Consider the following 72089-nt stretch of genomic DNA (forward strand, 5'->3'; position numbering starts at 1 on the left):
CACCTCCTGGCATGATTTTCGGGCTCGAAGGGGCCACCAACAGAGATTTCCTGAACAATGGTGGTCACTGGTGCTTGCGACCATTCAGGGTGAGAAAGCTGATGCTCGAGTAGAAAATCCACTTGTGCAGCAGCAAAAAAGCAGCACCCTCTGGTGTGCCATGTGGTGCTGTTCTCACTGATTTTGCAGAGTTGAACAAGCTTCCAGTGCTAAAAATCAGAGCAAGCTGCGCAAAATGCCAATTTCTACCGTTTGCGGAATTCTGCAGAATCATGCAGCGCTTTCATGTAATTGTGCGGAAATCCATGGAATAAAATTCCATGAGTTCTGCCCACTGCCATACAAAATGCTGCTGTTGATGTTCCATAGCAATATCTGTATTTATGCATTTATTTAACCAAATTATTTACTTAATATTTCCCAAAATAAACCAATAATAACACATTTGAGAGGTCTCTATTGTTTTCAAGAAGACCTGAACATTTTATGCTTTTTGTTCTCAGGCGTATATTTTGTAGTAAATTCTCTTCAAATAATGTAGAAAAACTTGAATACTAACGTTAAGTGTTTTTTTAATCATATTAGTCTGTTGTTCAAGAACACCGCCATCTGTAAATTATACACTAAATTCATCTATTTTTTGACCAATTTATTGTGCTTACATAAATGTTTCTTTGTCACTACATTTGGGAAAATTGCTCCTGATTTTACCAGCCAGGTACTTAGACCACTCATCTGGCCAACAACACCAGCCCATTTATATTTGGGCCCATCCCAGCACACTGGTATAATACTTTCTACATCCCTGTGTGCAATGAGTATTACAGAAGGACCAGCACAAGTGTCAACAACCTCTTCTGCAACACGGTTGTGACTCAAGAGATCTAAAAGCAGCATACGTAACTGCTGTGCAATCAGGGCAGTTATGTAACACGCTCTTGGTATCACTCCTTTTGGAGCTCCTGAGATCTTTGCTTTCAGACAAATCTAGATCAGCCATAAATGCTATAATCATATTAAAGTGACGAGTACTAACACAAAAACATGCAGATTCGATGTGACAGTCGTCACGATGCAGAACCTTACTTCTCTCACTCTTAGGCACAGACGTTGTGTTTGTTACGTGCATGCAAAGTGCTGTTCTGAAGAAGGTATGAAGGATGTGACTCTGAACCTCATTGTTAATCCCTAACAAAATCATGTCTTAGTCATCCTGTCAGACATTTTCGAGGCATGTCATGTTGAGTGGAAGGTGCGTGACATTGCAAGATGGTAGGCATGAAAAGCAAGGGTAGCCATGTGCTGATGGTGCTGTGAATTTTTAAGACTGAATAGCATCTTGTGCAGGAAGTGATGTGTGCACAGCATCCAACCATTGACTACAGCTGGAAAGAGTAGAAGGGGTTTCATATTATCATGCCTTTAATCTGTATCAATCATCCTAGTAAGGTCCAAATCATAAAAGCAAAGCCATGACAGATACATTGTTTTAATTGCAAGGGGCTACATTTTCGGGATCACAGGTTGTCAATGATGCCATCAAATATAGTCTTCTATTGCATTCATTATCTATATGTTCTAGCCACCAAAACTCCATTGTGGGCCGGAGTGGTATCACATGATCAATCAAGTACAGACTAGTTCCCTGCTCTTCTAGACTAGTGCCATGTCTGCTCTTCTCCAATATTCTTATAATCTCGCTGTTTCTCTACTTCTTCCCAGCTATACTCATTCTCTCCTGAACCCCACTTCTCTCCTATGTTCGTTCATCTTCTGTCCATGAGAGTGAACAACTTACCACTTTTACCTATTCCACCACCACCTTTTCTGCCACCTTGGTCCATGTTCTTCATCCCAATACTTTCCCTTTATTACATGCAAATTCCTACCAGATGGTGTCTTATCTGTACCTCTCCTGTATGTTCCCACAAGTCTGGGCTAGTGTGTTAACGTAGTGCCTTTTTTCAAAGTAGTATTACATAGAGAGGGAAAGAAGAGAAACACTAGGCCACTGTCCTTCCTTCTGACATACAATATAAACACACAAAAGGTACAATAGGGGACAAACTGCTTTTTTACCAGGGTCTTAGGAAAGAATCCATTATTATCGGATGGGGTGGTCTCACAAACGTATTATGAAATGTGTTAGCAATTCAATTCAATTCAATTCAAATAATCTTTATTCGGATACAAGTATCCATAAAAGCACAGTTCATCACCACCAGCAGGAAAAATACAATACAAGTTTGAGCGTATAAATCCACATTAAAATCCAATACAAATACAATATTACAACAATAAATTTCCAGATAAAATAATAATAATGACATTAAAAATGGTTGGACGGGCATACAAAATCTAGCAGCATTACCAACATAGTGCAAATATAAAGTTAGGCGAGGATACAAAATCAGCAGCATATTGAGAATAAAATGCAATAAGTGTAGCAGCATTTAGCTGCATGGTGCAGATATGATTAATTATAACCACCCATTCCTGGTCATGCCAATAATGGCAGCAACATGATCAAATAAAGTGCTTTGTTTATGGGCAGCATTAACAACATCGATGTAAGATAGGTTTATATATGGAAAAAGAGGCGATGATAGATATATTTCACTGAACAATATTAAGTACGTTTGTCACATTAAGATTTGCTCATAGAGGCACGTGAGCGTACCGCTGCTTGTAAAAACGCACTTGCACGGCAAATCAAATCGTCACTTCCAAGCTGTAAAATTTAAAAATGTGCTGATTTGAAATCAAAAATAGCCGATGCTTTAAAGTACGGAATCATATACTGTTTAGTGTATGTTATATAAAACTTGCAAAAGAGTAAAAAGTGTATAATTGTTTGTTTGCTACCTATGCCGCAAGAGCAATACATCTGCTCAAGGTTGTTATTAAATCCCAAAGGGAAACAGAGTAGGTATTTTATACTGCCATCCCTAAGGGAGAAGAGTAAACTCCTTTTCCATCGCCCAATACTCTTCAAGAGGTATTTACGTGGCATATAAGATTGAGTTCCCGGTACCTCCAAAAGGGGCATGTACCTAACAACCGATGGTTTTAGACGCTCAGTGTTGTATCTTTCTTTATTGTACATATCGTGCAGTGCCCCCCTAAGTGATTTTTAGCTTATACCCTGTAGGGCTGGGGGACGTAAGAAGATATGTTCCAGCTTCACACTCGCTAAACTTTTTCTGACTGCAGCGAGCCAAGATATGGAGCCGCCCTATTCGCACTTAAGGCAATCTACAATTATCTCTCTCGTTAAGATTGCTGTAGGGTTCTGCCATATTTTTTGCCAGAATATAGCTGGACTGGACCTGATGAAGTCCTCTACATAGCATAAATTCAATTCCCTATGACATATATAGGTTGAAGAAGAGATTTGGGCCCCAAGGATTTTTCTACAGAATCTATTTTCTTCTATTTGGATCCCGCTGCAATTTGTATATCCCCAGACTTCCGCGCCATAAGTGACGGTTGGGACACATTGCAGTTTATAAATCTTCGTTATGGGTAGGACCACCTCTGCTTATTTTGGCTGCCGGAGGCTCAGAATAGAATTGAGTGCTTTAGAGAATTTTCTTCTGCTATGGGCCACATGAGCTTGCCAGGATCCTATCTCTGAGAAAACTAGGCCCAAGTAGGGAAAAGTGCTTGTGCGTGTTAGGGATTCACTACCAGAAGTTATAAAGTTAATGCAGTGTTTTTTTCGGGCCACAGGTCATTATATAGGATTTATTAAAGTTGGTGCAAAGCTCCAGATCGGCCATAAAGGCCACAAAACCCTTAACTAAAGTGCGCAGTGCATTGGGCGTGCGGCCCATAAGTACCGCATCGTCTGCGTATAAAAGCACGTGGAGTAATTTGCCATTGATTTTGGGGTCGTCATTGGTCAATTTAGACAGGGAATTGTGTAGTTCGTTTATATAGAGAATACAAAGTAGAGGGGCAAGAGCACATCCCTGTCTAACCCCTCTACCGATGACAATATCCCCAGAAAGCCCCCCATCATTACTAATCCTCACCTGTGCCTTAAAATCCCTGTGCCAATGTGCCAAAAAATAAACCAAAGCCTCGTCCAACCCATAATTTAAAAGGACCTCCCATAAACGAGATCTGTTAACAAAATCAAATGCTGATGTGAGATCCATAAAACATAAGTAGACTGGTGACTTCTTTGCAATCGTGTATTTGCCCAGAATGAGGTTTAAATTCAAACACTGTTCAACAGTTCCAACATTACTTCTAAAACCTAGCTGACAGTAATTTAAAATTTGGTTGTCTTCGGGCCAAGTCCTAATCTTGTTGAAAACAACCCTGCCCACGATCTTCAAAGTATTATCTTTAAATGTGTTATCATCAGCCACCTCACAGCACCCTGGTAAGATGGTATTTCTAGGGTGAACTCAACTTCACCTGTGAAATGGGCCAAGTTCGGCTAGCGAAAGGGAGCATGTAGGTGAAAATACCAGGTGCACCTCCTTGATGAATGTGTGACTACAAGAGGTACCACCCCGGGTTAGACCACACAACACTTCACATACCTTTTGTGAGTTTATATTGCATTTTTTTCAAAGAGCTGCTACTTTCACTGGATGGTGGCACCATGGCCCTCCTATATCCTCTCCTTATTACTCTCCCCATCATCTGACTTTTAGCTATACCATAATCCTCAGCCTGGTGGTGGCACAGAAAACGTATTTAGCCTTTATTATTTGTGTTGGTGTGTTCCAGTTGCCCTTGCTTCTGTGTGTTTGTTATCTGGTCAATCATAAGGGCCATATTCCCCTTCATTCCAACAAAAGGGTGGTGTTCTCAGATATTTACTTTTGTGTCTGTATTGCATGGCAGCACTCCAAAACATTTCTACCTTATCTCCACTCCTGAAGGGGTGTGTGTGCACTGCCTCACTACCTACCTGTGTTTTGGCCAGTATATTTTCTACTTCTTTTTGTTATTCTCTACATGTAAGGCACCAGCTATGTTTCCCCTGTGTCTACATGTGATGATGGCACATTGCAGCATCCTTTACCTTGCTTCCTTCACTTACAAGTGTCCTTTGAGCTTCTGATATCTTCCTAAGATGATGTAGGCAATTATCTATTGGATGCACCAGGCTTCTGTTCAGCCGCATCAGACGCTTCCTCCCAATTATTATTCAGAGTTTTCCTATGTCCCCTATAAGTGGTCCTATCCTAACAGACTCACCTCAGAATTTACCCCTCCATAGTTTTTTGTCATTCCTTGCAGGGTCCCCTCAAGACCACAAGGCAGGGCTACATTCATTCTGTGTTTCACTGCCTTCACGGCATTGTCTCCAAAGCACCTTTCCACGTCTTGTAACCCCAGTGGGGAATGTTTAGACAGGATCATCTGAATTTCTCTGATGGCTGCATCCATCCCTGACTCTGTTGATATCACCATTCCATTGCCTGTCACAAAGACAACCCAAATGGTGTCCGCAATCATGCCTTTAGAGGAAGCTCCTTTTTGTTCCAACATCTCGGTTTTGCGATGGAGAAACAATGCTCTTACTATGTTTACAAGGCATAAATAATGCTGGCCAGGGTACATTATCACTTCTCTTTCCTGGTTTCCAATGGCCCTCGTAAAGAAAGGCTGGATGCTATGCCCCAACCTCAGTTTTGCTTCATGATAACAGTTACTTGCTTCATGCTATATTTAATTTGCTAGTTTTCTCCAGTGCATGTTCTTGACATTGTGTCACACACAATAAACAAACACTGCTTAGTTGGTCATGTTATAGAACGTTTTGTTACATGTGTTACTTAGTTATCTGATTTTCTTTCCAATCTTCCACTTCCACTTTCACTGTTTTCTATTTATGCTATTTTTAATGCAGATCCAATGAAGGTGGATTAAGTGCTATGATTCTGCATTTTCCACATATAAACTCACACAGTCAACTAGTCCCAGATTTTGGGCACAGTAGGAATAACATGGGCTGAGATACATGAAAGGACTAGCAGAGGACTCTGGTGGTGTCGACTGCATATATTTTTTTAACCAAAGTTCACAATATTATTTTTGAGCAAAGCCTCCAAACGTATATGTACAATTCAAGCTTAATCCCTTCCCTGCTGGTGCTTTTCCATCTGCAATGCTGAATGCTTTTTTTAGGCCGAGTCTACAGCGCGCATGCAAAGACATGTTGAATTTAATAAAATGACTGTAGTCCCAGCTGCAGCTTGCAATAGGTTCTCTCCGGCCTCGCTCAGCTTTGCTGCCTTCGTATGGCCAGGGACAACCTGAACCCCCCCCTTGTGATAACCAACATTTATTAAAAATTGATATAAGAGGGATTTCTTTGGAGGCTGGGGTCGTACAACCCCCGGCCGTGTTTATTAAAACATAAAATCAAATAAAAATTGAAATAAACAATATTTACACATTTACGCAGAAAACATTACATGACATTTGATTACAATTGATAAATACAAATATCAGATGGCTAACCTTAACATAATTCTAGTACAAGGTATTTCCTATCCGAATCTAACATATGAACCATAATCATACAGTTATTACTTTTCTGTGTATCCTATTTGGGCCTACGGCAAGGTCACTAACTGGTGTCAGATCCTTATCAATTAACCAGGTCCTCCAGTCGGAGTGTGCATGCGCAGAGGGCCAGTTTACCGTAAGGGTACTTTCACCCCCGGTTACCCCCGTATGCTCTATTAACTCCATTAAAGGGGGCCCTTGCATCTCTGCGTCATTTACTGACGTCATTGTGCATGTGCGGGGTGGCCAACTAGCCTAGGGAAAGCGTGACACCCCCCTCCCCCGCACCCATCCAGCCAACTGGCTGTACTGCCCCTGGAGTTCTAGGAGAGACCACTTGTCCCTCCTCTTGGGTGACCCCATTCAAGAATGGCGCCGCCCTCTAAGGACCTTAAATTTACTGCTCACCAATCATGACCTTACCGCCTGAGCAAGGAATAGCAATAAGTACGATGATTGATGACCTGTAAATGGGATAAAGTTCTAAGGAACAAAACATATTAGTACGACACACCTGTCATCCATATACATTTGGAACAACATGTGAAACAACCTTCATAAACACAATACCAATCATCTGCTTTAGGGGATGGTGGGTGGGGAAAAGAATTACAGCCTCCTAGAGGCTGGGTGGGCAGACAGTGGAGCGCGGGGTCAAAGAGGCTGACTCCCGTGCTCCCCGGCCTTTTAACCCCTTAGCTAGCCAGGCCGCTTCTAACCGGCCCGGCCTTTGCCCCCCAGTGACCTGGAAGTGATTCAATCACTTCCGGGTCACTGAGGAGCCCTGGATCCAATCCGGGATCAGGCGCGCCCGCCGAGTCATTGTGACGTGGTGGGGCGCGCCCCACCACAGAGAGTGGGTGGGGGCCGGTGCGCCCGGCATACTTGCGGCGGGGCCGATACCGGCCCGCCTTTCTCTATGGCCAGGGACTACCGGAACCCCACCCCCTTGTGTTAACCAACATTTATTAAAAATTTACATGAGAGGGATTTCTTTGGAGGCGGGGGTCGTACAACCCCCGGCCGTATTTATTAAAACATAAAATCAAATAGAAATTGAAATAAACAATATATATACATTTACGCAGAAAACGTTTCATGACATTTGATTACAATTGATATATACAGATATCAGATGGCTAACCTTAACATAATTCTAGTACAAGGTATTTCTAGCCGAATCTAACATATGAACCATAATCATACAGTAATTACTTTTCTGTGTATCCTATTTGGGCCTACCGCAAGGTCACTAACTGGTGTCAGATCCTTATCAATTAACCACGCCCTCCAGTCGAAGTGCGCATGCGCAGAGGGCCTGTTTACCGTGAGGGTACTTCCCCCCCGATTACCCCTGTACGCTCTATTAACTCCATTAAAGGGGGCCCTTGCATCTCTGCGCCGTTTACTGACGTCATTGTGAACCACTTGTCCCTCCCCTTGGGCGACCCCATTCAAGAATGGCGCAGCCCTCTAAGGACCTTAAATTTACTGCTCACCAATCATGACCTTACCTTACAGGCCAGCGTGGTTGACCGACTATCTAGCCCCCTTCCCTCCTAGGCTGAAAGGTCATGCCCTGTCCTTAACACTCATTAGCCAAGCCATTATATTTTCTAACAGGATTTCATTACCTATCCTAGTAAGGTGGAGCCCGTCTTTTAAGAAGCACGGTTCCCCCCTGATACACCCATGTGCGATCGTCTGTAGCTGAGGAGACCTGAACAATTTCCCTATTTTATTGTTGATCCTCCTTACTGAGTGATTCAATGCTTTCACAGAATCTCCCCCCCTCCATTTAAATCTGGGTACCATCTGAGACCAAACTATGGTGCAGCCCTGGCATGTCTTAGCTAACCACCCCATTTCCGAGATTATGTCCTCAATCATGCCTCTCCTACCCAGATTCACCAGGTCGTTCCCACCCAAGAGTAAGATAACTATCCTGGGAGGAGCCCCGTGTCTACTCAACAGATCTGTAACGAAACCCCTGAACTGACTAAGGCAGAGACCCCCTCTTCCATGGAAAGATACCGTAAAACCATCCTGCTCAGCTCTGTGTGTTTAATTTCCTGAAAGAAAAACTGAATTCACACGTCTTACATACAAATGACCAATGACCCAAACAACATGTGCTCCTGTGTCTTGTGGATGTGCCCGTCGTTCTGATGTATCTTGTTGCTGGTGCGCCGACACCAGTTTTCCCCCTGCGTGACAGGTTTAGAAACTGAAATGTAAGCAGAAGATGGGCAGGCATCAGTACCAATACAAAATGCCACACTCACAACATATGTAGCCGCACATAGAGCTTATAACAATTGGAGGACCACCTCCCAATTTTCTTCACACTGTTGCTATGCAAACCTCTAGCTGTTGCTTCCGTGGCAGCCCCTATTCTGAACGAATGTGTTCCAAAGCACTTTGGATCCAAACCTGTTCTGTCTATCGCCATGTCCAATACCCTTTTAAATTAGAATCTGGTAAGGGGGGTACCGTCAGCATGTATTAGTAGTGCTCCCCCCATTGCACTATCCCTCTGTCGTAGGAACGCTTCTAGCTGCATCACTGGGCAGCAAGGATTATCCCGTGCGCGGTAAAGTACTATCCTATTGCCACGGGCTTCTTGGTCTGTTTTGGATTTTGTAATGGATATTAGTGAAGTGTTGGCCTGTATCCTTGCATGCTCCAGCTGGAGCCCACCTTGCACGTCCTGCTTATTGCACGCCACCAGCTCCCCTACCCTGAATGCTCGATAAAAAGCTAGTGAAAAGGAGACTCTGAATAGCAACACTTCCCCTGTTGAGCTCCAAATGCCACCAAGGGCTGCTAGCAGTGATGTCAGCAGCTCTATCCCAATGGGGCATCTCGTGTCAGGAGCAGCCCCCTGGAGGCGCCGCCACCCCTTCAGTGCCTTTCTAACAATTAAACTATTTGTGGGGTCCCAGGTGTCCTTGACTTGAGCGAAGAAAGAGATTGTAGCTACATGTCGCCTGGCTGTTGTCGCAGATCGCCCATCCATATTCAAAGTGTCTAAGTACTGGAAGAATGTCACTGTCTCATGCCAGCTGTCCACCCAATCCTGCCCCAGAAAAACGCAGTAAGAAAAAAAACGCCCCCTTCGTAAGCTTCCCTGGTCTTGGGAGCTAGGCTAGCTGCCACAAGGTTCTGTAGCTGGGGTCGCCAATCTGCCAGAGTACTTCCGGGAAGAGTGTTGGTGTTGCCTCCACAGAGGGTAGGTGTTCCCTGAAAACCTGCATCTTGAAGCGAGAGAGTCCGTCAGGAGCATTATTCAACACCCCCGGGACATGTTTAGCCTTAAACTGTTTGTTCAATTTCATACCCAACAATACTATTTCTTTCAGCAGGCGGAGGATAATTTTACACCGTGCTGCCTGTTGGTTGATGCATTCTACCACTGTCATGTTATCTGACCAGAAAATCACAGATTGATTGCGCAGATGGTCAGGCCAAACAGTCAGTGCTACCCAGATAGGAAAAAGTTCCAAGTAACCAATGTTGGCTGTGACACCATTCTTCATTCACCAAGCCGGCCAATGTTGTGCCACCCATTCGTTCCCAAGTATGGCACCAATTCCCAAACTGCCCGCAGCGTCAGTCCATAAACCCAACTCTGCAGAAGTAGTGGGAGGACCGGCCACACTACCCTGCCATTGAAACCCTCCAGAAATGCCATCCAAATACGCATGTCCTGGCGAACTTCAGACGACAGTCTTGTGTGATGGTGTTTTTCTTGGAGACCTGTCATGGCCTGTGAGATGGAGCGGGAGAATGGTCGTGCCATAGGTATGACTCTTAGTGCAAAGTTCAACTGACCCACTGTCTGTTGTAGCTGATGCAAGGTTACTTTTTCTTTTACCAAGCATTGTTGCAGTGCCGTTCTAAATTTCACAATTTTTTCTTTAGGTAACCAGAAACACCACTGTACTGAGTCCAACTCAATGCCTAAAAATTCAATTGTGGTTGCTGGACCCACCGTCTTCCCCGGCGCCAGAGGTACCCCAAAGGCACGCATGAGCACGCAAAATTCCTGCAATGCCCAAGTGCACTCCCGGGAGCCCACCTCCCCCCAGAAAGAGAAAGTTATCCAGATAATGCATGACATGTTGGTGCCCTGTCGCCTGTCTTAAAACCCGTTCCAAAAATGAAATGAATTTTTCAAAGTAAGCGCAGGAAACAGAGCAATCCATGGGCATGCACATAGCCATGTAGAATTTGTCCTGTAATTTAAAGCCCAGAAGGTGATGATCCAGAGGGTGTACAGGCAGCAGCCGAAAGGCAGACTCAATATCAGATTTGGCTAGCAAGGCCCCGGGGCCCAGAACCCTTAGCACATCCACTCCCTGATCAAAGGAGGCATATTTCAGGCTACAGGTTTCCTCATTGATGGCGTCATTTAATGATTTGCCTCTAGGGGCTGACAGATTGTGAATCAACCTGAACTCCCCCTCCTCCTTCTTTGGGACCACTCCGAGGGGCGAACAAAATTATGCACAGGGATGTGGTCAAAAGGACCAGCTATTCTGCCTAAGCGTAATTCTTTTGCAATTTTTGTAGCTGTCACCCCCGGGTTGGTCCTTAAAGAAAGCTGATTTTTACACTCAGGTGTCCCTATGTAATCAAATGCAGGAATCCTGAAGCCATACAAAAACCCTTCTTGTAAAGTCCTAGCCGTGGCATGATCTGGGTACCTATTTAACCAAGGAGTCATAGCCATAACATCAATGGGTGAGTGTGTTACCAGTTGTGTCCCCTCCTCAATCCTGTTTCTTCTTTCCCCTATAGCCTGCTTTCTTGAGGCATTTATATTCTGGGTGAGAAGGGTTGTTGCAGATAGAACATGCATGTCTGAACTTACAAGTGACTTGGGCTCTTGTGCATGTCCGTCTATTAAAATCCCAACATGTCCCTTTCCGCCCCCCCTCCCCCCTGTCCCCCGACTAGGGGCCGTACCCATGGTTTGGGGTGGCTGAAAGGGCTGTGACGCTTGAAATGTGTGACCCTTGTTCAATTGTTGGACTGCGTTACCTGGCTGCCCGGGACCAAACTGATCCAACCATGAGAGCGTGTCGACTCGGTCTCAGGAAAGTGATGTGTCAACTGCTTTGGCCTTCCTGAAAATCATGTCATAATCCTTCCACCCTACGCCCTCATACTTGTCATGAGACATAGTAATCCTGCTCTGATAACAAGCCATCTCTGCTTGTAAATCAGGTGAACGCTCAGCTATTATTGCCATGAATACAGAGAAGGCCCTAATCCAGTTGCTCAAATTCTCCTCTACCCTGAATTTCAACAGTTCAGCGCGCCATTCACAAGGCATCATCCAATCTTTCTGTTTCCTTGAATACTCCATTTCCCTATCATCCACCAGTAGGGAGAAAATATTAATGTAAGCACCAGACCTTCTCAAATCTTTCACTTCGCATGATACATGTCTGGCTTAATGTTCCCTTCCTGTGGGTAGCACCCCTGCACCCAGTAATGGCAATGTCACTTCCTTACTTATTGCCACCACTCCAGCTGGCTCAGTCACCTTGTCTGTTCCATTGCTGCTCGCTGGCACCTCTTTGTTGTCTCCTGCTAACGTAACCACCCCTGTTAGTTGTGGGAGAGATGGAGTACCCAGCCCTTCGCCTTGCGTCCCGCTTGGAGCTGCGATAATCTTCGCCACCAACTTCTTTGCCTCTGCCAACGGGTCCTCCCCTACTTCCTTTGCCCCACTGACATTGGCAACATCCCCCCCTTCCGAGCCAAGGGAGTACTGGCGCTATAGGTGCCACTAGCTCCTGTGGGACCTGATTGCTGGCTGTTGGCACTGTGGCGGGAGTGGAGACCACAGGACTCGGTACCGGTATCACTGGACTAGGTGTGGGCACCACAGGGATTAATGTGGGGACCACCGGGATTGGTGCGGGAGCCACTGGACTTGGCCTGGGCACCACTGGTCTAGGAGGGGGACCAATGGAATACGTGTAGGGATCACTGGTGTAGGTGTAGGGCTCACTGGAGTTACTCCTGCCCCCAGAACTCCTGAGGGACCCTCACCCGAAGGAATCTCCCCTAGCAGCTGACATGGCATGGGGGCTTTGTCCTGATTCTTCCCCTTCCTGGGCCTAGCCCGCCCGGGGAGTGGATCCAATTCACCCCTGGGCTTTGGGGGCACTATGGTTCACTTAGGCCTGCCCACCGCCTCACCCTGCCCTTCCACTCTTTGTCTGAGCTCTGCAAGGCTCTGCCCCAGTTTTTCTACCTTTGCCCATCTCCTATCCATTGTCACCATCCTATGCATCATTGACTCCATCATATGTTCCATGCGGGAACGCTTCGCGCCACGCCTACTGGCCATAGCTCCTGCACCAACAATTGCAAGGTAACTTATACACTGATAATCAATAACACCGCGAACACAATGTTATCTGTTACCTAATTGATTTCTCTCACTGAGAGTCTCCCCACACAGTTTGCCTGGCCTGGAACCTGTCTAGGTCCTTACCTGAGCACCGTTGGGGGTACACAAACCGGCCGTAAGCACCACGCAACTAGTGCCGCGCCACACCAGCTAACCTGGGTGTTGGTCGAGTAATCTCGAGCCCGGTGACCCACTGAAGCTGTGAAATGCAGGCCTGTTTGTGCCCTCTTTCAAGTGATGTCCTCCTACCCCTCCACAGTGCTGCGTCGGCCGAGGAGACCTGTGAGTATTTTGAACTTTGGGCTCTGTAGACGTGACAAGTAGAACATTATAGATTATCAATTAATACCAATCCATAAATGCACCCCCCACACTTTGCATGAAAAATTGCCGCACAATAATCTCTTACCAAGTCAATACTTTTGCAAGACAATCAGTATTAATCCACGTGAAAACGTGAACGCCGCCCCACACTACTAGAAATTATGCAGTCAAGTACCCCGCATTCATGTACCTCGCAGGTGACACAATATTGCCCACCAAGCGCGTTTGTAGTTTTATGTTACTTGCCCTGGTAAGCCCGCAATTGACTGTGCCCTTAGACAATATAGAGACTCAAATGCCCACTAAAAGCGGTAAAATCTGCTGCTTAATGTGCCCCAAATCACCTTGCTTTGACACAAACCAGGTTTAAATTGGCACCTTATTGGAGGAATGCCCCTTAAATCTGTCTCGAAGTACCTTTCGCAAGAGCGCCTCTTTCTCAGACCCTCACACACTTGTGCTGTAAACCGGGTTAAATGCCGCCCCGCTCGCTCCACAAAATGTTCTCTTTTTGCACAAACTTATGCAAAACTGGCAAGACTTTTTCCCGCTTCTGGCGGCTTGCCCCGCTTGCACAACCTAGACCCCAAGACTCCCCCTCGCGGTACCTTTATAGCGCGCGTGTGCGCCTTATTAAACCAAACGTCTGCCCAGAAATGTTGGCGGGACCGGCTCCGCGAATAGATTCTCACGATCGCGCAGCCTCCTTGAAAAGAAACAAATCGCTGGCTACCGCTCTCCTGTTGTCCACCGCCGTCCACCAAACGAACCTGCAGAGGGCAACGACAAGAAAAGGAAAAAATAAACCCGCACCGCCATTCCGTTCTTGAGCCTGTCTTCTCCACAACGACCTGCAACAGGAAACAGAAAAAGAAAAGAATTACAGCCTCCTAGAGGCTGGGTGAGCAGACCGTGGAGCACGGGGTCTAAGAGGCAGACTCCCGCGCTCCCCGGCCTTTTAACCCCTCAGCTAGCCAGGCAGCTTCTAACCAGCCCGGCCTTTGCTTCCCAGTGACCAAGAAGTGATTCAATCACTTACGGGTCACTGAGGAGCCCTGGGTCCAATCAGTGATCAGGCGCGCCCGCTGTGTCATTGTGACATGACGGGGCATGCCCCACCACAGAGAGCGGGTGGGGGCTGGTGCACCCGCGATGCCGGTGTTCTATAATCCACTGTCCCCCATGTGGCAGTGTCCCCTCATCGTTGTGCGCATGCGCACTAATGGTGCGCATGCGCATTATAATTTTCATGACGTCTCACTACCCCGCCCGTCAGGGACTGTACCCCCTGTTTGTGCACACATTTACGCAAGTGTGGGTGGGGCCAGTTCTACGTTGCCATGTCGCGCGCGCGAGCTCCTCCGCCGCTGTGATTAGTCAGCTCTGGCAGGCGCTGCGTTGGCGCTTCCTACCAGAGGCAGCCTCGGCGGCAGAGGGGCAGCGCTACGGGCGGACGTGGCTAAGGCGACCCTGCTTTGACCGGTGGCAGCAGCAGCATGTCCCGCTGCGGCTGACGGGGGAGCCCGGGGCTGCCGCCACCTCTCCCCCGCCCGGGAGCATGGAGCCCGCCGCCGCCGTGCCCCCGCTCAAGGAGGTGCGCTGGAATTCGGCCTCGCTGCCCCTGGACCAGCTCACCAACAATCAGCTCCTACTGGCTGCCCCATGTGGTGCGTCTGGACACCGATGAGTGCAGCGGCGCCGCGCCGGGAGGGGCCTGTGGGGAGCGGGGAGCCATGGTCCGACGCACCGGCTACGGTCACTGGCTGTGCAGGCGGCACCGGGCGCAGCCAGCAGCTCTCCTGACTGACCTCAGCCTCCCCTTCAAAGGAATGGCTGCGGCATCAGCTCGGGAGATTTTAATTCACATTAGAGTAGAATCCTTTCTTAGGTATTACAACGTTCAACAGAAGTGCAGGTGACTTAAATACCAAGGGGCAGATTTAAAAGCCCCTTGCGCCACTTTTGCGTCACTTTTCCTATGTTATAAATGACGCAAAAGTGGCGCAAGGGACTTGTAAATAAGCCCCCAAGTTTGGGGGGCGGTCAAGGTTGCGAATTTGCAACCGAGACACGACCAACTTTATTTCTCCTTGGACTCCAATTAGGAGTGATATTGTACTTGGGACAAGTTGAGGATGGTTGCTTGTCTAAAAAGAAGCCGATCTCTTGTTCAAAACGAAGACAGACTTGTGTGCAGTAGTTACCGTCCCACCGTTCTCCCTACCTCCTTGCTGTTGTGAGTACCAGTGTTCTGAATATGATGGGTCGCTGAGGCGTCCTGGTGCTGTAATTATGCCATACATCCCCACCGGACGCTTGTGTGGCATGGATCTCTACCTGGCATGCCCCTCAACTCTGCTTAATTTTCTGATGATTTGTTTGTTGGGCTACAAGAGAGTAGTAGAATTGGGGTTCTTGAATATTCATGTGTTATACCGCTTTGTTTGTCTATTTTGTATGTCAATTACACAAAGGCATTAATACAGAAAACATACAGAATCACGTCTCGGGCTTACAAATTAGAGCACATCCGCATTCAAATTAATAAACTACTGTGTTTTCGTGAGTAAATAGAATACTCCAGGGCCCTCCCTTCCTCTCTATCGCCCTCCCTTCCTCTCTATCGCCCTCCCTTCCTCTCTATCGCCCTCCCTTCCTCTCTATCGCCCTCCATCTATCTATCGCCCTCCCTCTCTCTCTATCGCCCTCCCTCTCTCTCTCTATCGCCCTCCCTCTCTCTCTCTATCGCCCTCCCTCTCTCTCTCTATCGCCCTCCCTCTCTCTCTATCGCCCTCCCTCTGTCTCTCTATCGCCCTCCCTCTGTCTCTCTATCGCCCTCCCTCTGTCTCTCTATCGCCCTCCCTCTCTATCGCCCTCCCTCTCTCTATCGCCCTCCCTCTCTCTCTATCGCCCTCCCTCTATCGCCCTCCCTCTATCTCTATCGCCCTCCCTCTCTCTCTCGCCCTCCCTCTCTCTCTCGCCCTCCCTCTCTCTCTCGCCCTCCCTCTCTCAATCGCCCTCCCTCTCTCTATCTCTCTCTATCTCCCTCTCTCTCTCTCTATCGCCCTCTCTCTCTCTCTCTCTATCGCCCTCTCTCTCTCTCTCTATCGCCCTCTCTCTCTCTATCGCCCTCTCTCTCTCTATCGCCCTCTCTCTCTCTATCGCCCTCTCTCTATCGCCCTCCCTCTCTCTATCGCCCTCCCTCTCTCTATCGCCCTCCCTCTCTCTATCGCCCTCCCTCTCTCTCCCTATCGCCCTCTCTCTCTAGCTATGGCCCTCTCTCTCTCTCTAGCTATGGCCCTCCCTCTATCGCCCTCTCTCTCTCTCTCTCTCTCTCTCGCCCTCTCTCTATCGCCCTCTATCTCTCTCTCTCTCTCTCTCTCTCTCTCTATCGCCCTCCCTCTCTCTCTCTATTGCCCTCTCTCTCTATCGCCCTCTCTCTCTATCTCTCTATCGCCCTCCCTCTCTCTCTCTCGATCGCCCTCTCTCTCTCTCTCTATCGCCCTCCCTCCCTCCCTCTCTCTATCTCTCTCTATAAATCGCCCTCTCTCTCTATCGCCCTCTCTCTATCGCCCTCTCTATCGCCCTCTCTATCGCCCTCTCTATCGCCCTCTCTCTATCGCCCTCTCTCTATCGCCCTCTCTCTATCGCCCTCTCTATCGCCCTCTCTCTATCGCCCTCTCTCTCTCTATCGCCCTCTCTCTCTCTCTATCGCCCTCTCTCTATCGCCCTCTCTCTATCGCCCTCTCTCTATCGCCCTCTCTATCGCCCTCTCTCTATCGCCCCCTCTCTCTCTCTCTATCGCTCTCTCTCTCTCTCTCTCTCTCTCTATCGCCCTCTCTCTATCGCCCTCTCTATCGCCCTCTCTATCGCCCTCTCTCTATCGCCCTCTCTCTATCGCCCTCTCTATCGCCCTCTCTCTATCGCCTTCTCTCTCTCTATCGCCCTCTCTCTCTCTATCGCCCTCTCTATCGCCCTCCCTCTCTATCGCCTTCCCTCTCTATCGCTCTCCCTCTCTATCGCCCTCCCTCTCTCTCTATCGCCCTCTCTCTCTCTATCACCCTCTCTCTATCGCCCTCTCTCTCTCTCGCCCTCTCTCTATCGCCCTCTCTCTATCGCCCTCTCTCTATCGCCCTCTCTCTATCGCCCTCTCTCTCTCTATCGCCCTCTCTCTATCGCCCTCTCTCTCTCTCTATCACCCTCTCTCTCTCTCTATCGCCCTCTCTCTCTCTCTATCGCCCTCTCTCTATCGCCCTCTCTCTCTCACTATCGCCCTCTCTCTATCGCCCTCTCTCTCTCTCTATCGCCCTCTCTCTATCGCCCTCTCTCTCTATCGCCCTCTCTCTCTCTATCGCCCTCTCTCTATCGCCCTCTCTCTCTCTCTATCGCCCTCTCTCTCTCGCTCGCCCTCCCTCTCCCTCTCTCTCTATCTCTCTCTATCGCCCTCCCTCCCTCTCTATCGCCCTCCCTCTCTATCGCCCTCTCTCTCTCTATCGCCCTCCCTCTCTATCGCCCTCCCTCTCTATCGCCCTCTCTCTCTATCGCCCTCTCTCTCTCTCTCTATCGCCCTCTCTCTCTCTCTCTATCGCCCTCTCCCTCTCTCTATCGCCCTCTCTCCCTCTCTCTATCGCCCTCTCTCCCTCTCTCTATCGCCCTCTCTCCCTCTCTCTATCGCCCTCTCTCTCTATGTCTCTCTCTCTACCGCCCTCTCTCTCTCTCTCTCTCTCTCTCTCTATCGCCCTCTCTCTCTATCGCCCTCTCTCTCTCTATCGCCCTCCCTCTCTCTCTATCGCCCTCCCTCTCTCTCTATCGCCCTCCCTCTCTCTCTATCGCCCTCCCTCTCTCTCTATCGCCCTCCCTGTCTCTCTATCGCCCTCCCTCTCTCTCTATCGCCCGCCCTCCCTCTCTCTCTATCGCCCTCCCTCTCTCTCTCTATCACCCTCCCTCTCCCTCTATCGCCCTCTCTCTCTCTATCGCCCTCTCTCTCTATCGCCCTCTCTCTCCTTCGCCCTCCCTCTATCGCCCTCCCTCTCTCTCTATCGCCCTCCCTCTCTCTCTATCGCCCTCCCTCTCTCTCTATCGCCCTCCCTCTCTCTCTATCGCCCTCCCTCTCTCTATCGCCCTCCCTCTCTCTCTATCGCCCTCCCTCTCTCTCTCTATCGCCCTCCCTCTCTCTATCGCCCTCCCTCTCTCTCTATCGCCCTCCCTCCCTCTCTCTCTCTCTATCGCCCTCTCTCTCTATTGCCCTCTCTCTCTATCGCCCTCTCTCTCTATCGCCCTCTCTCTCTATCGCCCTCTCTCTCTCTATCGCCCTCTCTCTCTCTATCGCCCTCTCTCTCTCTCTATCGCCCTCTCTCTCTCTCTATCGCCCTCTCTCTCTCTATCGCCCTCCCTCTCTCTCTATCGCCCTCCCTCTCTCTCGCCCTCCCTCTCCCTCTATCGCCCTCCCTCTCTATCGCCCTCTCCCTCTATCGCCCTCTCTCTCTATCGCCCTCTCTCTCTATCGCCCTCTCTCTCTATCGCCCTCTCTCTCTATCGCCCTCTCTCTCTATCGCCCTCTCTCTCTCTATCGCCCTCCCTCTCTATCGCCCTCTCTCTCTCTCTATCGCCCTCCCTCTCTATCGCCCTCTCTCCCTCTCTATCGCCCTCCCTCTCTATCGCCCTCCCTCTCTATCGCCCTCTCTCCCTCTCTATCGCCCTCTCTCTCTATCGCCCTCTCTCTCTATCGCCCTATCTCTCTATCGCCCTCTCTCTCTATCGCCCTCTCTCTCTATCGCCCTCTCTCTCTATCGCCCTCTCTCTCTCTCTATCGCCCTCTCTCCCTCTCTCTATCGCCCTCTCTCCCTCTCTCTATCGCCCTCTCTCCCTCTCTCTATCGCCCTCTCTCCCTCTCTCTATCGCCCTCTCTCCCTCTCTCTATCGCCCTCTCTCCCTCTCTCTATCGCCCTCTCTCCCTCTCTCTATCGCCCTCTCGCCCTCTCTCTATCGCCCTCTCGCCCTCTCTCTATCGCCCTCTCTCCCTCTCTCTATCGCCCTCTCTCCCTCTCTCTATCGCCCTCTCTCTCTCTCTATCGCCCTCTCTCTCTATCGCTCTCTCTCTCTATCGCCCTCTCTCCCTCTCTCTATCGCCCTCTCTCCCTCTCTCTATCGCCCTCTCTCCCTCTCTCTATCGCCCTCTCTCCCTCTCTCTATCGCCCTCTCTCTATCGCCCTCTCTCTCTCTCTATCGCCCTCTCTCTCTATCGCCCTCTCTCTATCGCCCTCCCTCTCTCTCTCTATCGCCCTCCCTCTCTCTCTATCGCCCTCCCTCTCTCTCTATCGCCCTCCCTCTCTCTCTATCGCCCTCCCTCTCTCTCTATCGCCCTCCCTCTCTCTATCGCCCTCTCTCCCTCTCTCTATCGCCCTCTCTCCCTCTCTCTATCGCCCTCTCTCCCTCTCTCTATCGCCCTCTCTCCCTCTCTCTATCGCCCTCTCTCCCTCTCTCGATCGCCCTCTCTCCCTCTCTATCGCCCTCCCTCTCTCTCTATCGCCCTCCCTCTCTCTCTATCGCCCTCCCTCTCTATCGCCCTCCCTCTCTATCGCCCTCTCTCTCTATCGCCCTCTCTCTCTATCGCCCTCCCTCTCTCTCTATCGCCCTCCCTCTCTCTCTATCGCCCTCCCTCTCTCTCTATCGCCCTCCCTCTCTCTCTATCGCCCTCCCTCTCTCTCTATCGCCCTCCCTCTCTCTCTCTATCGCCCTCCCTCTCTCTATCGCCCTCCCTCTCTCTCTCTATCGCCCTCCCTCTCTCTCTCTATCGCCCTCCCTCTCTTTCTCTATCGCCCTCCCTCTCTTTCTCTATCGCCCTCCCTCTCTCGCCCTCCCTCTCTCGCCCTCCCTCTCTCCCTCTCTCTCTATCGCTCTCGCTCTCCCTCTCTCTATCGCCCTGTCTCTCTCTCTCTCTGGCTATGGCCCTCCCTCTATCGCCCTCTCTCTCTCTCTCTCTCTCTATCGCCCTCCCTCCCTCTCTCTCTCTCTCGCCCTCTCTCTCCCTCTCTCTCTATCGCCCTCTCTCTCTCTATCGCCCTCCCTCTATCGCCCTCCCTCTCTCTCTATCGCCCTCCCTCTCTCTCTATCGCCCTCCCTCTCTCTCTATCGCCCTCCCTCTCTCTCTATCGCCCTCCCTCTCCCTCTATCGCCCTCCCTCTATCGCCCTCCCTCTCTATCGCCCTCCCTCTCTATCGCCCTCTCTTTCTCTCTCTCTCTATCGCCCTCTCTCTCTCTATCGCCCTCTCCCTCTCTCTATCGCCCTCTCTCCCTCTCTCTATCGCCCTCTCTCCCTCTCTCTATCGCCCTCTCTCTCTATCTCTCTCTCTCTCTCTACCGCCCTCCCTCTCTCTCTCTCTCTCTCTCTCTCTCTATCGCCCTCTCTCTCTATCGCCCTCTCTCTCTATCGCCCTCTCTCTCTCTCTCTATCGCCCTCCCTCCCTCCCTCTCTCTATCTCTCCCTCTCTCTCTCTATCGCCCTCTCTCTCTCTCTATCGCCCTCTCTCTCTCTCTATCGCCCTCTCTCTCTCTATCGCCCTCTCTCTCTCTATCGCCCTCCCTCTCTATCGCCCTCCCTCTCTATCGCCCTCCCTCTCTCTCGCCCTCCCTCTCTCTCTATCGCCCTCCCTCTCTCTCTATCGCCCTCCCTCTCTCTCTATCGCCCTCCCTCTCTCTCTATCGCCCTCCCTCTCTCTATCGCCCTCCCTCTATCGCCCTCCCTCTCTCTCGCCCTCCCTCTCTCTCTATCGCCCTCCCTCTCTCTCTCTGTCGCCCTCCCTCTCTATCGCCCTCCCTCTCTCTATCTATCGCCCTCCCTCTCCCTCTATCGCCCTCTCTCTCTCTCTATCGCCCTCTCTCTCTATCGCCCTCTCTCTCTATCGCCCTCTCCCTCTATCGCCCTCCCTCTCTCTCTATCGCCCTCCCTCTCTATCGCCCTCCCTCTCTCTCTATCGCCCTCCCTCTCTCTATCGCCCTCCCTCTCTCTCTATCGCCCTCCCTCTCTCTCTCTATCGCCCTCCCTCTCTCTCTATCGCCCTCCCTCTCTCTCTATCGCCCTCCCTCTCTCTCTCTCTATCGCCCTCCCTCTCTCTCTCTATCGCCCTCCCTCTCTCTCTATCGCCCTCCCTCTCTCTATCGCCCTCTCTCTCTATATCGCCCTCTCTCTATCGCCCTCTCTCTATCGCCCTCTCTCTCTCGCCCTCTCTCTCTCCCTCTCTCGCCCTCCCTCTCTCCCTCTCACTCTATCGCTCTCGCTCTCCCTCTCTCTATCGCCCTGTCTCTCTCTCTCTCTGGCTATGGCCCTCCCTCTATCGCTCTCTCTCTCTCTCTCTCTCTCTCTATCGCCCTCCCTCCCTCTCTCTATCTCTCTCTCTCTCTATCGCCCTCTCTCTCTCGCTCTCTCTCTCTCGCTCTCTCTCTCTCGCTCTCTCTCTCGCTCTCTCTCTCGCCCTCTCTCTATCGCCCTCTCTCTATCGCCCTCTCTCTATCGCCCTCTCTCTATCGCCCTCTCTCTATCGCCCTCTCTCTATCGCCCTCTCTCTCTATCGCCCTCTCTCTCTCTCTCTCTTGCCCTCCCATCTCTCTCTCGCCCTCCCATCTCTCTCTCGCCCTCCCTCTCTCTCTCTCGCCCTCCCTCTCTCTCTCTCGCCCTCCCTCTCTCTCTCTCGCCCTCCCTCTCTCTCTCTCGCCCTCCCTCTCTCTCTCTCTCGCCCTCCCTCTCTCTCTCTCGCCCTCCCTCTCTCTATCGCCCTGTTCTCTTCTCTTCTCACGTGCTGATCTGCTGCTCTCTTCCACCCTGCCTCCTTCTCTAACTCCCTGTTCTCTTGTCATCTCACGTGCTGAACTGCCGCTCTCTTCCACCCTGCCTCCTTCTCTAACTCCCTGTTCTCTTGTCATCTCACGTGCTGAACTGCTGCTCTCTTCCACCCCGCCTCCTTCTCTAACTCCCTGTTCTCTTCTTTTCTCACGTGCTGATCTGCTGCTCTCTTCCACCACACCTCCTTCTTTAACTCCCTGTTCTCTTTTACTGTGCTTATCTGCTGTTCTCTTTCACCCCGCCTCCTTCTCTAACTCCCTGTTCTCTCAGACACAACCACACCACACACAACCAAACCACACGCGCAACCAGACACAACCACACACATGTTTATAAGCATTTTATCTTCTTTATTTCTCAAGCTCACTAATGCAAATGAAAACCTGTACAGCAGTGTCCTTACTGCAGTTTTCAGAATTGTAGCCAAGAAGTATCTACACCTACCAGAATGGCAACAATTGCTGCTTAGCCGACGAATTCCTTGACCACCCAACATTGGTTCTTGGATTATGCCTGCCATTATTATAAAACTGTTAACACATTTTTGCACACCATGTAACTTGCCTTATCTGCATACTCTCTGCTAATTTTATGTTATCAATTTGCAGGATTATGGCGGTATGCAGAGACCTGGAATTGTTGTCGACTACCAGACAAATCTGGTATTTGGTCGGCCTGCTGGAAGGTGGATGAAAAGAAAGATGATGCAATCGCTTAATAAACCCATTGGAGGGGCGTTTGTCGACAAAAAACCTAAATTGAGAAAACCTGGATCAAATGGCAATGCGGTCAAAAAAGGTATGTTTCTAGATAGACAGCTTCTGTTTTTTTAGGTTTCGCCTCTCACCCCTGGACCAGAGTACCCCTACTCACCCCTAGATCTGAGCACCCGCTACTCACCCCTGGACCTGAGCACCCGCCACTCAGCCCTGGACCTGAGCACCCGCCACTCAGCCCTGGACCTGAGCACCCGCCACTCAGCCCTGGACCTGAGCACCCGCCACTCAGCCCTGGACCTGAGCACCCGCCACTCAGCCCTGGACCTGAGCACCCGCCACTTACCCCTAGATCTGAGCACCCGCCACGCACCCCTGAACCAGAGCACCCGCCACGCACCCCTGGCCAGAGCACCCGCCACGCACCCCTGGCCAGAGCACCCGCCACTCACCCCTGGATCTGAGCACACGCCACTCATCCGTGGACCAGAGCACCCCCCAGTTGAAAATTAACTTGGGTGAATCTGAAGGAGCTACATTTTAAGGTGTATTTCAGAGTGCAAAGTCTGTTACGATGAGACCCAGGGGCTTATTATGTCTGTGGTGCATTGAACCTAGGGGGCAAGTCAGAAGTGCTCACTATATCCTAGTTGGCTATTATTACTAAACCTTAGGCTTCCATTAGAGTCTAATGGGCCCCTTTCACTTGGACGCAACGTGTTGCTTGTATCTGATTTAGGATATTACATAAAATGTGACAATCGTGGCAGATCAGCTCTTACCTGTGCCCTCAGCTCTTACCTGTGCCCTCAGCTCTTACCTGTGCCCTCAGCTCTTACCCCTGTGCCCTCAGCTCTTACCCCTGTGCCCTCAGCTCTTACCCCTTTGCCCTCAGCTCTTACCCCTGTGCCCTCAGCTCTTACCCCTGTGCCCTCAGCTCTTACCCCTCTGCCCTCAGCTCTTACCCCTCTGCCCTCAGCTCTTACCCCTCTGCCCTCAGCTCTTACCCCTCTGCCCTCAGCTCTTACCCCTCTGCCCTCAGCTCTTACCCCTCTGCCCTCAGCTCTTACCCTGTGCCACACATTGAATTGGAGATCTCTGCCTCGTTCACAGTTGATAGATGGACCATATCAGTAATATTCATTGGCAGTCTGGGATGGGACAAAAACCTGACTGGAGGTGGTAGGGGGGTTTTGGGGAACTTGGACGATCACATTGTTTAAAGCTTGTCACTGTTAATGTGTACTCGCCAGCCTGGCACGCTGCTGCAGCCGGTGACTGCTCCTCTGAACTCTTCTCTCCTTCCCAGAGCTTAACACCAAGATGATTGGCTTTGACGAGTTCTTGCCCATGCTGCAGACAATTGCGAAGAACAAGGACCAGGGTACCTACGATGACTTTGTGGAGGGGCTGAGGGTCTTCGACAAAGAAGCCAATGGCTCTGTGATGGGCGCTGAGTTGCGACATGTACTAGTCACTCTGGGTAAGAGGCCATTTTGGCACAGTACTATTTTCAAGGCAGAGTATAATTGACTGCTGAACTCCCCAGCCCCCCTGCAGTGTTCAGGGCCCCCCTTTCTGATTCCGAGCTTAGATTTCTACCCGCGTCTGGATATTACAGTTAATGTGCCCTGTTTCAGCCTAACAAAGTGTCCTATCAATCTCATTTAACTGTACATTCTTTTGGGGCGAGGGAGGACGGGGACACGGTTGGGTTACAAGTGGTTTTTGGATTGCCCCTTCTACAGGCTAGAGCTTTGACTGACTAATAGTTAGTCTTGGTGAGCCATGTCCTGGAAATTGGTGGCCTCCTTGTTTTGTGGGTAGCGGCCACTTCAGAACATCTGCTCTGTCTGGTTTTACCCTGGTGGCTGGCTAGTCTCAGCAGCCAGTGCTGCTTCTGTGGCGGAAGTGTATTTGGTGGGTAAGTGCTGGGTCTGAAGCTGTGCGTGCTGCTGCATTCTGGGCAGTTAATCTGGAAGGTGTTTGATCGAAGCCTGTGTGCTATTTTGTCCTTTCCATTGTGCAGGTGAGAAGATGGGTCTGTATGTGTGGCTGTGTCTGTGTGTGTGTCTGTATGTGTGTCTGTGTGTGTGGCTGTGTCTGTGTGTGTGGCTGTGTCTGTGTGTGTGGCTGTGTCTGTGTGTGTGGTTGTGTCTGTGTGTGGCTGTGTCTGTGTGTGTGTGGCTGTGTCTGTGTGTGTGTGGCTGTGTCTGTGTGTGTGGCTGTGTCTGTGTGTGTGGCTGTGTCTGTGTGTGTGGCTGTGTCTGTGTGTGTGGCTGTGTCTGTGTGTGTGGCTGTGTCTGTGTGTGTGTGCGGCTGTGTCTGTGTGTGTGTGCGGCTGTGTCTGTGTGTGTGTGGCTGTGTCTGTGTGTGTGTGTGGCTGTGTCTGTGTGTGTGTGTGGCTGTGTCTGTGTGTGTGTGTGGCTGTGTCTGTGTGTGTGTGGCTGTGTCTGTATGTGTGTGGCTGTGTCTGTGTGTGTGTGGCTGTGTCTGTGTGTGTGTGGCTGTGTCTGTGTGTGTGTGGCTGTGTCTGTGTGTGTGTGGCTGTGTGTGTGGCTGTGTCTGTGTGTGTGTGGCTGTGTCTGTGTGTGGGGGGCTGTCTGTGTGTGTGTGGCTATGTCTGTGTGTGTGTGGCTGTGCCTGTGTGTGTGGCTGTGCCTGTGTGTGTGGCTGTGTCTGTGTGTGTGGCTGTGTGTGTGGCTGTGTCTGTGTGTGTGGCTGTGTCTGTGTGTGGCTGTGTCTGTGTGTGTGGCTGTGTCTGTGTGTGTGTGGCTGTGTCTGTGTGTGTGTGGCTGTGTCTGTGTGTGTGTGTCTGTGTGTGTGGGGCTGTCTGTGTGTGTGTGGCTGTGTCTGTGTGTGGGGGGCTGTCTGTGTGTGTGTGGCTGTGTCTGTGTGTGTGGCTGTGTCTGTGTGTGTGGCTGTGTCTGTGTGTGTGGCTGTGTCTGTGTGTGTGTGACTGTGTCTGTGTGTGTGTGGCTGTGTCTGTGTGTGTGTGGCTGTGTCTGTGTGTGTGTGCGGCTGTGTCTGTGTGTGTGTGCGGCTGTGTCTGTGTGTGTGTGCGGCTGTGTCTGTGTGTGTGTGGCTCTGTCTGTGTGTGTGTGGCTCTGTCGATGTGGGGCGCTCTGTCTGTGTGTGTGTGTGGGGCGCTCTGTCTGTGTCTGTGTGTGTGTGTGGGGCGCTCTGTCTGTGTGAGAGTGGCTCTATATGAATGTCAGTGCAATCCATCACGTCATTAACAATTACAGACCTTCACATCGCCAACACCTTGGTATTGGTTTGATAGTTGAAATAATTGGGCAGTTTGGTGGTTATAATATTAATTATGGGTATCTCAAAATAAAGGCTTTGTCAATGTGAAGGGCATGTCTTTGAAATTGGATGGCCTCTTCTCCCTATTTCATTTTTTTCCAAATCCTTCGGCTCTCTCATTGACCAATCTGTGTCCTTCAAAGGGCATGTCCAGAAAAGAGCACAGACATCGGAGTCCCAGCTTACATTAAAGCACATTATAAAGCTTGCCCTTCATCTTAAACATTTGTGGTTCACGTTCCAGGTACTTGTCTTATCATTTGCCCAATGAGGCCCCACACTACTCTCTCACAGTTCTCATTAACACCTGTCAAAGTTTCTCTTACGCGGTCGCTTTTCTAATCGCCAACAACAGACAATGTGAGCTTGTTTGCCCTTCTTTGAAATAATTACAGGAGTTCCCTCTCCATTTCATAATCCACCTCGAAGTGTGTTGTGTGAGCTACAAGGCACTTCTCTTGAGTAAACCTGAATACATTGCCTCTAAACATGGCTGGTGGACCAAACACTGCTGGCAGTTCATCTCTGCTAAGGTTCTGTTATCTGCCGACATTCCATTAAATTCAGAGGCTGCTGTTTCATGATACTTTGATTTGCATCTCTGCACCACCACTGCCATGCACACACACACCACCACTGCCATGCACACACGGACACCAAAAAAGAATTTATGCAAAGCATTGTCATTTACAATGCCAGTAACTCTAACTTAAATGCTGCGAGACCTATTGCATTGCAAATGCTTATTTTCTATAGCTTTGCTTTTGAAGCAATTGCACCTCCTTGTCTTTATCTTACGATGTTTACAGCTAAAGCACGAGTGCGTCAAAGGTCTCGCATTTGAGAGACTTTGATCTATTTGCATTGTAAATGACAATGTTTTTTTATTTGTCTTCAGAAAATCTACCAGAGGTTTTTCAAACCATTCAATCAGACTCGGTGTAACCCGTTGCCTTGCAGTCTGCCTTGGAGTCCTGCTCGCCTTGTCTCTTGGCTGTGCTCTTTTCCCTTGAGGGTTTCAGGTCACGGCCTGCTTGGTGGGGTTTGATTGCTTGCTTGTGGAGGGAGCGAGATTGCGGGTCATTCCCTAATAAGAGTCCCTGGTGTTTTTTAAACGCTTATCTGGCACACCCTGGTGGCAGAGTAGTTTCTAAAGGGTTTCTGTCCACATTGAAGGCCTTCTCTTCTAGGTTCCAACCAAGTTATTGTAGTTGAACTAGCAGTATGTGTATAAATTAACGTTTATTTATCTAAAAAAAATTCCAGGCTTACAAGGAACAAATAAAAAGGGAGAGCGTACTCATTGCTACAAGTATCCTAAATAACCCAACAGTCAAGTCCCGGTGCGTTTCCAGCTTGCCCTCGCGGGTGACTGGGATACCGAGTCCTGAGAGAGAGATACCAGCCCTCCAGCATTCTAAATCCCAGGTACTGAACTGACTAAAACCTTACAGAGAATTCTTGAGTCAGATTCTTGGCAAAACAAACTTAACTTAAACTGCTACTTACTTACTCCCTCCCACGTATTAGGCTTAGGTCAGGTACACCGGGGTAGGCGTAGTTAGAAGCACCATTGACGATTAGTCAATGTATATATGTATGTATATCTTTTATCCATTTTAAAGTATCATATGGCTAAGAAACCATATCAATGCTTTTACAGTATTATTTTATAATCCTGCTTTTACTATATGCATTCTACTTAACCCTAAGTATTGCAATTGTAGCGATTCATTTCTCTTGTATGAGAAAAGAGACTGATCAATAAATAACACCTTTTATTGAAAACGCCCGTCTCTTCTTTTCTCTACAATCTGGTGAAACTAAGAATGCACGTATTGACTGAGTAAAATAGCTGTCTTTTGTTTTCACACGACTCTAGAGATGTACTCTTGATCAGGGAGAGCAAAGTTGTCGTGTTCTATGGTTGTCAGAAACTAAATCCCTTCTTGTCTATCCAGGGAGGTTAAAATCCTCCTCGCCTATTCGAGAAAGTTTCTAGTGAACTCTGAGCTAGCTGGCACACAAAACTTAAGTCTAATATAGTCAGTAGAAGACCTAGTTAACCTCTGTCCTACGTCTATACTATTGAAGATATTATTCCAATGCGCAGAGCCTATTGGGAATATAGGAACTACACTACACCCCACTGACCCCACTGGTGCGGCCCTCAGACACAAACCACAGTGTAAATTTGGCCCCTGAGAGAACGTTTGTGAGTACCCATGACCTATGCTGTGCTTCCAAGCGCTGAGATACCCCCCTGGGGGTGATTCAAGCGCTATACACATTAAATAAAATCATTAATTAAATCAAACAGGTACACATGCTGCAAACGGATAAGTTAATTACCATCAACAATTAGCTTGCAGCCTGTAATGCTGTGGATGCACTTGCACCCTTCCTGCCACCAGGGCTCACACTGCATATTGAATGTTCAGATCTGTGTACTCCTTCCTCAGCTTTGCAAATAACACTTCTTCCGTACTGAGTTTCACCCAAAAAATTGTAGTTTCGCAGGAAATGAATTTCTTGGAAATGTGAAGCCCACCCTCAATATTCCAGTCATCGCCCCCTCTGTACAAGGACTCCTCGGAGCTCATGGGCGTTCATAGACCTGGCATGGATTTTTCCATCCTATGGTCTGTCTGGACATACTCTAAAATTTATAAGTCCTGCATATGTTCTCCCTGTTGTAAGATGCCTTTTCTAATAATATATTCTTTCTGCTTTTTTGTGATCTGAAATCTGAGTTCTTTACTTGCACTGTACACAAGACTTTTGCTGTTACTTTTGTAATAGTTAGTGTGCATTTGTTCTGGAGAATTTTGCTAAAGATGGTTTAAAACTTGTGTTTACTTTTAGGGTGAGAATCCCTTTGAAATCGTTGAACAAACGGGAGAATCGGTAGTTGAGGAAACAACTGATGCGAATGATGAAGACAATGAGCAAAACGAAAAGGAGGACATTGATGGTGAAAACGATGAAAATGAGGAGCAGATAATGTGGAGGCAGAAAGTGCAGATGCGGATGATGCTGCTGACCCAAATGATTACTCTGGGGACTTAACAACCACTGATGAAAAGTAGTTGAGAAACTGCCCTGAAAGACCAAACACTTTAGCACACTGCATTGGTGGACTTTAAGAACAATTTTCCGCAAAGTTGAGCAGTTCGTTCACCCTGCATGCATTCCACTTCTGTTTTAATTGCCTATGGGCAAACCGGTTTTAAGTTTTTTTTTTTTATTAAACTAAAGCTTGTATTAAGCACAGCAAATGCGTCAGTATTCTTCCAGTGTAAATTGATTTGTTCATGGTTACGTTTTGAGTAATTTTGAGCAGTTTGGGTTCTAAACATTCCAATGTGATTTTTTTCCAGTTTTTAGCGCCCAATGTAGTGTTGTATATAATTCAAGCTGTTGTAGCAAAGAAACCCTGATTATGTCCTGCAGTAATAAAGGCTTACAACAAGATTATACACTTATTTTGCACCTCTCCTATATGGTACTGTCTACCTCAAAGAACGGGTACACTCAAGGTGGTGTATAATGTGTTTTATGCCCGGAGGTAGCGCCCCAGGGGGGAGCACTCGCCTGTTTAATGCTGATCAAAGGCTCTTTGCTGAGGTGTGAGATTGGAGAGGGGGCCGAGGGTATTCTGGGTGACGAGGTGTTACTGTAAGGCCTGGTAGCCTCTGGATAATGAGCAGAGGTGGGGATGGCAAGAAATTTCCGCTCTGCCTATGGGGGCCTTGTGACACCAGCTGGGTGATTCACCCACCGAGGTGTTCCTTTCTTGCTTTAAAGCGTTCGATTTGTCTTGTGTTTTTTCTGCACTTTTATTTAGCACGAACCCTATCGGAAGGTATTGCAGCGCTTTAAATGAACACTAGTTACATCACACAAGGTCACTTTTTAAACCAGATAAACAAGCATTTTCGGAAATTATGTAGAATATTCCATTTGTGGAGTGCTGCAGTCGGGGCCGGAGCTGAATTTTAATCGGGGGGGGACTGCAGTGATGGACTGCAGTGTGTCTGCTGTTATACCAATGGCATAAATCACGCCAAGCCAGACTCTGTACCCACAGGCACCAGCTCCCGACTGTCAGGGTGGTCGGGAGGCAGCTGGAAAGGTCTGAGGTACCAGGGAGAGAAGGCTGGACACAGACAGGGACGGAGGAACCAAGGAAGCAAGAAAGAGCGGGAAAGACGAGGAAGGAAAGGAGAGGAGGAAGAAAATAATATGATAAGGAAGAAGGAGGAGGGGCGAAGAGAGGGATAAACGGAGGAGGGGGTTATGAGGGAGGAGAACAGAAGTGGATTGACAGAATACAGACTACGGAAATAAAGCGCGAAAACGAAGGAAGCAGTCGAGGCAGGCATGCAGGGTGGAAGGAGTAGAGGGGAAAGATCAACAGGATAGAAAGAAGAGAATGGAAGGAATAAAGCCGGGAAGCTGCACATTGGGGACACAAGAAATAATGAGCAGAAGTAGAGACGGAGAAAAGCAGAAGCACAGAGATATTGACTGAAGAGGATGGGGCAATGTTGGAAAGAACGAGGAATGAGGTAAGAAAGAGAAAACCGGAGCGAGAACAAGGAAGGTGGAATGAAGAAGAGGAAATCAAATAAGGAAGGCAGTAATAAAGAAGATATGAGAATACAGGTGATAAAGTTGTAGAAAATATGGAGGAAGGGGAAGAAAGGAGAAAGTACACCAAAGCATGTAAGAAAATAAAAGATGCATCGAAGATGAAGAATGGGAGACGGAGATTGACAAAGAGGAATACATGAAGGAGGAGACTGAGGGAAGGTGATAGAAATGGGAGGAAAGTGAACAAGTCAGTGTAAAGTGGTAGGTGGAATGAAGCATGGGCCGCAAAGAACACCAAATAAAAAGCGAGAAAAACTAGCTCTGGCATTGCGCGGAGTGGGGCGGGGGAGCGGCTTCCTTTCAAGTCTGATGCCGAGGCATGGTGTGGGATGTGGCTGGCGATGTGCACGCGCCTGGCTCACATGAACTGAATTGAATCCGCAGTTTGGGGAGACTTTTCGGAACAACTACACAAACACAATTAGGAGGGGACCCAAGGGAAAGTTTAACGACCGAGCTCTGGATACATTCCCTACAGTATACTCATAACAACAAAGGTACCAGAGGGTCAAATAGTGGCAAGTGTACTCGGACTGGGACTAGATACTGATACCAGCAGCTACACCCTGACTCTTATAAAACTAGTAAGATAAGCCAAACCTGTGGATGGTCTTGAACACCCATCAGTCACCACTCGGAACCGCCCTTCATCATTTGGGGTTCCGTGAGAGACCCACACACACACACACCAAGATGTCTTATCACAAACAGGAATGGGCCGAGCAGATGACCATTGGTCCCTCCCCAGTCGGCACAGATGCCGGTTTGAAGTACCGACTGAAAGAGCGGTGCTTCACTTTTGCCCTGAGCCGCTGCCAGGTGGGGTGAGGTCTTCACACCTTACAATTCGGTGAATAACTGAAATTGTAAGAGGAGACGGGACATTGCACCTAGGAGTTCCAGGTGATATTTGTGCCAGTCTGTCTATTGATTCACTATTTGTTTATTTATTTCACAATTTGATTACACGTTTTGGTATTCATTTGCTGCAGTAGCCATAGTCTTCAAATAGGTCCTGAAGAAAGCAAGGCATAATGGCCGTGAATTGCTGAAACATGTTGACCACGTTCCACCATTAGACAGTGTATATCTTTACCTGTCTTGACTATTTTTAATGTTGGAAGAGGAAGCATTATCCGAATAAATTTGTTCTTCACTTTCCAATCCAATTTTAACACACTTTTTTATTTTAGTTGCATTCAATTTTTGCACTGCACAGTCTTCTTTCTCATCAGTCACACCCTACAGCTACTCATAGTGTAGAGAGGCCACCCCACGCTCCCAACAGGAGGGACAAATGGTCATCTGCTCGGCCCATTCCTGTTGGTGATTGTTAGAAAGGCGATCCCGGGGAAGGCAGAAGATGTCTGACTGACCACCCCTAGGTCCACCTCTCTGTCGAGAAGTAGCCGAGCGTTATCGAGAGGCCTCCTGAGCGAGGGCCCCCTCCTAGGATCGTACAGTAGAGTAACCACAACACTACAAACGGACACCACACAAGAGGATAAGTTCTTAGGCTTTATCAGGAATAAAGGTTGCTGGATCTCAGCGGTATGTACAGGCAGATCGAGGGATCTGGAAAGTCTCGTAAATAAGGGATAGGGTAGCGGGACAGTCTCAAGAAGGGTGTAGGAAAGGATACCCTGCGCACAGCTCTCAATCCTCGAGCCGGGGGTTCCGAAGGTCGAGCCGCGGCAGCGCTAGCAGGACTCGACAGGTGATCTTAACGGAGAGGAGGCTGCGGCAGCGCCAGCAGGCTCTAGAGATGGTTCACCCGCGGCAGCGCCAGCAGGCTCTCAAGATGGTTCAGCCGCGGCAGCGCCAGCAGGCTCTCAGGATGGTTCAGCCGTGGCAGCGCCAGCAGGCTCGTAAGATAGTACAGCAAAGGTGGGCCGCGGCAGCGCCAGCAGGCTCTCAGGGTATCTTCAGGTTACAGGCAATGAGTTCGTCTGGTGTCGACCGTGACAGCGTCAGCAGGGCTTCCAGTCCAGGATACAACTGGCGTCCTACTCCGGGGCTGGCCCAGATATAGGACGGAGGTCCTTTGATGTCCGGACCCTCGCGCCTGTGTCGGAGAAAGGCCGCGAAGAGCGTGGTGAAATACATCGGACAGGACAGTGAAGAACAAGAAGAGGGCACGGAGGAAGATGTCGTCACAGTCATTTATATCGAGGATCAAGTACTAGGCGTAGATGGTCAAGTGCTGAGTGTTGACGGCAAGAGAACAATGAAACCCGTCCTGGAGATGTCGATTGGAGGAATACCGATAAACGTGGTGGCTGACACAGGTTCACCTTACACCATCATTCAGAGAGCAGTATGGGAGGAGAGCTTTGCACCACACCTAGGCCCAGAACTGGAAAAGCTGGACATTCGACCAGTGACGTACAATGGGGACCGAATACCCATGGCTGGGTTCAGACCATTACATTTCGAGTTCAGAGGCCGATCTGCGTTCTGCAAACTCTACATATCAGAGAGAGGACCCTCGGTCCTAGGATGGCTTGACCAAGGCGACCTGGGCATCAAGTTGGATCCAGGGGGCAAAGAACAGATACTACTCACGGAACCGGGAACATGGCCGGACCTGGACAAATGGAAAAGTGAGTACCCTAAGGTTTTCGGAGGCACAGTTGGAAGGATGGAGAAGTTCGCGCACAAGATAATCCTGAAGGAAGATGCCATACCGGTCGCCCACAAGGTGAGGAATGTGCCATTGGCAGTGAGAGACGCAGTGCAAGAGGAACTACAGGATCTGGAGAGGAAAGGGATCATCGAACCCATCACATGCGCGGAGTGGCTCGCGCCCTTGGTAGTAGTGATGAAGCCAAGCGGGAAGGTCAGGCTGTGTGTCGACCTACGCGAACTGAACAAGGACATTGTGGTGGGGAAATTTCCCTTGCCCAGGATCAAGGAAATGCTGGCCAGCACAAGGGGGGTCAAATGGTACTCAACCATAGATTTGACCTCCGCCTACCACCAGATTTCCCTGCACCCGGAGAGCCGCAAACTAACCTCGTGTATCACCCCATTTGGGTGCTATCAGTTCCGCCGCATGCCGTTCGGGCTAGCATCAGCGGCTGCGGTGTTGCAAAAGCTGATGCACCAACTATTCAAAGACACAGATGGAGTCCAATACTTCCAGGACGACATCCTGGTAATGGGATGGGACAGACAGGATCATGACAACAAACTCGGAAAAGTACTAAAGATCCTTGAGGGTCAGGGCCTCACAGCTGAATGGACCAAGTGCCGGATAGGGATGGAGTCCGTGACGTACCTAGGACACGAGATAGAGGTGCGAGGGGTTACCCCGAAAGCAGACAACGTGAGAGCCATTTGCGAAGCACCACCGCCCTCCAACAAAGAAGAAGTCCGATCGTTCATTGGAATGGCGGAATATTATAGTAAGTTCGTGCAGCACTTCGCCTCCAAGACCCACCACATGAGGCAACTGACGAGAGACAACACAGAATTCTGCTGGTCGGAGGAAGCGCAAGGCGAATTTGAAGTCATCAAGAGAGAGGTGGCAGGAGCAGTACCACTCCAAGGATATGACCCCCAAGGTAACACAGTGCTCACCACCGATGCCAGCGACAAGGGGCTGGTTGCCGTCCTGATGCAAGACCGAGGTCAGGGGAGAATGGAAACGCTCAGCTTCGCATCCCGCGCACTGAGTGAAACTGAAAAGAAGTACAGCGTAATTGAAAAAGAAATGCTAGCGGTCGTATGGGCCATGACCAGATTCAGGCAGTTTTTGTGGTGCACACGTTTCCTATTGAAAACAGATCATAAACCCTTACTGAAGGTACTAACGTCCAGCGGACACGCAAGTGCTACGCCCAGAATCTCAAAGATGACTCTCAAACTGCTAGAATTTAGATACGATGTCGAACACATCCCCGGCAGTAGGAACAGGGTGGCAGACTATCTGAGTAGAGCAGTGGCCATGGATCAGAGTGGAGAAGACCAAGCAGGGGCGGAAGAAATGGTGGCACTCACAGAAGACCAAGAGAAAACCATAGAACATCAGGAATGGAAGGAAGCATATGGAGAAGACCAGATCCTAGAAGAAGTAAAATCATACATCACGAAGGGATGGCCAGACAAAAGACAAACCCGTGGGGACCTCAACCCATACTTCGAAGTCAGAGAAGAGTTGTCGATGGACGACCTAGGAGTGTTTGTATACAGAGGGGAGAAAGTCATCCCCCCGGCAGGAATCATCCCTAAACTATTGGACATTCTCCATGAAGGACACTTGGGGATAGGGAAATTGAAATTGAGAGCCAAGCAAAACTACTGGTGGCCAGGGATGGACGTAAAGGCTGAGAGGCATGTCAGGGACTGCTCACAGTGCCAAGGGGCGGATAAGACACTTAAACCACTACGCCCGGCTCTCGGCAAGTTCGATCCCCCAAGGAACCCATGGGAAGAGTTATCAGCGGATATTCTGGGCCCGATACTGGACATACACGGAGTCCAAAAGTATGTATGTGTTCTTATGGATAGGTACTCCAAGTGGCCTGAGCTGAAAATAGATGAGGCGATGGATGCGGAGACCATTATTAAGTTCCTGGCCGACACATTTGTGAGGGAAGGCATCCCTAAGTCCATCCTGAGCGACAATGGTCCCCAATTCAGGTCAGAGAAATGGAACAATTTCATGCAGAGAAATGGCATACTGGTCAAGCACACGTCAATATATCACCCCGCAGGAAACGGACTGGTGGAGAGATTTAATAGAGTGGTGATGGGGTCCGTTCAAGCAGCTATCTCCAACAACAAGGATTGGGAAAAGGAGATATGGCACTTGGTATGGGCGTACAGGATCACCCCTACAGGGACAGGGTACAGCCCCTTCCAGATATTAAGAGGCCGCGAACCATTCACTCAAGACAATAGAGTGTGGAAGGAAAAGACCATAGTGAGCGAATGGTCCCCTGCAGTGGTGCGAGCCAACTTGGAAAGGGCGCAAGCCATTTACTCAAAACACTACAACAACCGGAAAAGGGTGAAGGAGACAAGATTGGAAAAAGGAGAATGGGTGCGAGTAAAGTTGGCAACGCTGCAAAAGAAAGGAGACAGCAAGTATAGCAAGCCTATGCAGGTCAAGGAAGTGATGGCCAGAGCAGCTCTGCTAAGTGACGGAAACGTGTGGTCACTGGACCGCATAGCAAGATGCAACAAAGTGCTACGTTGGGACCAGGTTGGAGCAGACCTGGAAGACAAGGAGGAAGGAGCTGCAGAGCAAGAACATTCTGAGATGCATCCGGATGAGAAGAGCCGAGAGCAGCAGGAAGAGAGACCCGGTGATGCCAACCAAGCGTTGGCGAGTGAAGGTAACGTGAATAGAAGAGAAAATAGTGAGGCTGCATTTGGAAGTGGTAGGAGCGATGAAAGGACTCAGGAAGGAGGTACCCCATCCACCCCGGTGAGACTGACCCGGAGGGGGAGAGCGGTGGTCAAAACAGCCTGGTTCAGAGACTTTGACATGAACGGCGGACTGTGAGTTAACAGTTTCTGTATTGGGAAAAAGGGTGAGATATGTGGTGGCGCAGTCTAGTGTATGCACGTCACGTACCGACGTGACGTGCAGGCGGCCATGTTCTGGCTGTGCGCGCACAGGCGCCAGGATTAGCGCGAAAGCCGAGAGCGGTGCACCATCGGCTCGGCGCTCTTTAGAGGTTATAAATTAAATAAACCTGACGCAAATCCTCTACACTTGCAGTGTCTTCATTTATGGTAACAACTACGTTACAACTCCTCCTCCAAAGACACCTCCAAATCTAATTCACACCCTCGCTATCATCTGAAGGAAGACCTCCCTTTATTGAAAAGTCTATTGTCCAGGACTATGGAAGTTCCTTCCGAGTGTGTTCTGGTAGTTTGAATGTTTACCATTTTTTCCAGTATTATCCTTGTACCTGTTATGGTACCCTTTTGTAACTTGCACATGTCACTTTTCTCTTGTAACACACTGTTTGCTACCTCTCACATTTTGTTTGCTTTAGATACTTGCACAAGTGCCACCATTGCCTACGTAACGTTTGTTCTTGTGCTGGAGTGTCTGCCATTTATTGCAGTATTATACCTCTACTTGTACTTTGTATGCTTTTGTAACCTGCACACATATCACTTTTTTCTCCAGTAATGTACTGATTGCTACCTCATGTATTTTGGTTGCTCACTATTGTCACTTTTGATCATGTAACTTAACGTTTGCTTTTGTAATTTGTTAATTTGCAATTGTTTCCTCTTGTATCATTACTGGTCCTATTGTGAAGCGCTCTGACACCTTCGGGTAAAGTCCGCGCTATATAAAATCGCATAAATAAATAAATACAGAAATAAAATAAAAATAAAAGCACAAGTTGCAACTATGCCGAAACCCAGGATTGAACCAGTGTCCTCTAGCTCTGCTGTCCAACGCTCTCACAACTGAGCTATTGAAGCATGCTTGAATCAAGGCGACACGCGCTTGCCCTTTTGTCTGAATACACTAAAGCACCTGAACAGCTCCTCCCCCATGACGTAGGGGGTACAAAGCGCCATGGGGGAGCGACGACGAATAGCTTGGTTCTGAGAATCGCTGCACCCCCGTGACGTAGGGGGTACAGCGAGTCATGGGGGTACAGCGCTTCTCAGAACACCGGCCCCGTCTTTCTCTTTTAGTTGTGCAACCGCTGAGTGATACCTCACTTCCGTTTATGGCTGAGTAGCAACGGCCAAGTACAGTTTTCTTGCGCTGGCATTTGTTATCTGTTGTTTGGGATGACTCCTTTTCCTCTGCTGCCCTTCTCCCAGATGTGAGTGTTCAGGTTTTTATTTTCATCCTAAGGGTTCGTCAGTTTTAAAGCAGCCGCCCGTTTGTTTGTGTGTCACCCCGTTTTCTATTTTTTAAACAACGCATGATATTCTCCATTTCTTTCCTGCCCGTATTTTATTGTATCTTCCCTCCCGTTCCTTCCTTCCCCTCTTGTCGCAACTACGCCTCCTCGCTATACCAAAGCTTCTTGCAGCAACTGCTGCACTACATCAGGAGGTCCAAACAAACCTGTTCCTCACTTTACAAATTCCATTTACTAGAGGGAGTTCCCCAGATGCTGTTACTACTGTAGTAACATATTTAGTGCAACCATTGTGTTTTTCACTTTGTTGTCAGCGCCGTGAGTACCTCTTTAATCTGTGTTACAACTCTGCATTGTACATGTTACTCCGGCATGTCCATTTTCTGTGCCTCACATTTCCGCCAGTTCCACAGTTGCTTCAAGAGTTTAGTGGTTTATATTGTGCCCGACACCGGCAAAGCGAGCAGCGCTTGTCACTGTCTTACTTCAGGTAACCGCAGGGACGGTGGGTGCACAGTGCAATCTGCTGTGGCTGCTGCATTTACCGCACCCACAGGACTAGAGTGCTTCACCTTGAAATGCCCCTCTTGCTGGCCCCCACCTCCAGCCCAGTAAACACCCCTCTCTGAACATGTAGCACATACTGTACATCTGAATGAAGCAGCACAAGACTGGATTTTAAGGAATGTCCACTCACTCACATCCTGGGTGAATTGCAGGTCATTAAATTGAAACTCCAAGGACAACCCCTGCAAAACGTGCTTGAGGCAGTAAATGTACCATTTGGGTAGGCTTCATTAAACTCCAAACATTTAACCATTTATCAGAATTCACAGGTCTTTTTTTGTTTTGGTTTGGGAAGGGAGCCCTTGGTCGGTGGTGTAACGAAAGTTCAAGGGACCCCCTGCAATGTACACGGAGGGGGCCTGCTCCGGATTTAATAAGGAGTCTCAGGCCTAAGTAATGTGCAGAGGGGGCCCCCTGCAGCTCGGCGAACCCATGCACCGCGTGGGATGGGGGGGGCCTATGTCACGCACCTGCCCTTGGTTTTACATTCACACCTAGCGTGCAGTGTATCCGTTTGCATGGTATTTTGCAGCTTAAAATACACAACATGTGGACAAATACAACTATCACAAACATTGCACGTTAGTGCCCCTCCCCGCTTTTTAATCAACTGGCTTATTTTGAAGATAATCAGTGACCTTTTGGCATTACTGGGAACCTTGAAGGAAAGTGCACCTTTCAATGCCCCATACAAGGATATAGTTTTACAAAACACAATACGAAGAGCTTCTAAACGGAGGCGCACCTTTCCCAGAAAACAGATGCAAAGCTCGAATAGAGAAATTAAGTGAAAACATGCTGTGTGCGGTGGCTCTGATATGTGCCCTTTGCAGCCGTTCACGCAGTAATATTAACAACCACTTCCTTCTTCAATGCTTTTGAATGGTTGTCTCTTGGTTCCAAACAGCGCCTTAAAAGCTTCGGAGGGATTTTCTGTGGTCTGTTCCCTGTGACATCTTTTAATTTTTCTCGGTCTTCTCCCTCGCCTGTGTTGCGCCATGAATACATGTAGCATTAATGGCGCAGGCTGTGCTTTTGTTAAGATTGACTTTTCTTTTGCACAGATGCTTCTAAGCAGCATGGAAAATAAGCAATAGAACTTAAAAATAGAACTTAAAAAGGCATGGACTGGTGGGAAGCGAATGAAGATATCGAGAGCAAAATAATAAAGCAAAATGGAACTCACCTTTCATTGCCCATCAGTAGCAATATTTCTTCTTTGGTCTTGTTCATGATGGTAAACCGAAAAATCAACACACATGTGTGTAAATAATTCAGAGAAAAGGAACAATAACTAAATCTACCTTGTGGTGTGTGTGTGTGTGTGTGTGTGTGTGTGTGTGTGTGTGTGCGTGTGTGGGTGTGTGTGTGTGTGTGCGTGTGTGTGTGTGGATGTGTGTGTGTATCTGTGTACCCATCCTTTATCACTTACTTCTTGACTGATGTTGGACTTCACTGTGTCTTGCCAGGTGTGGTGAGCACAAAAAGACATTACATATAGTGAAAGTGCATGGTCTTTGTGATATTAAAATGTAAGCATTGACAAACTTGGCCTTGTGCCTGGCTCACCTTAAAACTGTGCAACATTTGTTTTGGTCTTGGACTTGTATGGGTAAGGCAGTTTTTTATTTTGATGTCCTTCATTTATTTTACTAAGCCAAGTGCTGAAAAAGAGTTTCTCACTCGGAAAAACACAATTTCAGACAAATGTTTTACATCTGATTTGTATGTGGCTTTTACGTTTTTAGAGACAACCCACACGTGTTAGTTCATTAAATACATTATTTCACCCGGCATCACATCCTTGGTGTTTTTTCTAATGCACATATTAGTGAGGAACGCGTGCCTTGTGGTGGACTAGAATCATGTTGCCTTGGGTAGCTCACCTGCAGTTTGTTTGGTGTTATGCTGTGGCCTCTAGCCCAGATTTAGTGAGAGATACGTCTAAATTTGCCAAAGCGTAGATTCAAGCACCTTCTTGCACTAAAGGGGAAATCGTTGTGCATACCCCAGTGGTTGTAACATTAACTGCATCGCGGTTTTGGTGGGTCTTTTCCAGGTGCTGTGTGTGAAAGTCAGGTTCCCAGGGGGTTGAGTCCTCTGTTCCCCTGTGTAAAAAACAAGGTTGTTGGGTGCTATGGGAAATGTTCAGAATATTGCAGAGTGAAACTAGCCAGATATTAGTCTGTTGTGTGGCCATGTTTCTCAGGGTTTATTGAATCAAGCTTGCAAAACGTATACAATCTGCCAGGGTTTTTCTATAAGATTGTTTGCAATGTGGGAGGTGCTGTGTTGAGACATTTAGTATTTTAAAGAAGTAGGTACTATTTGTGATTTGATAATGATATTTTAGCAGTGATTGTGTGATGATATTGAGTCCTCTGTGTTGTTACCCCCTAAAAATAAATTATTTTGTGCTACTTTTTTAAAGTTGCACCTAGGCAGTGTGCATGCACTGTCTGCAAGACCTGGTGTAATCGCTAGTGGTAATTCCTCATTCTTAGTCCTCTAGCTAGTGCTGCAGCTGCGCCTCTGGTCACAGTGGTAATTCCTCATTCTAAGTCCTCTAGACAGTGCTGCAGCTTCTTCTCTGGTCCCAGTAGTGATTCCTCTTTATTAGTCCTCTAAGCAGTGCTGCAGCTGCTTCACTGGTCCCAGTGGTAGTTACTCATTATACGTCCTCTCGACAGTGCTAGGGGAGAGGAGTTGGCATAACGGCTAAGGCAGTCGCCCTAGAATCTTGGGAACTGTGTTCGAGTCTCGGCAATGATGCTGAACATCCTGTGATTCTGGTAAAATCACTTAATTTCCCCGTGCCTAACAAAAATGAATGTGTCATCATGTAACGCAACTATTGCTATGTAAAGCACTCTGATGCCCAATACCGGGTCAAGTTTGTGCTTCATACAACTCTGTAAACAAAAAAAAGTGCTGCAGTTGCTTTTCTTGTCCCAGTGGTAATTTCTCATTCTTATCCTCTTGACAGTGCTCCCAGCTGCTAATCTGGTTCTGTCTGTAATTCCTTATTCTAAGTCCTTTAGGCAGGGCTCCAGCTGGGCCTCTGGTCACCGTGGTTATTCCTCATTCTAAGTCTTCTAGATAAAGCTGCTAGCTGCCTCTCTGGTCTCAGTGGTAACTCCTCATTGTAAGTCCTCTAAGGACTGCTATCGGTAATTCCACATTCTAAGTTCTCTAGTCAGTGCTGCATCTGTGTCTCTGCTCACAGTGCTAATTCCTCAATATTAGTACTCTAGGCAGTTCTGCTAGCTGCTTCTCTGGTCCAGTCAGTAAGTCCTCATTCTAAGTCTTCCAAACAGTGCTGCTAGCTACTGCTCTGGTCCCATCAGAATTCCCACATTTGAACTCATCTAGGCAGTGCTGCAGTTGTGTCTCTGGTCCCAGTGGTAATTCCTCATTCCGAGTCCTCTAGGCCATGCTGCAGCTGTGTCTCTGTTTGTACATCCACTACACTCCAAACTAAAACACATTGGTATATTACGTTATCATTTACAACACCAATAGCTCTAACTCTGACAATGCGAGACCTATTGCATTGCAAATGTGTGCTGATATATGGTTCCTTTGTGCTTAAGCCTTCAAAACGTTTTTCCACAAAAGATATCAAGACCAAATAAGCATCCTTCTTTTCCCCACATATTGAGGATTCTAAAGGTACCCAGGTTTTGGGGCTTCTTCTTGTTGAAACCCAGAACATAATGAAAACATACCAAATTGTGTTTGATGGCCTAAGATCACCCTAAGATCTTACCAGCTTTCAGTAACAAGCACAAGTTCAAAAACGTTTTTATAGTTTCTTTTTGCATTGTTCTAAGCTGTGGTCCATTTTTCCTTTTTCTGTGGTTGCACCATAATTGCAGTTTCTGGTGAAAACAGGTGTGAAACTCACAGGGAGAGCCAGAAAGCTAAACATTTACAAAAAGTAGCTACAATTCCATATTTGGCAAGGGGACTTTCAAGTAGATTGCACATTTTTTTTGCAGTGAGGTGTGGGCTGCAAAGTATAAAGACATCTGCTTCAGAATTAAAATAAGAAATGCAGAGATGTACTTTATTCTCCATTAATAACCTTGAGTATACATGTTCCTGCCAGGATTAAAATAAGGAATGCAGAGATGTACTTTATTCTCCAATGATAACCTTAATTATACATGCTCCTGCCAGGAGGCTTTCCACCAACTGACCTATTTCTGAACACCAACATTCCAAAGAACCAATGATATCACAGCAGCTGTAAGGATTAACTGCATGGACACTACATCATCTTCTAAGTTACAGTATAATAAATATATAATTACAAAGATTAAACAATTGTACACATACATTTTCCTACTTCTACTGTCACCAAAATACACTTTAAAATGAACAAAATAATTCAATTAAGATAATCACAATCCAGAAACAGTCTAAAAAGTGATATAGTTATAGAATTTCTTAAGAGAAACCACATGAAACCCACTCTGCTGTTTTTATGGTCATGTCACAAAGGGAAACATCCTTTACAACGCAACTTTTACCACGCAGTGCCTTTACGACGCAACTTTTACAACGCAAACCATTACAACGCATTGCGCTGGGGCGCTCTAGGATAGGGAATGTGTTTAATGTACTATCCAACACCTTCCCTGCTATCCACGGGGACTGGAGTTGGAATAGTAAATTAAACAATTCACTATCCAGCGCCTAAAAGCACTATGCGTTGTAATGGTACGAGTTGTAAAAACAGCGTTATAAAAGCATGCGTTGTAATGTCATACATCCTGTCACAAAACGTACATGCACCTATCACTGAGGTCTCATGACGCCCTACCATCTCCCTGTCCTCGACTATGAAGAGCAAGGAAGCCCCCAACGCAATGCATTCTGGTCCTGACATGGTCCAAGGGAGGGCCTTGGCTAGCCAGATGTGTGTCAGCGAAACCACACCTTTGACAGATCACTCACATGGTTAGATCCCCAAAAACGTTCTTGATGTGTTAATTTCCATCTTCACTCCCTTTCAAATCAGCCGAACAGTCATTTTTCTTTGTTCAAAAATCTCTTGAACTCTCACAGCCAGGACTCTGCTCTACTTATTTACTTGAGTCTATACCCATACTTCAGTAAAGCTTGGTTACTTATTTCACCACCAATGAGTATGTCTTCAGATCAAAAGTCCATTACTCTTCCTATGTGAGTTAATCTAGTCATGTCACTTAATATGACAGAATTACATGAGATCGCCACATCCTTACAGGGTCCATCTAGTTTACGACCTAATTTGTGTACAATTACCCCCTTCTTCACCCATGCATACTTCCCAATGGACAAACAGAACGTTTTCATGTCATGTCTTTTGTCATAATAGTCCTTGTAAGCTTTTAAGTTCTGACACACAATCTTTGGGGACCAATGCACTAGTTTGTTCACAGCTTTGTAACTTTGATTAGCCTTAGTAAAAGGTTCCCTCCCTCTCTTAATCACAAAAGGATAATATGTTATATCCTGTAAAGGTGGGGGTAAATTTATCACTTCACACCATCTTCCTAACCTCAGTTTTTCAATCCTTATGTTCTTTTTAATTAGTTGAATGACATCCATCAACAAGCAATTAAATATTTACACTGCACCGTTCTCAGCGGGATGATACAATGAGGTAGTCTGTTGTGTAATCCAGTTACTTTTGAAAAAACCTTGATAAATATCTGACTTGATTTGAACACCATTGCCAGATATCACCTTCTTAGGCAAGCCTTCCATCCCAAAACGTTCATCCAAAACTGCAATATTAAAAGTGCATCTGATTTTTCCAACACTTTCACTTCAGTCCATTTGAAGAAAAATATCACACAATATAATACCAAATCTTAGATCACCATTTCCTCTCTTATGGCCAGTATTACATCTATGCTGACAGTATTCCAAGCCATGCTAGGACACTTCAATAGACACAGTGGAGAACAGAGAGTGACTTATCACTTTTTTAACTTCTTAAGATATCCTTGCCTGGCCACCAATAGGTATCTTTGATCCTCCTTTTCCCATTTACAATTCCTAACCGACCTTCATGCTGGATTTCCACAATTCCCACCTTCACTCTTTGGGGGAGAATCAACCTTGCATTCCTCATAAAAATTACACCTTCTTCAGGCAACTCACCTGAGCTTCCCAAAAAATCTCAAGATCTTTTGTAGTGTTTTAAGGCCAACTCGTGGCAATAAATTATCTTATGCTCTGCAGAACAGTATCTTTGGTATGTGCATCAACCAATTCCTTCTTACTTGCTGTAAGCATCTCATTAGTATGCACCTATGTGATTTGAAACTCTTCTCATTTCTCCTCAGGCCATTTAATAAGGGGCAAGGGTAACCTGTTAAGACAATCTACTACTCTATTGCTCACTCTCTATTGAATCAAGAAGTTGTAATTGTGGAAACCTCGTGAAGAATCTCATGATTTTTATAAACATTTACAAACTTCTCTGCTGTCAAGATCTTGGTAAAACATTTGTGATCTGTCTTGACAAAAACTCTGTATCCCAACACTTCTATTTCTATGACTGAGTAATGCTCCTTGATGGGAGTGATTGAGCAAGATTCAAAGCAACACATATTTTCTTTCCACCATTCTCAAATTGACTTAGAACAGCCCCAAAACTCTTTCCACTAATATCTGTGGTTATCAAGCTTTTTGCCCAAGGATTAAAACAATGCAAAGGTTTTGTTTTAAAAAGTAACTTTTTTATGGATTGAAACACTGTGACACATTCTTCTACCAAAGAAAGCCTAGTTTTTTGTTGTAACATAAGACTTAAAACGTATTTCATATGCAAAATTCTTGCACGTTTTTGAGTAGAAATCTACAGGTCCTAGGCAGGACCTTAATCACTGGTTCATAGTTTTTGAATGACATCTAGCAATTCCCTATTTGTTTTTTTGTTTTTTTTACACATTTCATGCCACAAATATGTAAGCTTAGCTCAGCTTCCAACCCTTACTTTATATAATTTTCTATAATTTTAAGAGCATCCCATAAGGTCCTGTCACCCTCATCCTTATTTTTCCCTATAACTGTAATCTCATCCTCGAAAAAAAGGATATCCTTTGTTCCCATAAACAGCTTGGACATCAATCTTTAAAAAATGGTTGCAGAAGATGCTACGCGAAACAGCCACCTCTTGAAACAGAAATACCCAGAGGTCATGATAATCATGTTTAGATTCCTATTTTTACAATGTAGAGTTAGCTGGCGACTCTCAGAAGACAAGTCCAAAAAGCAAAACTATTTCTGGTCCTTGGTGGCGGTCAGCAAGTTCTTAATCCTAGAGAGGGAATATTTGTCGACTAGCATGTTTTATTCATACCCCTAAAGTTGACGCTGAGGTGAATCTTGCCATTGGCTCAACTTTCGACAACCAAAGGGTGACCCACTCAGATGACAGTACACATTCGATGAACCCAGCAAATAGTAATTTTATTTCAACTCTACTGCTACGTTATCCTTAATGTCCAGTGCACATTGCATACTTGGGACACATTTACCAAGAAGTCACAGAAAACAATGCAGCAAGACCACATTCTGCATTGCTTTGCATGACAGTGAGAGAGCAAAATTGTGACATTCTACTAAGATATGAAACACTCCTGCTCTCTCGTAGTGCTGTTCCATCGTGTGCTGTCTAGCATCAATGCAGGCACACTTGTTCCATGCTACATGGGGGCCTGCATTACAGGCAGCATTGTTTTTGTAGAGGAAGGAATACCTTCCTTCACAAAAACAATCCTTAGAGGCATTTTTCTCTTTCTACATATGATGCAAATTTTTAGCAAATATGAATTAACAAGGAGAAATAAAGATATTTCTCATTATGCCTCACTTGGGAAGGTGTGCCAGTTTGATGCAATCTCAAGTTTACTGACCTTATTAAATCTGGGATTGCATCAAAATCCATGGGTGGATGCATAGGAGCGCCCATGATCCACCAATGGAACACCTTCCTACTGCTGAGCAACGCAAGGCAGCGACTTACACTTACTTCCGTTATCCTGGATTTATGAAGCCCCTCAGAGCCACACAAGGTGGCTTTGGGTGGCTTAGTAAATGCCAGTTAAAGGCTTGCATTGCCTTGTGTCATTTTGCATGATGCAAGGGCAATGAAAGCCTTTAGTAAATCTCCCCCTTTATGTGCTCTGAGTTTGGCATCTGGTTTGAGAACAGTGTGATGGGAAAATCCATCGAAACATCTACATTTTCCCAGAAAAACACAGAGCAGTCATATCATAGCGCTCAGCCAGCACTCACATGCCTGGCAACTGCTCCAAGCAAATAGGGCATAATGGGAGGTCACCCATGCATTAATCTATGCCAGCACACCCGTGCCATCATCATCAGACTAGAAACCTTCAGTGGAGAGCAAGCACAATCAGATAGCTAAGTGTACACCAGTCTTGCCCAGTCGAACTCCCCCTCAGCACTTGGGGACACATCGAGCCAGCACAGTGGCCACTGCAGCTGTGCTACAATATAGCTCGAAGTTAGGTGTGCCCAGCCCTCCCTCGAGTAACAGCCTTTGTGTAATGGCCAAGACCACACGTTGATGACCCGCTGCCCACATCAAATCCAACAGGAGACCATTCAGTTCACACAAAAAGTGTCTAGGGATCATGACTGGGAGTGTAGCAAAAAAATAAAGCAATCTAGGGAGCACCAACATCTGTCAACATCACTTTACCGAGTATAGATAAGGGTAACGAACACCAGAACGGAAGTGATCCTTGGACGGAATGTAGCAACCGATTCACATTGCCCTCCTTGAGGGCTCTGTCAGTATTATATATTTGGATTTCCAAATAATAAATGTATTGTAGCATCATTTAAGTCGGTACTCCAAAGAAGCACTTCTGAGAGGCTCAGGGATTGGGCGAGAGGGTACAAGTAGGACTTGGACCAGTTTACTCTGTGGCCAGAGACAACTCCAAAAGCATCCAGCAGGCTCATCAATTCAAGAAGAGACACGTTGTGCAAAAAGATCAGTGCATCACCCGCATAGAGTGACAAGATATGGTGGGTGTTGAATTCTGAAATCCCCTAGCACTGCACCTGTAGTCACAATCGACAAACAAGCGACTCCATGGCAATTGCAAAGAGCAGTAGCAACAGCTGACACCCTTACCTGGTACATCTTAAGATCGGGAAGCTGTCTGTTATCAACTGTCACGTTTTCACTCTAGTTATTGAGTTTGAATACAGTCTATGAATCCACCCCAGGAATCGTAGTCCGAATCCCATACATCATGATGTTGTTAGTAAAAACTCCTAGCTGAGGGCATCAAAAGCATTCTTGATATCCAGTGACATAGCTACCTGCTCGTACACCGCCGGGGGGGGGGGGGGGGGGGGGGGGGGCATGAATGATCCGCCATGGTCGCCTTATATTGCGGAAGGTACTGCAACCCGGTATGAATTCAGACTGATTCTCATGGATCATTGTTCCGATCTGTGGGAGCAGCCCTTTTGCGAGTACTTTACCCAGGACTTTGCAATCGAGGTTAAGTAGGGACAATAGAATTGCACAAGCAGTGGCTCACGTCCCGGTTTGGGGAGAATCACTATCATCGTCTCGCGCTGTGATTCTGGAAGTTGGCCGTGGGATTTAGCTTTGTTGAACACCTACAAAAGAGGCAGATTGAGATGTACAGAGAATGCAACATAATATTTGACTGGCAGTCCATCTTGCCTAGGTTTTTGTTTCAGGCTCTCTTGGTAATGGCTATTCTAATTTTTTCTAGCTGAATGTCTTCATCCAGATTGGTCCTCTGGAACAGGAGTAGACGAGGAAAAGGGAGGCCATCCATGAAGCCTTCCAACTGATTAGGGGTCAGAGCCTCAAACATTCGATACAGTGTGTGGTAGTAATCATGGAATGTATCATTAATAGCAGCCTGCATGGAGGCAATGGAGCCATCGTTGTACTTGATAGATCTGATCGGGGTGCCCTGCTGGTCCTCCCTACCCACCCACCACAGCGGCTTGCCCAAGCGATTGCCTTCCGCGTGCAGCATGGTCAAACGGTGTCTATAATTGTGTCTGTTCAAATGCAGCCCAACTTCCCTATATTGCCCACAAAGGTGCTGGAGACCAGCCGAGGCCCGTGGAGGCAGTTGCGGTGGGGCACAAAGGCGGGGCGGGGGAGGGGCAGGGTGGGGGGTGCTAAAATCCGGAAGATGGATAATTGGAGGTAAGTAAACAATTTAATAAATAAAATCGAATTTAGTAGCGCGCCCTGCATTGCGAAATGTGAAGCAGCAAGCGCTACGAAATTCGTTTTATTTATTAAATTGTTTACTTACCTCCAATTATCCATCTTCCAGATTTTAGCGCCCCCCACCCTGCCCCTCCCCCCCGCCTTTGTGCCCCACCTTAACTCCCTCCACGGGCCGCAGCTGCTGGAGACACTTGATCCCCTCCTCCTGAGCAACCACTGCCCTCTCCAAGGGGAATTGCTCCCACTCCACTGATGTTAGTTTGTCCTGTAATTCCTGTTAAAGTCCCCAAGTGGCCGCCACACAATGTTCTCTCACCACTAGTTTATGCACGTTCCATTCTGTGGCCGAAGTGGAGAAGGCTCCTTATTGTGGTCAAAGTACTGCCCAATTTATGTGGAGATACGTTTACTGAACAAGGGTTTACAAGGGCTCTGTCTAAATGCTCCATGTAGGGATTTGTGGATGTGGTCTGCCCCACTGTAGCACTACCTGCAGCGAGCAATGACCCAAAAGGGTATGGGCCAAGTACTCCAACCGGTTAATCAGTGGACCCAAATGACAGTACCAAGAATCAAATCAATCCTGGTATGAAGGTCATGAAGTGGGAAATAAAAGGAATACTCACAGCCCATTGGGTGGCCCGGTCGCCGTCTATCATAAAGGCACCTTTGTGTTAGCCAGTTGCGGATGGGCTGCGTCACTGTGGCACCCACCACACCCTGCAAAGGGGTGACAGAACGACCCCAAACTATGTCTGGTAGGCAGTTAAAATATCCACCTCAAATGTCTGCCTCCGCTGGGTCCCAGAAGAGCGCAGTGATGAGCATATTAAATAATTCCAATTGTTTGGCATTCGTTGCACAGATCCCTACAAATATCAATTGGGAGCCATCTAAGTGTCCCTCTAGTACTACATACCTACCCCCTGCATCTACACTGTACCGTTCCACCACGTATACGACCCCCAGTGCAATCCATACCAGCGCACCACAGGCAAACACCGATGAGGAATTGCCATAAACATGACCTCACCATTTCGCCCAGACTTTCTGGCTTTCCACGGCTGTGAGGTGAGTTTGTTGCAGCAAGGCAATATATGTGTGGTGCCGCTTAAGGTATTCATGGTTTCTATAGCGTTTGGTAGGGGTTGCATTGCTGCACATGTTCCATGTCATCACATTGTAGTGTGGGGTAATGTCGTCAGTGCATGTACTCATGGTGTATAGTGATAGTGTGTGTGCAAGGTGATGAGGGAAGTACCCCAGGTGACACAGCACCCTGTCCGAGCTGTCTCTTGAACCTAAGCAACCTCCCCCAATACCAATTTACACACAAAGGCGACACAAAAACAAACATAAAATACCAGCATTAAGTTACAAAAGTGTTTCCACAAGGACAGATGACATTTTAGCCCCCCTGCCAAATGCCCCAAATCAAAAGCCATACCTAAAACAAACTACATAATTGGGCGAAACGTGTCCATTTGGAAGTCTCTCAGTGGAGTGCGGAAGCACATTTGCTCATCTTCACCATGGCTGTAGGCCAGTTTCAGTGATTCCACATCCAGCCCATTGAAACTTTACAGCTAACGTTCAAAATGCCCATTCGTCTCGGCAGTTTGGAGAGGCACAAGTCCGCATCTCCCAATCAATTTGCTATTCCTAATAATGGCGAAAAAGCCATTAATAATAGAGGAATCACCACGTGTCCATGATCTTTCCTATATAACAGAGTTATGATGATTTGGTCGCTGACAAACTCCTCCTCGAGAGTCCCAAAGAGATAGTTAGTCATCTATTTTTTTCTTTCAATTTCCTCTGGAAAAACTTAACTCGATCTCTTGCCATATTCACAGTGGAGGAAAATACATATGTAAATCATTGCCAGCATTCCTAAAAATGTCTGTTTCATCAGGGCATCCCACCTTTTTCTCAATACAATTATATTCTTTGAGACCTCGTGGATCCATTCAAATTCACAAAGTAACTTTCCTTTCATCTGCAGCTAAGTTTTGATCCTCTATGGTGGATAATTTAAAAAAGTCATCTTTTCACTCTTGCCATTGCATTAATGGCTGAAAAGGACCAGGAAGGCATGCCAAGGGAGGAGTTAAAGTAAACCATTAAGCACACATAACTACAGACAGTAACATAATGCAGAGGTAATACGATTGCATGCACAGATCCAGCCCTGTCAAGTGCCACACATTTTGGGTCAGACTAACACATTTTATAATTGTTACTGCAGGGATAGTGATGTGTGTTTTCAATATTGTAACAGAGCAGCAGTTCACTAATATTACTGCAATTAATCTCTGCCACACTCTCCCATTTCTCATATGTCAGGTCCTATTTTGCTCTAAACAAAACTTTTTTATGGAGGTTGCCAGGGGCACCTGAAGTCCCCCAGTACAATAACACAGTGGTGGCTCCTCTGCTAAGGCGTGTCGCCCCACTGCTAGGAAGCAGCAAAAGAAAAGAAAAAAATGTATAAAAACGTAATGTTATTGTCATTTTATTTTGTCCTCCTGCTGTGGCCGTGAGTGAAAGGGGGTGGGGTGGGGCTGCAGAGCAGGGGAGGAGTAGTAGAACACTCTTAATTGCGCAGCAACTTTTTGGTCGGCCCTCTCGGGCCACCCAAAACAGTCCTGCACACTTTCTCTGTCCTTCATGTAGGCTGCAATACAGCCTGTATGGAGAACATGCCACCCCTCTAGCCCCAGGCTGAGCACCATGTCATGGCACGCAGACCAATCACAATTCTTTTTTTTAGTTGATTTGTCACCCCGCTGCCCCTTCTCCCTAACCCGCCCCACTGCTGCTTCTAGGCAGCAGCAGGGACTGCAATAACACAGTGAATATGCTATTCATCTTGCAGCTTTGTAGGGACTCAAGACAGCTGCATATTAAATGTAAGAGAAATGAAATGTGAAAGCCCAGGCCTTGCACTGTTGCCCCGCCCACCTCTAGCAGCGCTAGCAGTTGCTGTGAACAGCTGCAGTGACAAAGCCTAGGCCACACTGGTGAGGTTTTGAGTCTTCATTTAATTAAAAATAACTAATTTCTGATCATGGCAAAGATAAAACATTGACCAAAGGCTTCAAAACATTGTTGTGCCAATATAATTGCAGTTCAGTCTCCAAGTTCCAATGAACATTTGAGATATTCCTCGATGTTAATTATGAAGAGATAACTGGTTGTTTTTAATTATTTGATTGTTGCCCAGGGTTACTCGGAGTTACCTTTATTGCAATATGTTTCCGTGGCCATACGCTTTCTTTTGCATTGTTTTTGGCTTTCCAAATTGAAGTGTTGTAAGATTTTTGTATTAATTTCAGTTTTGATAAAGATTTGGCTTGCTGTCTTGGGGGTTTTCATGTGATGTCTAATTGCTTCTTATGTTTTTATCATCGTTCAATGTCATCTCTTCTAAAAAGCAATTCCATAATTCGATCCACCTAGTAGAGCTGAATGCCGAGTCAGTTTGAAAGGTGCCAAAGTGGGAATGCAGGCGTTGGGCATCATTTGAAAGATTGTGCTGGGTGTCCAGCCATTTTAATCCTTTTATGTTGTCTGTCACAAAGGTGTCCTTTGGCTTGTGATTTTCGTTGATGGACTGATAATATTACTTATCGAGAACACCTGTGGCATGTGATCGCTCTCCACTCTTTTAATGATTTGAAAGGTCGTGACAAATACAGAAAGTGAGAGGTCGAACAAAATATAATACAAGACTGAAGCTTTTCTGTGTGAAAAATGCATCAAATTAGCCGTCTTGTTGTATGGAAACCTACAGTAAAGGGTTCTCAAGGATGTTGAGTGAAGATTTTTACTAAGACATGCTCCTATCTTCTCTCTTTTTGACGTTGGTCGTAAAGTTTTCTGGATCCCAAACTGCAGTGCTTTAAAAGGGAAAAAGTGCTGGTACCGATCATATTGAGCTGTGGCCTGGGGGAATTGTGGGGCAAGGAGGCGGGGCTAGAGGCGGGATTATGGGCAGGGCTAATGACAAACATTAAGGGTGCTCAAGAATTTGTTTGGGTGCGAATGATGAACAATTGCTTCAATCTGCAATGTATTGTGGGTGCCCTTGCATGTATTAAGGATACCTTTTAACATTCTCTATAAAATGTTGCATATATGAAGATTGCCTCTGCACAAGTGGCATTTGAATCACATGTGAATGCTTCTGCTCCCTCAGTGCACTGCATATCTACCCTCTGACATCTCTGTTTCTGTGCCCTCAATGCATCGCATCTCTACCCTCTGACATCTCTGCTTCTGCGCCCTCAGTGCATTGCATCTCTACCCTCTGACATCTCTGCTTCTGCGCCCTCAGTGCACTGCATCTCTACCCTCTGTCATCTCTGCTTCTGAGCCCTCAGTGCACTGCATCTCTACCCTCTGACATCTCTGCGTCTGCGCCCTCAGTGCATTGCATCTCTAACCGCTGACATCTCTGCTTCTGCGCCCTCAGTGCACTGCATCTCTATCACTGACATCTCTGCGTCTGCGCCCTCAGTGCATTGCATCTCTACCCGCTGACATCTCTGCTTCTGCGCCCTCAGTGCACTGCATCTCTACCCGCTGACATCTCTGCTTCTGCGCCCTCAGTGCACTGCATCTCTATCCGCTGACATCTCTGCGTCTGCGCCCTCAGTGCATTGCATCTCTACCCGCTGACATCTCTGCTTCTGCTCCCTCAGTGCACTGCATATCTACCCTCTGACATCTCTGTTTCTGTGCCCTCAATGCATCGCATCTCTACCCTCTGACATCTCTGCTTCTGCGCCCTCAGTGCACTGCATCTCTACCCTCTGACATCTCTGCTTCTGCGCCCTCAGTGCATTGCATCTCTACCCTCTGACATCTCTGCTTCTGCGCCCTCAGTGCACTGCATCTCTACCCTCTGTCATCTCTGGTTCTGAGCCCTCAGTGCACTGCATCTCTACCCTCTGACATCTCTGCGTCTGCGCCCTCAGTGCACTGCATATCTACCCTCTGTCATCTCTGCTTCTGAGCCCTCAGTGCACTGCATCTCTACCCTCTGACATCTCTGCGTCTGCGCCCTCAGTGCATTGCATATCTACCCTCTGACATCTCTGCGTCTACGCCCTCAGTGCATTGCATCTCTAACCGCTGACATCTCTGCTTCTGCGCCCTCAGTGCACTGCATCTCTATCACTGACATCTCTGCGTCTGCGCCCTCAGTGCATTGCATCTCTACCCGCTGACATCTCTGCTTCTGCGCCCTCAGTGCACTGCATCTCTACCCGCTGACATCTCTGCTTCTGCGCCCTCAGTGCACTGCATCTCTATCCGCTGACATCTCTGCGTCTGCGCCCTCAGTGCATTGCATCTCTACCCGCTGACATCTCTGCTTCTGCTCCCTCAGTGCACTGCATATCTACCCTCTGACATCTCTGTTTCTGTGCCCTCAATGCATCGCATCTCTACCCTCTGACATCTCTGCTTCTGCGCCCTCAGTGCACTGCATCTCTACCCTCTGACATCTCTGCTTCTGCGCCCTCAGTGCATTGCATCTCTACCCTCTGACATCTCTGCTTCTGCACCCTCAGTGCACTGCATCTCTACCCTCTGTCATCTCTGCTTCTGAGCCCTCAGTGCACTGCATCTCTACCCTCTGACATCTCTGCGTCTACGCCCTCAGTGCATTGCATCTCTAACCGCTGACATCTCTGCTTCTGCGCCCTCAGTGCACTGCATCTCTATCACTGACATCTCTGCGTCTGCGCCCTCAGTGCATTGCATCTCTACCCGCTGACATCTCTGCTTCTGCGCCCTCAGTGCACTGCATCTCTACCCGCTGACATCTCTGCTTCTGCGCCCTCAGTGCACTGCATCTCTATCCGCTGACATCTCTGCGTCTGCGCCCTCAGTGCATTGCATCTCTACCCGCTGACATCTCTGCTTCTGCGCCCTCAGTGCACTGCATGTCTACCCGCTGACATATCTGCTTCTGCGCCCTCAGTGCACTGCATCTCTTTCCTCTGACATCTCTGCGTCTGCGCCCTCAGTGCATTGCATCTCTACCCGCTGACATCTCTGCTTCTGCGCCCTCAGTGCACTGCATCTCTACCCGCTGACATCTCTGCTTCTGCGCCCTCAGTGCACTGCATCTCTACCCGCTGACATATCTGCTTCTGCGCCCTCAGTGCACTGCATCTCTTTCCTCTGACATCTCTGCTTCTGCGCCCTCAGTGCACTGCATCTCTACCCTCTGACATCTCTGCTTCTGTGCCCTCAGTGCACTGCATCTCTATCCGCTGACATCTCTGCTTCTGCGCCCTCAGTACACTGCATCTCTAACCGCTGACATCTCTGCTTCTGCGCCCTCAGTGCACTGCATGTCTACCCGCTGACATCTCTGCTTCTGCGCCCTCAGTGCACTGCATCTCTACCCGCTGACATCTCTGCGTCTGCGCCCTCAGTGCATTGCATCTCTACCCGCTGACATCTCTGCTTCTGCGCCCTCAGTGCACTGCATCTCTACCCGCTGACATCTCTGCTTCTGCGCCCTCAGTGCACTGCATCTCTACCCACTGACATCTCTGCTTCTGCGCCCTCAGTGCATTGCATCTCTACCCGCTGACATCTCTGCGTCTGCGCCCTCAGTGCATTGCATCTCTACCCGCTGACATCTCTGCTTCTGCGCCCTCAGTGCACTGCATCTCTACCCTCTGACATCTCTGCTTCTGCGCCCTCAGTGCACTGCATGTCTACCCACTGACATATCTGCTTCTGCGCCCTCAGTACACTGCATCTCTAACCGCTGACATCTCTGCTTCTGCACCCTCAGTGCACTGCATCTCTACCCTCTGACATCTCTGCTTCTGCGCCCTCAGTGCACTGCATCTCTACCCGCTGACATCTCTGCTTCTGCGCCCTCAGTGCACTGCATCTCTACCCACTGACATCTCTGCTTCTGCGCCCTCAGTGCATTGCATCTCTACCCGCTGACATCTCTGCGTCTGCGCCCTCAGTGCATTGCATCTCTACCCGCTGACATCTCTGCTTCTGCGCCCTCAGTGCACTGCATCTCTACCCTCTGACATCTCTGCTTCTGCGCCCTCAGTGCACTGCATGTCTACCCACTGACATATCTGCTTCTGCGCCCTCAGTACACTGCATCTCTAACCGCTGACATCTCTGCTTCTGCACCCTCAGTGCACTGCATCTCTACCCTCTGACATCTCTGCTTCTGCACCCTCAGTGCACTGCATCTCTACCCTCTGACATCTCTGCTTCTGCGCCCTCAGTGCACTGCATCTCTAGCCTCTGGTAAATCCACCTATGTGCCCTCAGTGTACAGTATCCCTACGCCCTGGTACCTCTGCACCCTCTGGTGCCTCTGCCAGTCTACCCTCACTTCATAACTCAGCATAGTACAGCAACATCACCCACGTGGTTCTAGGGAAATGTGACATCCATTACTCCAGTTCATAAGTGAGCTGCTTTCCAAACTGAGGCCAGAAGTCTGCTTGCATTGCACCTGCTGTGTATGTGTAGGATCAACTCAGGGAGCTGTAGCTACAAAGAACTAGTGAGTCCGTCATAGGCCTTGACTGAGCTATTGTATAACGATTCAGCATTCAACAAATACAGTTTGGTTCAGCATCAATAAAAATTAATTAGAGGTGTCAAGGTGGGTGCTGTGCAGTGTGGTACTTTTTTGCAGTGTTATATAAATGGGAACTCGACCCGACTTTATTGGAGTACTTTACATGAGCACCAGCTACATTGCACGAAGTTGGAAGCTCTGGCTGTTACGCCACAGCATTTCCCCTTCAGTGGTGCTTGGAGCAGGGGCAGCGCTCAGGGAATTCACGTATGTCAGTGTTGCAGAAAGTTCCTCGCTGTGTTATCAATCTAACTGGCGATGGTGGCAAACCTGCTACTTGCAGGTTCTCTTCTCTGCCTTGTCGTTGGATTTCTATGACTCTTTGTGTTCTCTCCTGCTCCCCAGGCTGGTAAAGAAGAAAGGGAAAGCCAGAGCAAATTGTGTATTTTAAAGGGATTTTCTTTCTTCTCCCTACACAGCTACCTGGAAGGTGACGTCACATATTGCTTTGATGAGGTGCATCACTACTGGTGTGAAATTGACATTATGTGAGCATGTGCTGCAGTGTAGAAATGTGAGGCATGTTAAAATGATGACTATCTGTGGCCTGAAATGCCAGCTTGTTGCTGTGAGTACTGAAGCTCCAGTACTCTTGGAGGGGAAGGGGGGGGGGGGAGAATTGCGAAACAACTCATTTAGGGCCATATGTATAAAGCAAATGTTTAGTCGCAAACGCTGCGAATCGCAAAAAACAGCATCTGTGAATAAAAATGTGCTATTTCCAATGTATGAAGCAAAATCGCATCGCAAAATGAAAAATCGAAAAAATTGCGATTTCTTACGTTGCGAGACCCAGAATTCTGCGAATTCCCTAGCGATTCCTTATTTTGCGATTTCTCAGTTAGCGAAATTCGCAAACGGGAAATCTCAAATTAAGAAATCGCTATGGTATGTATGAAAAAAATTGCAATTAGGGAATTTAGGAAAATCGCAATTTAGAGAATCGCAATTACCACCAAGTAGGAGAAGGTGGTAACCAGGTGCAAACTATTTAAGAAGTCCCAGAATGCAACAGACTCTTTCCACAATGGCTGGGCTGTACGTGATAGCCAGGAGGCTGCGACTCAGAGCTGCTGCATAGAGGAGGAGACGCCAGGAGTGGATATTCCGTGTGCGCATTACCATGTTCCAGCGCACTGAGGAGGACATCTATACACAATACAGACTGGATGGAGAGAGTATCCTTGATTTAATTGAGGAACTCAAACCCTTCCTTGAACACCCCACACACAGGACACACTTGATCTCCACCCACATCCAGGTCCTGTGCTCACTGCACCTCTTGGCATCAGGTAGTTATCCAGGGGGTGATAGCCTCAGCAGGAGGGGTGTCACGCTTTTTCCACACGTTTCTTGATGCCATGGTACAGAAGCTGCATCACCACATTCACTTCCCAAGACTTCTATCAAGTAGCCCAATTTCCCCACGTCATTGGATGCATAGATGGGACACATGTTGCAATATCCCCTCCCTCCCAGAATGCGTACGTGTTCAGGAATCGCAAATCCTACCATTCCCTGAACATACAGGTGGTGTGTGATGCCAAACACATCATCACGGACATTGTCGCTAAATACCCAGGCAGCACGTACGACGCTATCATCTTCCGTCTCAGTGGGATACACCGTAGACTCACAAGTGGGGAGTTTGGCGAGGGATATTTACTAGGTAAATGCATTTGAAAAGAGGCCACACTTCTTAAGAATAGCATGTGCAGGACAGTGTTTAACCATATCCATCCCACCCCACAGGTGACAGTGCGTATGCGGTGTGGGACTTCAAACTGACACCCTACCTGAATCCAGCCAACGCTGGGGAGCGGTGGTACAACAGCGCCCACAAAACAACCAGAGGCACCATTGAGCGTACATTCGGGATACTCAAGAGCAGATTCAGATGCCTACACAAGAGTGGAGGGGCACTACAATACATCCCCCAGACCTGTTGCAACATAGTGGTAGCATGTGCCATGCTGCACAACATCGACACCAGGAAAGGCACACCGTTGGAGCTCAGTGAATCGGATTCATCAGATGTGGAGGGGCCTGCTCCAGGACGTATGCCAGCCGGTGTAGCTGGTGCAGCTGCTGGGCGCCAGAGGCGAGATGAGATTACACGCAACTATTTCTAGGTGAGAAAATATGGCACAATGCTAGATATCATTTGTGAGACTGTGTTTTATTCCTTAACTTCAGGATGAATGATGTCACACAGCCTGAATGACACCTAATGTCTCTCCCTATGTCCAGCACATGTTATTGTCACAGTGCAAGTCTTTCATCAGGAGCAAGTGTACATGTAAAATGGGAAGCTGCACCCATCGAGTGGTCACATTTGGTGCACCTCAAATGTGGTGCTGTTGTGGGGAAGCACCTGTTTGGAGTTGCACAGTGCCCTCCTCACTTGGGCCACTAGACCTACTGGTATGGCCACTACGGCGCCTATCCATGGTGGGCGGGGGGTGATGCTGCTCCTTCCTGGCTGTGCATCCTCATCTGTGGGAGTCAGGACTACTGGCCCAGTAGTGCGAACTGCCCGCAGCTCGACTACTGCAGATATAATTTGGACCAGTGCCCTTTCAACGTCCTGGCTGTTGTGTGCCACCTCGCAATGTATTCAGATGCTGCGCCTCGATAGAACATTGGTGGCAGAGGACAGGCAGTTCACCACCCGTGTGTACAGGTCTAGGCACTACATCTCTCTGCGCCTAGCAGCACGGTCAGCCTTGAGTTCAGCACAGAGTGCCTCCAGTGCACCTGTCGTGCCCCTGAAGCCTGCCCTCACTTCCCTCTGTAACACTTTTATATTTTTTGCTTGCAGGCACTGTACCTACAACATGTGCATCTCCAGTCCCCCAAACACTGTTTCATCCCCTGGATCTGCAGCACTGCTGGATGTACGAGACCTGCGCTTGGTTGGGACTGTTGATAGTGGGTCAGCACGTGCACGGTGTTGTCGCTGTGGCTGTGTTGGCTCAGGTTGCACATCGCCATCGCTGTCCTGGCCCTCGTCCTCCAATAGGGGTAGTGGTGGGACTACATGTATCCTGTGGCGCTCTGGAGGGTTGACTGGGCTGTCCTCCTCCTCTGTGTCCTCCTCTTGTCCTGCTGCTTCTCTGTTTGGGGAATCACCCTGTCTTCCACTGCCTGTTGGCTGTGTTCCAGACGGTGCTGTGGACGTAAATGCACACATTTATTTACTGTTCTGACTTGCACTTGTCAATTATTAAATATCACTGTTTGGGATCACATGTGTCATGTATTTGCCTTTCCTGGAGTGCAAATGCTAATGGGGACTGGCTGGGTGTGAATGCACCACTGTAATGTGCATGTGACTACATCTCCCATAAAGCTTTGCCGTGTGTGCTTATGTACCTGCACTGGACTGCTAATTTTGTCCTGCCCCTGGGTTGCTGCTGGGGGTGTGGGGGTGGTTGGGGGGTGTCAGGGGTGTGATGGCATGCTTCTTACCATGTCCTGGTACCGGGTGGTCGGAGCTGTCTAGGTCAGCCACGCCCATTAGGCTTTCAGGTAGTAGGGTCCCCTCCACCAGTTCCTCAAGAGGTGCGGAGTCAGTGGCTGTGGAGGTCCTTCAACCGGTCTTCCTGGACTGCTCCAACCTGGCAGCCACCTTCTCCTTGGAACGCTGGCGCATATCATACCAGCGCTTTCTTAAGTCTTCCACACACCTGTGTGTAACACCAACAGCATTAACTTTCTGCTGGATTTCTGCCCATATACACCGCTTGCGTGTCTCAGGCACCCGGAGAGATTTTTTGCCAAATAGGTGCTCATGGCTCACCACCATTTCTTGAATTAGCACCTCCAACTCTGCCTCAGAAAACCTTTGCTTTCTTTTCCTCTGGCCTTCCCCCTGCTGCTGCTGCTGTGTTTCCTGGCTGGCCATGTCTCCAGTGTCTGCCATTCTTTTCACCACTGCAGAGTTCTCGCTCCACCACTCCTTCTCTCAGACTGTGATTCAGAAACTCAGGTGCAGCATGGGTAGTCACACTTCCTGGTTGTGATGTCATCAAGCTGCACCTGAGTTTCCAATTAGCAGATTTGCGAAATTCGCAAAATTGCGATTTTGTACGTTAAGGAATCACAAACTTGTGATTTTTTACATTAAGGAATCACTATTGGGGGTATCGCAATGAAAATAGTGATTTTTAAAGAATCGTTATTTTATTGCGATTTTTTACATACATACCATTGAGGTTCTGTGATTTTCGACTTTGCTTCGTAGTCAGCTGCCATTTTTGTGACAGCCGCCATTTTGGGTTGCCCTCACTCAGGCGACACGGCGAACATAGTGTTTTTGCCTTTTCAGCTGCTCGTCTCTCCTGTTAAAAAGTAACCCTTTGTCCTTGTTTATGAAACCGATGTCAGGGTCTGGCCGAGTTAGTTAATCCATGTCTAGACTGATTGATCCTTGTCTTAGTTGACTGTTTGGGTCCCACCATTCTTCCTTTACTTTATCTTATTTGACTGGCCTTTACTATTCTCTCCGTGTATTCTCCTGTTACACAACTATCCTTTGAGGCTCGCAATTACGTCCTGCCACCTGCAAATTGAATTACATGCACTAGCATTGATTAACTTGAGGGGAGGGGAGAACACGGGGTCTGAAAGAAGGGCGTACACAAGATACTCGATAGCTTGCTTTCGAACTTTTCTCATTTGTCAGTTTTGTATGTTTTGGGAGTAGGCATTGTAAATATGTGTGATATAAAAGATCGTGCGCCACGGAATGAAGTGGCAGTCTCCTAAGAATCTACTTACTACCATTTTGCGATTATGAATTTGCGATTCACGAAAAATCGCAAATTCAGAATCGCAAAAGTAGAGCTTGATACATATGGCCCCTAGTGATCATGATATATCATCATTATATTTCTGTTGTTGCTTTTCTTTTTCTTTTTGAAACAAGGGTAATATAGATGTTAATTAATATGATTGATGTCTGCCTGTCTGTTAGTCACCAGTTTTCTATCGGTGCAGCTTGCATGAATTAACTTTCATTAGTTATTTTGAGTTTGTGGTTGAGGTTTATGAAAATAGCTATGCTTGTGACCTTTTCTTAATTCTCCTATTGGGGGCTCATGAGAAGGACTTAAAACTTCTTATTCACACTGTGTTTCTTAAAGACAAAGGCAGCCGTGAGATAATATGTAGATAATTACCTCAGTATTTTCAAGTAGCCATGTGAAATCAGCTACATTCCAAGAGCAGAAATGTTTTGTGCCTGTCACTGTTAGTTGTTTTTTCTTTCATGCATGTTTAGAGGGATTCAATGCCTTATGGATGCAATCCCACATTTCTGGTTGTTGCACTTCCATTGGCAAGTCTAGCAGCCGGTTGTTCTGGCCTTGAACATTGAATTGTCAGATCTGGAAGGTTTTGAATTGTTTCATTGTTATTAGTTATTTCCAGTAGATTTTTTATAACCAATGCTGGTAGGAGGCAGCTTTTTGAGCGTTGCTTCAAACTAGATGAGGTTAGACTTTTTCAACACCGGTTTGTTGAAGGCAGTAATGTTATGTTATATTATTCATGTTATGTTATGTTACTATAACTTGATAAAGTGCAACTAATCATACCCTAAGGTATATCTCAGCACTCACCTAGCATATACCAAAACACCAGAGACTAAAACATCCACGTTTTCAACATTTTCTTAAATTTAGTGAAATCTGCACAAAAACGAAGATGGAGACAGTTAGGGCCTCAAAGGAGAAATCTGCCTGCATATCTAGCAGTGAGAACATGGGGGACAGCCAGAAGGTCCTAATCGCTAGATCCTAAAGTGCAAGAAGACCGGTAGTGATGCAATTTATCCTTAGGTAGAAAGGGTCATTATCCATCAAGGACTTGAAGGTGAGACAGCTATTCTTAAACAAGATACGCTTTTGGACAGGAAGCCAATGAAGATCTCTCAGAACAGGAGCCAGAGGGGAGCCTGCCGGGGGATTACAGATCAGGCAGGTAGCAGTATTTTGCTCCATCTTGAGCTTAGATAGTATAATGTCATTAACTGCCATAAACAGCACATTACTGTAATCCAGGCAGCTTATACCCAAAGCATGAACCAGTGTTTATCCTGGCATAAGATGGTGGCCAAGGAAAGACCATCCTCAGAAGTCTTGTAGTCGCAAAACAAGAGCCGCAAGTTGTAACACTGTGGTTCTCTATGGAATGTTCCTGGTCTAGTTAACGGCAAGATTTTTTATGGCATGACATGGTAAAGGAGCTGACCCCATGTCCGCAGACCAGCAGCCGGGAGTCCAGAGGAGCTGAGCTTTTCCAAACTGTAAGATCTCAGCTTTTTCACCATTCAGCTGGAAACAATTGGTTGTCACCCAAGCCACAATTTCTCTCAGACAGTCTAGAAAATAATGTTTTGCATTGTTAATGTTCTGCCCCAGCATAATGATCAGCTGGGTGTCATCGGCATATTAGACAACATCAAAGCCACAAGATTTATTCATCTGGGCTGGGCGGCCACATAGTTATTAAACAAAGTCAGGCTCAGAGAGGGGCCAAGAGGCACCCCATTACTGATGGAACTAGTGCATGATTTGAATGAGCTCAGCATTACCCTTTGAGTGCCACTCTCTAAGAAGTCTCCGAGCTACAGAAGAGCCTTGCTCCCGAAACCAATTGCCAGCAGCCTGCTGTTCAATACAGAGTGGGAAATGGTGTTGAAACCCACTGAAAGGTCTAACAACACCTGCATGACAGGAAAACCAGGATCCAGAGTACAGCGTGTATAATCAGTAACTGCCACCAGTGTGGACTCTGTGCTGTGAGTGGCTCTGAACCCTATTGGGAGGGATCCAGAATCATATGGTCCTCCAAGAATGTCATGAGCTGTTAATTGACACAACGTTTCAACATTTTTACCAATCTTTTACAGCCGGCTTTCAGAGTAGTCAGTTCTATAGAAAACCATGGAGCACCTGACCTGGAGGAGGTATGCCTAGATTAAGCCATTTTGTCAAAGGCTGAAGTAAGAATTCTATGAAAGCAAGGCAGTGCTTGTTAGAACTGGGGGTCTCTGGTTGGCAGAGGTAGGTACCTTTGTCCAAATAGGGACCCTTGCTTCTAGTCAGGGTAAGGGGGTACACTTCTAAAATAACCGCTGCTTGCCCCCATGGTAGCTTGGCACGAGCAGACAGGCTTATCTCAGAGGCAGTGTGTAAAGCATTTGTGAACACATACAGTAATACAGTGAAAACACTACAAATGGACACCACACCAGTTTAGAAAAATAAGTAATCTTTACTAGACTTAACAGAAGACCAAACAATAGAAATGCACAATACTGTTATCAAAGTTAGACTTTAAAATGGTAGAAATAGCTCAGTTCAATATAGATGGAACACTTTACTTTCAAAGTACCTTGGATGCGTCATGCAATACAAACAAAAGGGTCGCAGGGAAGGTGATGCCTCGGTTCTTTGCTTCGGGGGAGGTGATGCGTCGGATCCGTACTGCAGCACAGGGAAGGTGATGCGTAAGTTCCTTACAGGAGAGCGTTGATTTCTTACTGCCATCCGGTGTGATGCAACAAGATGGCGCCTCGATGTGATGCACCGATTCGGTGCGATGCGAGTAAATGGCATCTCGATGCGATGCAACACTGTTGGATCTAATGCGTGCATCCTCGACGGCCGAGCAGCGAACTTGGTAACTTGTGAGCCGCAACAAGCCCTGTGACATGCTTCTCCGGTGATGGGACCGCTACCTCTGCAGTGGGACACGCTTCTCCGGTGATGCGACACGCTTCGTCGATGATGCAATGGAAGACAGCTGCAACAGTGGCAGTCTCCTCCTTCAGCTTCCTTGGTTCTTCTCCTTGGCAAAGGTTTGTCTTGATCTACAGAAGTGATCTAAAGTTCTGAGGTCTGGGTCCCCCTTTTTATACATGCAAATAATTTGTCTCTGAAGGCAGGGAGTGTCTGTACCTAGTCCAAACCAGTTCTGAGTGCATTCTGCCAGTGCACAACTTCTGCCTTTGGCAGGGTCATCGGACACACCACAGAAGGTGGATACAGCATTCTGTAAGGCAGGCACAGCACTATTCAGGCCCAGGTGCAACTCCTCCAACCACTCCTCATGCATATAAGTCTATCCAGCCTTGTGCTGACTCACCCTGTCTCCTGGAGCAACCCCAGCTCCTGTCACTCACAAACCAGGCATTGAATACACAACCATGCAGAGTCAGGCTTCAATGGTTAGGCAAGAAAATACCTACTTTCTAAAAATGTATTTTCAAACACAGAATGTTAAAACCAACTTCACTAAAATATGTATTTTATCATTCTGATTTCAGGCATACTAAACTTGAATTTCCATCTAGTTCCCTGAGTCAGTTAGGATTATAAGATGTTATAAATCAAACTGCCCATTCTGGCCTATGGGAACAGGTAGCCTTGCAATAGTGAAAAACGAAATTGACTGTAATTCACTATCAGGACATGCCACACACATCGGGCATGTCCTACCTTTTATATACAATGCACCCTGTCCATGGAGGTACCTTGGGCCTACCTTAGGGATGACTAATATGTAGAAAAGGGAAGGTTTAGGGACTGGCAAGTGGGTGCACTTGCCAAGTCGACATGACAGCCACAGGCTGCACACAGGCTCTGCAATGACAGGCCTGAGTCACATTTTACAAGCTGCTTCTGTGGATGGTACAAACAGTGCTGCAAGCCCACCAGCAGCATTTGATTTACAGGCCCTGGGCACACATGGTGCACTGTACTAGGGTTTGACAAGTAAATCAAGTAAGCCAATCATGGAGTCAATAATCCATAACAACAAATTACAATAGGGAGCACTTGCACTTTGGCACTGAATAGCAGTGGCAAAGTGCCCAAAGCATCTAGACCAGCAAAACACATAGCAAAAATACAGGAGGCAACAGCAATAATTGGAAGGGATGCCCATGCCAATGGTACCAAGTCTAACAGTGCTTAATTATTATCCAAGCTGGGAGTCACAGCTCCTTCGCTGAATACCTTAGTAAACCCATCCAACAAGATGGCATTCCAAGCTCAATAGGCCTTAGGTCCATATTGGTCGGCTGATGCTTGACGTCCAACCCTTCAATCTGAAACTTAATCAGATGTTGGTCCACCCAAGTGAAATGGAGAGAATCTTCACTCTTTAGACGTGCAGAGTTAGTAAAAATCATATCTAAGCAATGTTCTGCCACATGTGTTGGACTTGAAATAATCTGGTGAAGGCCCAGCATCTCTAAATCCTCAAAAATATGGGTTACCCCAGGGTTAGTAACATCTTCCCCATGAAAATTTATATCAGACAGCAAAAGAAAATTACAAGAGGACAATATGAAGGGCAATACGTTCAGCTAGAAGATGGCTGAAGTCTTACTTTGTACCAGGTGGCTAGTAGATAAGAGCACCCTTCCAATGGAGACTGGATGACAACTCAAATGTGAAAATCCAGATTTCAGCCCACTCCTCTAAGGAGATTTAAGTGATTTGAAACTTAGCTGAGTTCTGAACTGCAATGGCAAATCCCCCACCTGTTCTGACTTCCCTATCCAGTCTAACTAACTGATAATTATCAGGCAGTGCAAGAAGGGATAGGAGGGATGGAAGTGGCATTTAACCAAGTCTATGTAAAGAAGCAGAAATCTGGCACAGTACAAGATAGAAAATCCCAATTTTCAATCACATGTTTCAGTAATGATCTAATGTGGCTGTACACATCATGAAAAGGCACGGGGTGAGTACTGTGTTTGGAGGATACGGACAGCTTACTTTTATGTGAGATAAAAGGAATAGCATGGGGGACAAGTTTATACCTCGCTTCAGATGTAGAAGGTGTAGCATATCAAGATAATCTACATTTTCTACAGGAAGCAAGGCCCTCTATATTAAAAGTAGTTTGGCAGCAGGATAGCAATGTAAGATGAAGCTTACCAAGATGAGAGAAATGCTGGTCAGCAGAGCAGGAGTACTCGTGATTGGCAACGTCCAGGATAGGCACAGATGGGCTTACCTTTGGCACACCTGCTGTGTGCTTCCGCACCCTGCTGCTAATTTTATAGGCCTAAGTGGCAGAACATCTGCACCGCAGTCCTGTCAAAAAGGACAGCGGTTCAGAGGCAATCAGGAAAAGAAAAGCTCTGATCTCTCCACATAATCTGCCAAAGCCGTGGTGGACCAGAGAGCACAGCACTGTTAAAAACAGTATAAAATCCCCCTTGACCTAAAAATACAGAACATCTTTCTGCACAACTACAATACGCGGAGACATTTTCCTCTTTTTATGTGGTCTGCAGAATGCAGCCCACATGGAAAGAGGAAAAAACGAGGAGAAATAAAGGTTTTTCTCCTTGTTATGCCTTAATTGGGGCGGTATAGCATTTTAACGCAATCCTAGGTCTATCACTCATGGTAAATCCATGGGTGGATGCATTGGAACACCCACACTCCGCTCAAGGAATGCCTCCCTGGGGCAGAGTAATGTATGGCAATGATTTGATGCTTGATGACTCTCACTTAGGATTTGCATCAACCTTGTACCCCCTTGCTTGGTACAAGGGCAACTCACAATCTTGAAAAATCTGGCCCTTAACTCTTTTTTAAAAAGTCTACAGAGTACAACAGTAATACCTTCATTTACTGTGCCACTTAAAAGACTAGAAAAATAAAACAATTGTTACAAATTATGAATACACTCTATATGACTAATTTCAGCAATATTGTGTACTACAGTGCATTTTTGATTTTTGTATACATTTTATTTCCTGTAACTAACACAGTACTTTGTAGGTACTAGTGTGGCTCTCCGTAAAAAATGTAAAACATATAAAGAAATTTAGAAATACATTTCACTACCTATTTCCAGTTTAATAAAGTGGTAATAGGTAGGGAACAACAATAAAACCTACTACTTACCTATATCTAGGGCCCTAAATCAGAAGGCAGCCATAGTGTGCTGAAAACTACATGGCTGCCTTTTACGTTTTGTAAACACAGCCATTAGCCAATCATATACTGCCTTGTCATCCGAATGGACTGCAGTATACCACAAAGTTACTGCAGTATACTAGGGGACAATACATAACTAAGTATGTTCACACTTGTAAGTTTAACGCTTCTTAAACTATTTACACATACTACCAAAAATTACCATTCACACCCATAATCTATATTCCTGCCACATTGCATCTATATTTGTTCACCTACTTTCACACTACATCTGTTTAACCAACCACATTCTATTTTATGCCACTCTACTGTATGTAACTCCACTCTAAACCCCTCTACTCTATGCGACTCCACTTTACACTATTCCACCATGTGCAACTCTACTCTATGCCCCTACACTACGCTATTCCACTCTATGCCACTCTATGCCATTCCACTATATGCCACTCCAGTCTACATGCTACACTGTACGTTATTCCACTGTACCCCACTCCACTGTATGCCACTCAACTCTACGACACTCCAATATATGAACCACTATATGCTCCACTGTATGCTATTACTCTGTACACCACTCCACTCTACGCCTCTCCAGTCTATGGCACTCCAATATAACCTCTACTCAAAGTCTCTCCACTCTATGTTATTCGTCTGCATGTTACTCCGCTCTATGCCACTCCATTCTATGCCACTACACTCAACTCTATTCCACTCTACACCAATCCACTGTACGATACTCAACTGTATGCCACTTCACTCTACACGACTAAACTCTATGCTATTCCACTCTGCACCACTCCACTCTATGCCACTGCCCTCTATGGCACCCCAGCCTTCGCCACTCCACTCTAAGCCATTCCACAATGCGGAACTTCACTTTACACTACTACACTCCATGCTATTCCACTGTGCACAACTTTACTGTATTCCACTCCTCTGTACGCTATTTAACTCTATGCCACTCCAGTCTACACCAGTGCATTGTATGCCACTGTACGCTATTCTACTGTACACCACTCCACTATATGCCATTCCACTCTACGTTTCTCCACTATGTACCACCGTACTGTACAACACTCCACTGTATGCTATGAATAAGCCTGGGCAGAGTTCACGGAGTACCGCTATGCGGAACTCCACAAAGTGCAAAACAAAACCACTCCAATATGCTTCACTCTACTGTATGACACTCCACTGTACGTTATTACACAGTACACGACTCCATTCTATGCCACTCCAGTCTATGTGACTCCAATGTACACCACTCCTCTGTACACTATTCCCCTCTAAGTCACTCCACTCTATGCACATCCACTGTACACTATTTCATTGTTTGCCACTCCAAAGTATACCACTCCACTCTATGCCAATACACTCAAAAGTATTTCACTCTACACCATGCTACTCTACTCCACTCTCATCTACAACACTCCACACTACGCTATTCCACTCTATGCCACTCCAGTCTTCAACACCCTGGCCTTCACCAGTCCAGGCTACACCACTCCACTGTGTGTCACTCCACCCTTCGCTACTCCACTCTATGCTATTCCACTGTATATCACTCCACTATGCACCACTCCACTGTGTGCAACTTCATTCAACTATACTCCACTCTACGCCATTCCACTCTACACTACTCGACTCCACTCTACTCAATTCTACAGCACTACACTGTTATGCTCTCTCCTCCACTACCGCACCCTACTGTACATCACTCCACTTAATGACACTCCTCTCAAAAACATTAAACTGCACAATTTGAAACACACTTTTATAACAAAAACTATTACCATTAAAATGTAATGAAAAAAACAATCGTCAAACCTTTGCGGTAGTTATGAAAACTTTATTTTTTCTTTCTAAACAAATTAAACTTAAACAATACAAAAATTACAAATTCTAAATGTATAGTTATAGCTTATATTCATAATTTATTCTACGCCTTCAAATAATTATAATGCACGCACCTTAATACTCAATGTATTAAACTCGGTAGCCACACATCATTACTATAACTCATGAATCTCTATGCATTGCTTAAACCCTTTTATATTTTAAATCACTTATGGCTAATTTTTGAGAACACAGTGCATGCTAGAGTGGTGAGTTATGGTTAAAGTAGTGTGGCTAGCAAGTTCTGTACACTGTGCGCAGGGGTTCACAAGTTATAGTAATTTGAAGGTGTTGCTCAAATTGTAAATTAAATGTCTAAAAATACATTTATAACTTCAACATTTCTAGTTTTTGTGTAGTTTAACTTTGTTTTTTCATTGCCTACCAATCATGAAACCATTTTTATCATAATGTCAAATGATATGAAGGAAAGGTATCTATTTTTGACATTTGCACCAAATACTGAAGTTGCGAATAGTGGTCATTTGTACAGCTTTGAATATTCCACATTCTCTCACTTTTCCAGTAACAAACTGTACCCCATTTGTCTCTCTGGGCCTACTGCCTGCACCAGGAAAGTCCCCAAAATGCGATATGAAAACATCAAATATTTTCATGAACATTGACAAAGTTTGGCATTGTGGGTAGCTGTGAAATTGGGGTCCAACCCCAACATTTCTGATAACTAAACACCCTGTTGAGTCCTGGGTTGTGTGACTTCTGTGGATTGCATTTTGGGGTCTCACCCACAATGCCCTGAAAAGCTCAAACGTTGGTTACAAACAAGCATTTTACTCCCATTTTTGTGAGGGAAATTTCTGGAATCTGGTCACAAAATTCCTTCCAAGCAGCAATCCCACTACTTGTCTTGTTGGTCACAAGGTGGACAAGTCATGTTTGTGTCATGAAAAATTACCCAGTTTTGTGCTTTAAGGACCTGTGGAATTTGAGCTCGGTTTTGGACGCCACTCACGGAAACCAGCCAAACCCCGACCTTTCTCAAAACGAGACACCAGGAGTCCAAGGTGGTGCACTGATGCTAATCCCACTGCATTTTTTTTTTACCCAGAATGCTTTTAAAACCTCAAACTAAAATCAGATATTTTTCCTCTAACTTATGTGAGGGGACGTTCCAGGAGATTTGGGGATCAACCAGTCTTGGCTTGCTTGTGTTTCAGTTCAAGGAGGACCTGGCCTGGAGTTCGGTCTGAACTGTTCCTATTGGAGCAGTGTCAAGACATATTTGCATATGGCTCGGTTAAAACTGAGGTGTTATGGTGGGCAAAAGAATGATGGGTTGGAATGCTCCCCCCAGCAATTGCCAGTGGTTAGACTTATTGCAAGCATCCCTATTCTTTTTTGTGGTTTTGAATTTTGTCTTTAAGACAAAAGGACCATATTCAACATGAATTCATAACTCTCTAATCGTACGGGCAAATACACTTGTCTTTCACAGAGACATACAACTGTGGGTTTCATAGAATTCCCTTGTATATGAATGCATGTATGCATGTGTGCGTGCGTGGTTATATTTGTTTAAACTCCCCAAAAAATTTAGATTTTTAAATACACTAATGGATGGTTGTTTAGCTCATTAATTTTCCTGGTACACCTCTTGCTACCATGGGAAAACCTCTAGCTACACTTCCACCTTACACGAATGCAGGAAGTCTGGAGGTTTAGCAGAATTCACACATGGGTGAACCCTTCACATGAGAAACTGTTTTTCGGTCAACTGTTTGCTGTGCATACTTACAGATTTGTTTTGGGTATAAATCTGATTAACAAACAGAAAAGTCTTGAGGAAGCTGACGACTGAGGTGAAAGCAAGCCACACAACTAACTGTGCATATAAAACATTTGAAGGCAGTATTGGATATTTAGATCAGTGGTTCTTAACCTGTGGTCCGCAATGCCTGCTCATAGGGATCCACAACTGCATTTAAAATGAAATAATATTAAAATATTATTAGTGTATATAAATAAAGCAAAATGTACAATTGGAAATTTTAAACGTTCTGTAAATGCGAGGGAATTGGAAATTGGAGGGTGAATCTTAAATAAGTCGCCACAGATTGATTTGTGGATGCAGTGGAATACCATCAATCAATCAGAATACAATATGGATGATAAGTGGCCTGAATTGAAGTTAGAAAAGCCCCAAATTGGTGGTTCTTAACTTGTGGTCAACGGTTCCCTGGGAGTCTGCAAAGCCTACTCAGGGGATGTAACTGCTTAGAAAATTACAAGATATTAACAGATTAAGTAGACATTAATAAAGAAGCAAAATTTAAAATTTAAAACATTCGGTGAATGTGAAGAAATTTCAAATTGGATACTAAAACGTAAATTAGAATCTGCAGATTGATTTGTGGGAATTGTGGAAGAGCACAAAAACAGAATACAGTATGAACAATGAGTGACCTCAATTGAATTTAGAAAAGCCCCAATCTTCTTAATAAAATGTTGGCTTCATTTATATTGGTTTGCGAGTTAAATACAATGTTTCGTCATTTGTGGGTTTGCTTATTATTTGTTTCTGTATTTGATTTTTATTGTTTAGTGGTTCAAATCACTGAAAATTGTTAGGCTGGGATGCACAGCTTTCAGTAATGATTCAGTGAGGGTCCGAGGATACCTATACTGAGTCAATGGGGGGCCCCTGGGTAACATTGATGATTACATGGGAATCCACAGATGTTAAAAGATTAAGAACCACTAGTATACATCATTTGATATGGACTCCTTATGATTCGCAGAGTGGCATGTTTCCAACTGTGCCCTTTTGTTATTTATGAAACAAAACTCATTCAATTTAATAATAGTTGTATCAGGGGAAGGCAACATGAAGATAATTGTGATGTGATTCAAAGGCTCAGAAAACAGCAATGTTATGTTTAAAGTGAAACAATATCAATGTCCTGTGGAATGCGAGGAGTTTTGCTCCCTCTAAAATAAAGTACAAATGCCATTAAGGAACAAGGCAAACTATTTTTTTTAAAAGCACAAACCCAGTGCATTATCCACCAGAAAGCACTATGTTCTTTGATAACTTTCAAACTATGTCTTGCTCGTACATGCCTTGGGG

General features: G+C 46.9%; 1 protein-coding gene across 1 annotated transcript; it reads left to right on the forward strand.

Moving 5' to 3' along the window:
- The first annotated feature begins 22401 nt into the window (after positions 1-22401).
- On the forward strand, positions 22402-29632 carry LOC144753327 (myosin light polypeptide 6-like). Its single transcript, XM_078641063.1, has 3 exons — positions 22402-22928; positions 24156-24329; positions 29024-29632. The coding sequence occupies exons 1-3, from the start codon at positions 22751-22753 to the stop codon at positions 29026-29028; spliced, it is 357 nt and encodes a 118-aa protein (XP_078497189.1). The 5' UTR covers positions 22402-22750; the 3' UTR covers positions 29029-29632.
- Positions 29633-72089: the final 42457 nt, after the last annotated feature.

The sequence above is a fragment of the Lissotriton helveticus genome, chromosome 5_1, assembly GCF_964261635.1.
Source record: "Lissotriton helveticus chromosome 5_1, aLisHel1.1, whole genome shotgun sequence".
Taxonomy (NCBI): domain Eukaryota; kingdom Metazoa; phylum Chordata; class Amphibia; order Caudata; family Salamandridae; genus Lissotriton; species Lissotriton helveticus.

Bases quoted from the DNA above. Each gene is read 5' to 3' on its own strand.
- LOC144753327 (XM_078641063.1), top strand. From the start codon at position 22,751: ATGCAGAGACCTGGAATTGTTGTCGACTACCAGACAAATCTGGTATTT. The intron at 22,929-24,155 runs GTATGTTTCTAG...TCTCCTTCCCAG, and splicing joins TGGCAATGCGGTCAAAAAAG to AGCTTAACACCAAGATGATT.